At 42.5% G+C, this 72,089-nt stretch overlaps 1 protein-coding gene across 1 annotated transcript; it reads left to right on the top strand.

Moving 5' to 3' along the window:
• Positions 1-40,311: 40,311 nt before the first annotated feature.
• CD96 (CD96 molecule) lies at positions 40,312-67,339 on the top strand. The gene is given in 16 exon segments (XM_065658522.1): positions 40,312-40,384; positions 41,849-42,208; positions 42,211-42,273; positions 45,894-46,003; positions 47,480-47,702; positions 51,881-51,936; positions 54,253-54,343; positions 54,709-54,885; positions 56,123-56,176; positions 58,042-58,086; positions 58,984-59,058; positions 61,781-61,858; positions 64,050-64,130; positions 64,763-64,852; positions 66,025-66,148; positions 67,211-67,339. Coding segments are annotated over 16 exon segments (1,794 nt in total). The 5' UTR covers positions 40,312-40,326; the 3' UTR covers positions 67,320-67,339.
• The last annotated feature ends 4,750 nt before the right edge of the window (positions 67,340-72,089 follow it).

Here is a 72,089-nt window from a genome sequence, read left to right as displayed (position 1 = left end):
TGTCCAAGAACAACCTTTTCTTGGCTAGTGACACTGTGAGAAGCTGCTAGCTGAAAACCTCTTATCTGGGAGAGGAAAGATGCAAAGGAAGAGCAGGAAGAGGAAATTAAACAAAATATCTGAAAGTGGTTAAGGGTAAGGAGCCTGTTAGGTGATACTGAACTAAAATTAGCTCTGTTGCTATGAAAATAAGAAAAGTTATCTGAAGCAACCTTAATTTTTGTTGTGCTGAATATTCTTCCAGCCAAGCAGCGCAGTTTGTTGGGCACAATTTCTCACAGATTGATCTGTGGAGTCCCTTGAGAGGCTGAGAAACTGAGCAGTTCTTCAGTCTCTGGTGGAGTAGCCAGTGTTATCAAAACATGGTGAGCCGCAGTGATTCCTACAATTACTCGTGACTGATTTATCACTTGATTGTAAGAATTCAGTTTAAATAGATTTTTTTTTCCATCTCCCTTGCTCCCTAATTGATTTTTTTTTGAATGCTGAATCTTTGACTTCCTCTCATAAAATAGATTAGAGTCATTATAGCTGCATGCTTTTTAATCATTCTGCTGCATAATTACTGTTGCTGCTGTTGCCTTCTGGTTTACACTGTTTCTTTATTAGCAGCTCTTACTGCCAGAAGCTTTAAATGTTTATTAATCTGTCAAGGTGGGGGTTTGTTGGTTTTGTTTTGTTTTGGTTTTGTTTTTTAACTTGAAGACCTTTTCAGCAATATCTTCAAGCACCTGGCCTAGTCAGGTGCTTTAATATTAACTTATCTCTGTCTAGTTGTCCTCATGTTATTTTTAATTACACTTTTTCTGGATAACCCAAGTTACCCATTCATCATGTAGAAAATGTAAGCAGCTCACATGCAACTGTATCAGGCAGTAGGAAAATAGACCCTCCAGAAACCGTAATGAGGCTGATAGCCAGAGACAGGCAAGCCTTTGTCTGTTGGCACTAGCAACAGAGCTTTATCGCAGCCTGATCCAGCATTCATAGTAAATGCAGACTATAGTGGTTTACATGACACAGAGGGATTATACCACCATTTCTTCTTTTTAATGTTTTTTGGGGATTTCCATTCAAGGTCCCTGCAGAAATATAGTCACCCTTCTCCCCGAGCTCCTGCGGGCATTTCCTATGCAGCGTGCCAGCTCTGGAGCAGCTTGTCTTTCTCAAGTGCCAGATAAAGCCAGCCAGCTCGCGGGAGGTATTTTATCTTTGTAAAATGCTCTTGGATCTCAATTGTCGCTGACTTGAGTGTAAGTCACAGGGCTGTGGCTCCCCGAGGAGTCCTGAGAGACTGTGCCTCAGCAGCTGCAGTGCCCATCAGCCTTTGCTCCTCACTGATGGGTAGAACTGCTGACTGACAGCATTTTGCAGCAGTGACAGACAGCAGTCTCCTCTGAGGCCAGAGCTGTGATCTGCAGCAACTGCCCAGCTCACATGGAGCACAGAGCCAGGACACTCTGTTTCCAGCCAGGACAAGGCACTGGTGGTCCTGCCACAGCAGCTGCCCCTCACCCAAAGTGGCCACTGGAACCAGCAGCCTGGCTTCTGCATGTGCTCCCAGCCCCTACAAGGGGCACAGGGTCTCAGAGGTGGGGCAGCACTCTGCAAGTAAGCTTTTCCTGTGTTCACAGTGTGATCAGGGACTGGAGAGCATTGGGAAGGGCTGGAAGAAGTGAATAGTTCGGCACAGATTACTGAAACTGGACACTTAGTGTCATGTGGGTAGGTAAAGGACCGCAGCAGTGAGAAGATGCTCAATTCTCCCCATCCTTGGGAGAGAGGAAAAAAAAAAAAGAGGTTTCTCTAAGCTGTAAGTAAGAAAAATCTTCTCAAGGCTGAAAGATGGGGAAACCTGGGAACAGACTGCCTGGGGACCTGGTGGCATTTCAGCTCCTGGCAGTCACCAAAGAATATACGAGACACGAGTCTGTCAAAAACGACAGAGATAGAAGGGGTGCCTCCCTTCTGGAAGGCAGCAGGTCAGGCTGCCTCTTAATTCTCTTCCCCCTTCTGCTTTCTGTGCATGGAAGTGCAAGCCAGAGGGAACAGAAATGCTGCGATTTGCACCTGCTACTCTCCCCAAAAGCTGAAGATAAAAACACAGGGTAAAAGTTGGGTCATGGTGTGGATGTTCATAGGAAGGAAGGAAATCTGAAGAAAGGTAGCAATCTATTGTGACTTAAAAGAATGAAAAGTCAAGAATTACTTGTGGGAAATAAGACATTTATTTATATTTTAAATAACGTCTTACAAATATCTATCATCTATGCTTTATGATTGTGTATTGGGGAATTTATTACTATTTTCTTTTGTAGCATTCCCTCAGTTGTTTTGGGTAAGCTTTTTCATTAAGGGAAGTGACTGTCTGCGTTTCTTTAGCACCTTGTCTGTGCCTTATTTATCTTGCCAGAGGAAACTGGCAGATATTAATTCTTGGGGTTTTTCTTGTCTATATGATAATCCAGACAAGATTTTGACAATTCAGTACAATAGCCTCCTCTCAGGAAACCTTTGATTGGACTAAAATACACTCTGAAGTGCTAATCTCTTAACCTTCTAGAGTTCATTATTTGGACAGATAAAAATTGAGTTTAAAGTGACCTATAAGGTCTTCTTGCCAAGATATAATCTAGTTTAAATTTTGTCAAATTGAGTTATGTGGACTGCATACCATATATTGATTAAAAATATCTTCTTAATGGAGTCATATAATAAGACTCTTGACATGATTTTTTTCATCTTTGATGGAGCTGGTTTTTAACAGAAACTTCAGCATTTTGTTTTGTAAAGTTGTCACCAGCTTGATGGCTTCTCTGTCAAATAAAACTTTGACTTTTGGGCCATTTCCTCATTTGAGGAAAACACAACTGCAAAATTAAATAGTCCTGTGCCACTTACAAATATATTTGTTTAATTACTTCAATATGAAGAAGCTGAAGGCTGCTTTGAATTATCACCTGAAGGACTGGTGCTGTGGCCTTAATTCAAGATGCATCCTTTGTGCTTTCGAAATAGGAATTTTGGTAAGTGCTGCTTTTAAATGTCCTTTTTGCCATGATTTAAAATTCTTAATTCAGTTCTTTTTCAGACTGGAACAAAACCAAACAAAGGAGCAGTTAAATACATTGAGAAGACACCTTCAGCTATGACTCATACTTTCTGAAAGGTGGGCAAGGAGTCAGGCAAGTTAAAGTCAAGAACTGCTCTGTGTTGTTGGATAAGGAGGAGGATTCCAACTTTTTTTATACTGCCTTCTCTGGTCCCGTTTATGGCTTTACTCTGCAAAATCTTTGTTTTGTGGATTTGGGACCTCTACAGCCATAGGCTTCTCTAGGCCTGTGTGTCCCTGGGCTGTCTAGTGACCTCTGCTGGAACAGCAGGAAGAAGTCTGATGCCTCAGCTTTGATTAACAGCCAAAATAAGTGCCACAAGAGAAACAAAGACAAAGTGGAGTCTGGAGGTCTCTGCAGGGACAGTGGACCTCAGAGGGAAATTTGAATGTGCCCGAAAATGATGAGATTTTGAGCTCTGTCTGACCTCCTCCACTGGATTTGCTTTAAAAGACGGTAGTTTCAATAGTGATATTGGTTTTCTCATGCTCTGTGGCTCATCTACAAAAACTGTTAATCTGAGTTGATTGGGAAGGAAGGGAATAGGTTGCTCTGTGTTAAAAAAAAAAAATCATTTTGGGTTTACTTTTTTAAGTGTTAAAAATGTCATACAAAAAGCTTTTATGGTAGACAGGTCCTAGTCACATAATTGAGACAATAATTCGGTTTTGGCAAAAATAAAAAAATAAAATTTCACTTGTCCCTTTCTAAAAGATATTTTGCAGCAAACTTGAAGTTGACAGTACTTGTTTAACTCATTGTAATTACTAGAAATGCTTTATCCATTCGGAAGCCTTCATGATACCACCAGAGACTGTCAAGCTTTAATATAAGCTGTTTTCCTCTATTTCTGATTTTTTTCCTCACATGAGTTCTCCTTTTCTTTTCTCTAGATGTCTAGTTTTTGTTGCTATAGTGTTAATTTTTTTCACTTGAAAAGGTAACAGCAAAGCAACTGTGTTTCAAATCTTTTATCTGAATTTCTAGTGTCCAATTCTTACACAGAACTGAGCTATATCTTGCTAAAATTACGTTGCAGGTTTGCTACTGAACAAGCTTAATCAATCAATAGTTTCTGTTTGATAGAGTAAATAACTGATGTTGTGGTATGTGATAATCTGTGAGTTTTCCCACCACCTAACAGAAGGCTCACACTGAGGTGGGCGTGTGGAAATGGAGGAATTGACAGGCCCAGACAAATGAAGAATTAAGTTGGTGTACTGAGGTCTGTGGCAAGGCAATAGAACAAGGTGGGATACGTGACTGGAATATCAAAATATTACATGCTAGCTTAAAGTGTCTCAGGAGAGATGCCGGACAGACGCTGTGTGGAAAACGAGCAATACTCTCATTACAGCAGATTAGGTTGCTTGTCAGTGGCCTAAAACTTAGAAATATGGGAAAATGATCCCACAGCTGTTTGAAAAACAGCATAACTATATATTTCTAAACCAAAATTTTGTTCATTTTCAGGAAATACACTGTGAATCAACCTCTTGTCAAAGAGGAATAGTCCTGACATGCTGCAAGGAGCGAAGTGTAGGAGTTTTCAGCAGGACGTCCTTTGGTCCCAGGTTGCAGCCTGGCTGGTGGTGCCACTAAGTCGGACAAGTCAAAGATTTCAAATGACAGCATTATCCAGCCACATCTGCAGTATCACAAATGGCAAAATGGCAACAAGAAGCAGATTTACTCACCATATCCCTCACTTCTGTTTTATGCACAAGCCATACTGTTAAAAGGCTTGCTTCTACTGGTTCTTATTTAAGTAATTTCCACTTCAGAAAAAGCAAACATGCAGTCACCATCGTCCACTGCCCATCACCTCCAGTTTGGATAGAAGAGTTACATCAGCAAATGCTTGAGCGGATGAAAAAACATTGTTAAAGAAATGAACACCAACGAGGATCTGATTTCAATTTTGGGGTAAGTTAACATGTTTGCTTTAGGATTTTGGTTTTTTGCTTCTGATTTTTTTTTTTCTTCCCTTTAATGCCAAGTAACTGCAAATTGAATGATAGAAAGGAAACTGAATTGTGAGTTGTAAATAGGATTATTGACTAAATACTGGCAGTAGGATCTACATTGCTTATGTGTGAGCCAGAAACACATCTTGACTGTACGATTTTATTTCTATTTTCATAGAAGCAGCTCTTAAAAAAATCACTCTCACTTGTGTCTGAGCCGATAGTGTTTGATTTGGAAGTCACTGGGACGCAATAAACAGGAAACCCCAGGGTGCCATTTTACTAAGACAGTTTTCAGAGAGGAAGCACAGTTTCTGCTGCAAAGCACTGTAGATTTACATGGATTTTCTTGTCACATGTTTTGGCAAAATGTATCAGCTTTTGCTTCTTAGCATCAACAAATAATACTTGACTTGCAAACGAGCTCCTTGGCAAGTACCCAGCCACAGGAGGCTTGGAGACTTGACTGAATAAAAAAGACTTTAATTTCACCAATTTGTGAACTGGTGTTATCCCTGCCATGGTCATCTGCAGCCGCTCTCTGGTCCATGCTTCTCAAGCTCTTGATTCTTGGATATTTAAGCTATTCAGCCTGTTAGCTTTTACCAAATTCCAAGCAATGAAAATTAAATATTTATTTTTTCAATTTCCATGTAAAAGCCTTAAAGGGTTCTCAAGCTCATTTGTGCTCTCATGTTTGAAATTCATCTTTTCTACTGTGTGATATTGGTATCTTTTCCCTCACTATATAGGCTTTTCAAAATGTTCACCTTTGAAAGGAAAAAAAAAAAAGCAGCTTACTTTGTATTTTTCCTGTGCAGCCTTCTTGTTCATAATGAGCTTAAATATAAGGAACATAAACCCATCTGGAAATAAAATTATCTGCTAGGTTCACTAAAAAAAGTAATTACATTATAATCAAACTGTCACTTTATGAGATAGTGGGAGATGAAATACACCATAAGCTGACAAAAGAAGAGGGTGGCTTGCTCTTTTAAATATCATGCATGACACAAAGCAGTGAAGAAGCTCTGAATTACATACAGCGTAACCAGGAAAGCTCTTGGAGCCAGGGAGGGGGGCCACTGCACTAGGACCAGAGAGACAGAGAGGGTTTCCATCTGGTGCAATGGGGGAACCTTCAGCCACATGCAGCCCAATGCATGCACAGGCTGCTACTGCTAGCAGACTGACAGCCACAAGGGTGTTTGGACACAGGGTGGGGAACACTGATCTGTGATTAGGAAATACACTGAATTCATGCATCATGTTTTGCACAGACCTCTGGTCTCTGCAGCTGTCGCAGTTCTTGAGTTATCGTCCTTGCTTGCTTCACCCAAAGCATTTGTGCCCCACCAAGCTGTCAGCCTGTATTCAGCAGAGGATGACTTGCATCTCAGTGAACTGGGAAAGTCTGAAGGGTTGGTTTCGTTCATGTCTTGCCCTTTCTTGTGGCCCTGCAACCTGCGTTGCCTTAGTGTGAAAGGAAATGCCTTGTTTTGAGGAGAAACTCACAGTCCTGTGTAGCCGCTGAGTAGATGGCAACATTCAGATATGATATTCCTTGGTCCTTCAGGCCTTTGTCATGTGAGCTGTTGTTGAGTAAAGTCCATTTTCCATCCTGATGTAATTTCTTTGACATTTCAGTCTGTTCCCTGCTTTCCTTTCACTGCCAGCAACAGATCCTTTACCCGGGCAGTCCCAGCAGTGATTCTTGCTCTGACACTTGAGAGCAGGCTGGTGGCAAAGGGTAGGCATGAACATGGGGTGCAGGGAGGGGGAAAAGAGCTGGTGATGTGATTTTTGGATGCCAGCCTTGCCTTTTCAGCAGTGGCCAGGGGGATGGGGCAAGTGGCTGCAAGTTTATTCTCATGGATGGACCGAAGCTGATGGAAGACTGGCATCCCAGGGAATTGCTGCTGCTGCCAGTAATGCTGCAGCTAATGAAAGGGTAATTTGTTTTCATATAGGGCCTTTCTTCTGTCAACTGAAGAAATCTTCAGGAATATGAATGGGTTGAACTTTGTGGTTTTGTAGTCTGATTTTGCTTCTATTCTAGAACTTGAAATGGTGAAATACCAGGAGGTACATGCTGTGGAAGTGGCACAGCTGATACCTTTATTCACTGTCTTGTTTTTCATGCTGTGAGTACAGTGACAGAGCAGCACAGCGCAGCATGCTGTGCTGGCCGTGCATGGTGTTATTCACTATGCGCAGTGGATAAGACCCACTTTGTGAATTCATGCCACATACCTGTCTGGCAGAGTACTGTGAACTTCAGGAAAACAGAAGCTGGGGGAGCCCACTGGAGACTTCCCAACACTACAGCTTGCTTTTTCAAATTTAAATCTCTAATTTGTTTAAGTAAAATTAATTTTATTTTTCTAAGAAAACCGAAAAGATTTCAGTTCCAAGAGCATGAAATGAAGGTTCATCAAAAAGAAGTAATAATAAAGCTTTGTCCAAGTGCCTACGTAACTGTGTAGCCTCTGTTTTGACAGAAATATCTTTTGTCAGAAACAGCTTTTGACAGTAGCTCTCTCCCCAGATAAAAGCGATAGTTTTGGAGCTACTGTTTTTTAGTTCTGTCACCAAACCTCAGCATAAGTAACCTCACTCATGGACTGCCAACAGTGGAATACTGATGAGCAGTAAGCTGTGTCTTGAAGGTCTCCTGGGCTTAAATGCAGCATCCCCCTCATTTCATGTTATGCTGCTGTTGCTGGCAATAGATTTGGTTAAAATGCCATAGTTTTCTTCTCATTAAATTCATGCTCCTATAACCACCTTTATAACGCAAGATGTGTAGGATGTCTTGAACTAGAAAAAAAAAATCACACCCCAAACTTCTATTGTCATGACAGAAGGTGGGAGTAAAGTTTTCTTGGCTTTGATTTTGCAGACACTTTCATGAGGCCACTGCGGCCTGTTGGGCATACTGAGGCTATTTGAAAGAGAAGTCACTCCTGTGTCGGTGTCTTGGGTAGTCTCAGTTTTCCACACTGTTGTTCTGCTGCAAGCATGAGGGCAGGGATGCTGTTCATATCCATGCTCATCTCTCCGCAAAAAGTAAGACCCACTGTCCAAGCCCCGAAGTCACAGCAGCACCATGGATGCCTGGAGTTTGTTGTTTGTCAGTGGATGTGAATGCTTAAGAAAGGTGGCAGATCAGCCTGCTCCACTTGTGTTCACTCCCTTTGGGACCAAATGCCTTTCTGTCTCTTTCTGACCTCGAGTTGCAACAGATGCTGCAAAAAAAAAGGTTTCAAGTAAATCAGATGGAGTTCTCTTTTTTTAAAGAAAATCTGTTTAAACAGGTGGGGCTTGAGTTAAGTTGTAAGGGTCTGTTCGTAGTGTAGGTAAGCTTGATCGCTTTCACAGAGAAAGCTGAATTGAAGAAGGAGTATAATAACCTTATTTTAGAAAACAAACAAAACCCTTGAATCTAGTATTGCTTAACTCTAGCACAGAAAGATGTAAGGCTTCTACTTCTTTTGCATACACACAAGATATTTTTTACAAAGCTAGCAAGGACCTTTGGAGATAGTGTCAAAGAATTGGCAATACAGCATACTGTCTGGCTTTTGACTTAGCCTAAACTAATCATTGTTACAGTCCCATAAACAACTACTTCTTTCTGCTATTGAATCCTCTGTGTCCTGTGAAGATCAAAGTGATGCGGTAATTTAGCTCAAGTAGATGTGACACTGTAAGGCTAAATACTATGTTTTACCTGCGTGCAGCAGCTTCTGCCTAGTGACGTAAATACTATACATGATAAAAAGGAAAATACAAATTTTACCTTAAAAGTTGGGGGAGTTAAGGTTTTGTTTGTTTTTTCTTTCTTTGTTTTGGTTGGAGTGGAGGTGGAGTCATGGAGGTCTGTAAGGACAAAATGAGCCAGCTGGGCCTGGAGTAATGTTCTAAGGACATACCACAATTACTGATGACAGTAGATGATGCAGCTGATTCAGCCTGAAAATAAGGGTGGCAAAATGTCCCTAGACAGTTCATGACATTGCATGTATCTAGGGAGTCTACACACAAGTTATAAATTCTGGCCTGACTCAGTGAACTTGTCTTTGGATTTTGACAATTTTAAAAAATTTCTTCTCTTTGTTGTTTGTTTGTGGTTGTTTGTTTGGTTTTCTTTTTCTTCCCCCCATATTGTGTTGCTTCCTTCAGCTGCTGTGCTGAGTGGAAAACAGACATTTATTTATGAGCTGGTCTATTAAGATCTATTCAGGGCCTGATGATTTTTTGCTGGTCCTGAAAGGAAGAGAGATATTAGAGCTTTGTATTTCTTCTCTGCAGGGGCCAGGGCACAAAGTCTTTGGCACAGCTTGAGACTGAGGTATAAGGCCTAGACTTGCCCCAAATCTACTAACAGAACAGGACTATTTTCTAGTTGCTGGATGCATTTGCTCTGTACTTTTGTTGGAGGTGCAACAGATCCCTCAACTGCCACCAAATGTCTGTGCTTTTCCTCATAACCAGCCCTGCATACACTAGGTTTTTTGAAAGCTGAAACTTCATTCTCATTTCTGAAATGGCTATGCGTGTCTGTCTCTTTGGATCCTGTTGCTCTCCCTTCCTCTCTCCACCCCAATACCAAGGTGCGTCGTATGGGCAGTGGCACTCTGAAACTGTTTTACTGTGCATTCTCTTTACAAGAACCCATATGAAGAGTGGTGAGGCTGATAACTCATGTAGCTTTTTTCTGTTTGGTTGTTGTTTTTTTTTTTTTTTCTTCTTCAAGCATGCTGAGACTGAGGAGAATTAATATCACACTTCTTATAAATCCACACTTATGGCTGATGCAAACCCTCCTAAAAGCATGTCAAAACAACTTGCTTAAGTGTGGCAATTTGCTAAAAAGTAATGATGTTGGAAAATAGGAGAAACTCCTGTGAAGACTTGTAGGAAAAGAGCTTTGGCTATTTGTAATCTCAGGATTTTAAATAGAATATCAGCTCAGAGGTGTGTGATGAATTTTAATTGTGGAGAAACCAATAATGGAGGGTTTCGGAATAAATCTCGGACGTATTAAAAAAACCTATCTGTGCAGTGTCTCTGCCTGCAAGAAAGAAGCCTTCCATGTGATTCCCTGCTCTTCAAGCAAAGGCAACAAGGCTTGTTGACCTGGATGAAATAAATCACTGGTCTTAATACAATGCTGGAATGAAACCTGCACTGAAATCTAACCTTTGTGGGCCTAGGACAGTTGGCAGCTTCCACATGTGCAAATGAGAAGCTGCTGATATGCTTCCTTTTTTTTCTACTGTAATTATCCTCATCTTTGTAAAATGTATTATTCCATTTCATACTCTGTAGATAAAGCTGGGATTGCTAATAATCAGGATTTTTGCTGCCTCATTGTAAAATGCTTGTGGCATTAGAAGCACTCTTTACATTCCTGACCTATGACTTTTGATGCGTTATGCAAAACAAGTAAAATGGGAAGGACTCTCCCATTCTCACTTGATATGTTTGATGAAGAAAGAAAACCTCTCCATTATAATACTTAATAGTAAGTTCTGCTAAAAGATAGAGCCTTAAAACTCCAACTTTTTTTTTTATGGCTCCAAACCTTCTTGGTCCTATTGGCCAGCATTGGCAGTAAGGTCTCTGTAATGTAAATCCCATTACACAGCCTTTGAGTACTGGTCTTAGAAGTAAGTGGAGAGCTGACCACAACAACATTTAAAATATTACTTATTTTGTCAGGACTAAATCTATTTTATCAGTGGAGTCATTGCACTACATGCAGGCACATCAATTCTGTACCCAAATTTCCTAGTAGAAGGTGGCAGTCCCCTATAGTTTATCATGGTTCTTCAGCCCTATTCAGAAGACTGTGCTTATCCTGTCCTTACTGATGCACCTTTCTGGTGTAAACTTAAATTCTTTGTGTCCACAGCCATACTGGATCAAGGTGTGAGCACTTGCCTTCAATTATCTGTATCAATGCAGAATTAAGAAATAAGTTTCAGTTCTGAGACATATATGGAATTACTATGTGGGTTTGTTTGGGCTTTTTTGTTTGGTTGATTGTTTTTTGTGGTTTGTTTTGGTGTTTTGGTGGGGGTTTTTTTGTTTGGTTTGGTTTGGGTTTTTTTGGTTGTTTGCGGGGGGGGGGGGGGGCGTGTATTTGTTTGTTTTGGTTTTTGTTTGTGGGGTTTTTTTATTTCCTTCGGTGCTCTTAATTTATTTGCTGAACTCCATTATGCACTCTTTCCAAATGTACTGCTTACCTCAGTGCATGAAACCTGCTTGTTACAAGCACAATTTGCCCCTGCATACCCCAACAGGTCATTTCAAGCACAGCCATTCTGAAAGGGGAAATGTGATAAACAGAAAGTCAGAGAAAACTCAGGAGTCAAAAATAAAACAGAGCTTGCTCACAGCCACAGAGTCCCCAGGAGCTTTTTATGTACAGAGCATAAATCTAGCAAGTTGTAGTCACAAAGACACCCGTATGTCAAGGTTCAGAAGGAGTGTCTTGCTATACCATTAATAATATAAGCAGATTATACCCAGATATAAAACTGCAAAGAGTCAGAGCTCTGCCCTTAAAAAGCTTTTGCGCATTAGCACCATAACCTTGAAATTAATCTTTTCTCCTTTAACATTCTCATATCTATGCCAAGCAAAGTTGCTATGATACCCATTGAACTATCTTTCATGCCAGTGCTCTTTGGCAGCCTTACTGTGAAGATGTTGATGAAAGAAGATAGGTCATTTTTTATAGAGCTGGTGTAACAGAGTGTTGCCCTGAATTTGTCCAAAGAAAAGTGTGTGGCTTGATTTTATGGAAACTGCCAACAGACCTGGTCGAAAAAATACAGTGTTCTGAAAGATAGCCTCATCTTTCTCATGGTCTGCCTAATTAAAAAGCTAATTGAAAATCAGCTCAGAATAAGCTTTTTCCCTGCAGATGTGATCTTTGCTCAGGCTTCAAGAGATGCTTTTGAAGCATCAAAATATGTAGACAGTGATCGTGGACTGAGGCTGAGAGAGACAGCACCCATTTTAAGCCTCTACAGAACACAATTGATATAATGGAAGCCTGGGCTGATTCAGTCTTTATTTGTCCTACAGGCAACTAGGAAACTTAGAGCAGCTTATGGGCTTTCCATCACTAAGACAGATCTGAGAGTCATGGGCATGGAAATGAAATTTCAGGTTACAATAATGAGGAATATATCATAAGGACATGATAAGCACTCAGTGAAATGCATGAGCTTTTTAATGTGCCTCTGTAGGGAAGGTATGGTCTTAGGTGAGCTATAATGTCTTTAAGGCTCTGCAGTGAAGGTTCAGGTAGCAACCAGAGAAAAGCGAGGTACGACAGTACATCCAGTACTTCTATGTGACAGAAGACAAGCAGTAATAGTGTTATTGCTGTTGTACAGATTCCCAAATGAATAACTGTAGTGACAAACAGCCAAAACCCACCGAAGTCATGTCAGGCCGCTACCAGAAAGTCTCATGTTAGCAACCTGAAGTGTCCCAGTTTTTCCTATTAGCAATGTACCTCTTCATTCCCAGTTGCAGCTATGTGGGGATGAAAGCCTGTTTCAGAGCTGAAAAAGGAGGTGGGTGAATGGTGGGTCTGACCAAAACACCCTTCTCTGCTAATATCTCTTATTCCCCATGCAGTAGGTCCACATATTTTCTTTTCCTTACCTGTTAGTCTCGCAAATCACTTTATTTGTACCAGCTCCCATTATTATTAATTCCCTGTTCCACTAAAGCCAGCCCACAGTTTTGAGACCAGCCTGTGTCCACAGCTGTAGACACCGGACTCACTCCGTGACTCCTCTCACCTCTTCCCAGCCTGGCCTGAAGCAACCTCTGTGACGTGGTGATGCAGCAGTGCTGCAGCCTCTCCCTCCCTTTGGTGTAGGCTTTGAACCCTCCGTGGCTGACGCCACTTCAGGTAGGAGGCTGGACTGGAGACCCCCAGGGTCCCCTCCAGCCTGAATTATCCTGTGGCTCTGTGTCAAATCCCACAGGTGCAATGTTAAATTGAAGCCAGGCTGGCTTTGAAATTGGCACTTTTTCTTGGCAAGGCTTAAACGTGTCAACTTTCTGGGATTCCGCTGTCTGGAATAATCATCTCTGTCAGGCTCAGTATGTAAGATGGAGGGATCCTGTCCTGCAGAAAAATAGAGGGGAAAGAGGAACTCAGATTTTTAAATGGGGAGCGGAAGGATGGAGAGGTAAAGCTGGTTCCCCAGGTTTATGAACCTTGGAGGAGCTGAGAACAGAGTTGGGGTATTTGGAGTCTGGAAAGTATCTCTATTTCTTTTCATAGCTACACAGAAAAACTGATTTTTAAATTTTTTTTTTTCCCCACGAATACCAGCTACCCTGGCTTACTTGTGGCCAAACAAACTATTTTCTGAAGCATGGAAGATCAGATCATGATTTGCAGCTGAACTTGTTAATGACTGAGCTTGTTATTGGTTAGTTGCCTTATTTAGCATTTTTTAGAGGTACTGTCGTAATGTCTATGAAGAGGACAGATGCATAACCATCAACCTGACTTATGCAAATTAGAAGTGGGAAAAGGGACTTAGGTAATGGGGATGTCATAAATATCTCTGATTTATGAAGTGGTGTGCTATCAGAAAGGTCAGGAGCAGGACACAGTGATTGCTCACAACCTCATATTCATTATGAGTCCTTTCTCTAATCCCTTTGCATTGGTCCTTTTGTACCTTTGAAAAATACACCGATAAGCAGATAGTTGGAAATGTAGTCTAGAGAGGATCATATTATGAGTTTAATTAACTCTACCAGAGGTGGATAATTCCAGTGGTAATTCTGCCCTGTGTATTGGTGTTACAGTGTCAGATATGGTAAATATTCAGATGCATTTCTCCAAGGAGAAATGATGCCAATGAGCGATCATTGTATCATATAATCAAATAATTCTTTTTCAGCCTAGTGTACGTTACTATTGATGGCAAGAATCAACAGGAGGCACCCATACAGGGAAAGGATCGGTGTGTGCATGAGAGCTGCCACAAAAGCTGAGATCTTACCCCAGAGTGGAGTGTAGATAGAGTGACGGTGGGCAGGGCCTGTGTGAGCAGCCAGGCAATAACTCCAAGCTGTCTAAATGTTGTAGGTTTCTTTACCGGATTTTTGGGTTACCCCTCCTGGGCTGCTGATCCCAGATTGTGCTCTGCCTCTCTCAGGAAAGTCTGCCGTGATGGTTGTGTTCCCTCCACTCACGAGCTGCATGCTCAGGTTTGCCATCATGAACTTGGTGAAGGTGACGGCTGCAAGGGCCCATTTGTTAAAGGAGTAACTCTCATTTAAGGTGTCCATGTAAGAAAGGAGTTCAGATGGCAGAGGTAAAGGGCAGAGATTCTGGCTGCAATTCACAAAAAGGAAGCTGGGTCAGAGGGGCGCATCGATATGTACATGTCTCGGGAATGCATCCAATGTGTAAGTGCATTAGATTTGGATGCCCATAATGCCTATCACAGATATCCAGTGCTGGATGGTTATCAGACAAGTATCTTAGGGTAAGTATGCATTTCTAATATTTATTCCACAAACATAAGGTGCAGGACTGAGGAAAAATACAATGATTATACACTTTTAGAAATATAAAAGGTATATGGTGATTAATAGGCAACTGCATTGTATCTTTTGCTGCAGTGTGCTAATTAGTAGAATCTTTGTAAGCCTCTGGAAATACTTAGATGTAACATCATCTGTTAATTTCTTCTGAACTTTCCTTCATCGGCTTTTCCCGATTATTTAACAGCAGGGAGTACTCAGAAAGCATCAAGTAAATCCAAGAAGTTAAAACAACATGTGGATGGGCACACATACACACAGTTCTGTATTTGAGAAATCATTTTTCAGTCAAAATTATTGAACTAATTATCCATAATTGCTGAATAACTTTGCATTTATGTTTTACAGTTTACCTGTCTCAGTTAAACTTCATCATAATCAATAAGTTGCCTCTCAGGTCTCACGGAGGGGTATAACATTGGCAATTATTAACTTCGTCTCCATGGGAACAAAATCACTCCAGGAACCTTGAAGTTTATTTTAGGGTTAAGAAAGGTAACAGTATTCAGCTCTACAGGGATCATCTTGTTCCATGTCAATTATTAAACAATTAGGAATGTGTGGACTGACTTTGAAAGGAGTTATTCTGTGGGTTTCTGGATGACAAGCTGATTATGAAGATCTGGTGCCTAACGTTTAGCAGCTCATTCAACATCAGAGTGATTGGTTTTAGGCTATGGAGATGTTGTTTATAAGTTTAAAATATAATAATAGGAAAGGGTGATATTCCAGGAAAGTTTCTAGTTGTGATTTTTGTCATTATCTTGTTGATGGTGGCTTTCTGTTGAGTATGGTTTATCATACATAGTTGTTGATGATACAGAGAATATGAAATAGAGTACCCTTCTGTGAAGTTCTGGTTCAAGAAATCTGTTACTTCACATTTCTCAGTTCTGTTTTGTTATAAAACTGTGATGCAGCTTTCACAATCAGTCTGACTTGTCTGACTGATAGAATACTCTATTTAGTGTAAGACTTGTAGTGTATGCACAATCTTTATCTGAACCACTGGAAAAAACATCCAGATTAGTGTAATATATACAATCCTGTAGTACTCAGTTGTTGCAGATGCAGAGTGCTTAAAAAGACAAATCAGAATAAAAACAAACAAACAAAACAACAAAATTTAAGATCTCTTATCGTATTGGAATATTTGCGTAAGGGTAATGGTTGTGTGGGAACTCAAATTTCTTAAACAGGATGATTGTTTGCAGTCTGGATGGCAACAGGACTCACCATTGCAAGGGCCTTTGCATCAGCATTGTACCCATTCTTATTATCTTAAAATACATACAAAGCACCTAACTGTTCAAGAGATGGTGACCATATCTTCACCTGCAGGAACTATTTCTATTATTTCCAAGTGTCCCACTTGTGCAGAACTGGGTCAATTCTGCAGCAGGACCTGCCTGGGAAGTCTCTGGGATAGCCAGATCCCCACCTAGGATGCTCGTCAGCGCACTGAAGCACAAATTACTCTACCCGTAGCAGGGGTCTACCTGGGGGAATCTAGCATTTTCCAAAGTTCCCTCCTGAGGAAATGTCATGCGTTTTGCTGTGATGGAGACTAGGAGTTTGGTCAACACCATGCCTCACATCCATCTTTTGTCTCGTCAGCCCACTGATTCTTCTGTGCAGAGACTATTTGGGGACCTGCTAAAATCGTGGAACCAAGGAATTAAGGACATAGATGCACTGGGTGTACAAACTGGCACAGACTTGATAACACCATTATAATTATAAAACAAACTTGAGTTTCTTCCCCATGATTCACAAATAAATTAAATGCAATAGCTCTTGCCACACAATACACATAACAATAATTTACAAGGTGTATTTCCACACTTGCTGGTGCCCCGGGAAATGGTAGATGCTTGCCTCCAAGCTCAGACATCAGGAACTCCTTCATTTCTGTCATCACTAGCTAAAATCAGTCACTTACATCACTAAACTGAAGCTCACTATATCTACATACAGAATATTGTTGCCTGCTCAAAACACTGCTCTCATACCCTCTGTAAATTGAAAAGACAGCTCCTTCTTAAGCTGTGGGTTGAATTTCAATATGAATTAAATAAAAGCAGCAATATTTTCTGGGATATTAGCTTACAAACTTAACACTAGCCACTTCACCTTTCATTTCTTGTTACTCTTGACACTTATACTTCTGTAACATTAGCAGTTGTTGAAAATGGTTAGGTCAGTGAATAAAAATAAAATTACTAGGGCTTTTTCTGATAAGAAAATACCAGAGGAAATTATTGGAAATGTCTTGATAGTTAAAGTACCCAACTTAATATGCTTCATAAAATGTTAATAATCATTCAGTATTTTTGATCTGCAACTTCATGTGGCAGAGGAGTGAAAAACCAAGCTAATGTTAAGTAGCCTTTGGCAAACATAAATGAATGTGTAGAAGCCACACAATTCAAAGTGACATTTTCTACAAACAAAGGCAACTTTACACTGTTCAATAATTGAAAAATCCCTGTGGCATGAACATACATAATGATGGGCAGGGAAAATACTTCATCTTCCATGCAGTGCTTGCCGCGGTTTCATGACTGGAGCTTGCTGAATTATTCATTGGAAACAGTTCTTATTGTGGATGTGTCTCCTTTTTGCTTTCAGAAGTCAAGAGATGCTGTGATTCAGTTAGAAGAGGCTGTGATATGATACTCACTGGGTCAACTCCATAGCATTGGGATGAGAGAATCAAAATGTCCCTTTGTAGAATCACAACTGCAGCTTTTAAAAATCCAATTTTCTCCCTATTTGTATTTAGTCAGTAGTTTATCATGTAATTAGGTGCCATAAAGTTTTCTTTTCACCCTATGTGCTGCTCAGCTTGCTACACGAACTGGTTGCTCCCTGGTCTCACACCACATCTGGACACGCATCTCTGTTCATGGATCTTCACGCACGTTTAGTAATGCAAGTGCACAAAAAGGACTGAATGCAAGCTGTGAAACTTCATCATCATGGTGTTTTCCCAGCTAACCTCCTAACCAGTTCAAGGCTTTCTTTGATAACCTGAAAGACAAGTATTTCTGGCAAGTGTATGTGAAACTTGGTTTTAAGTAACCAGTCACTGTCATGCCTGTTCGAATTGGTCATCAAGAGTTTTGTTTTAGCAAGCCACAAACAGTTTTGCTCAGGTGACCAGCTTTGGAGCACAGGTTCCTTGTGGCAAGGAAAAGGTTGTAGAAACTTCTTTTAAAAGTATTGGCAGCATTTGCTGGGCATCAAGCAAGCTATCCTAGTCAACTACTCCACACTTAGTCTACAAAGCAATGAATCATCCAAAACTCTAGTTCCTTGTGACTGCCATAATCTTTGATGAAGTACAACTAGACTATGACCATCTCCTATATCGACAGCACATTCAGTCAGTCAGCATTGCTGCAGGGAATGGGAGGAAGTATCATACTTTTGGTTATTATGCCAGTAAAGGGCTTAAGTATGTTCATATTTTCCATTTTAATTTGCAAATAAATGGGCTACAAAAGCCAGATTCTTGCTTTGGGTAAAGTCTTGTAAATCATAAGTAAACCACTGACTTGAGAAAGAGAAAGCTACCCACTGGGTTTTAATAGTTCTTGTGTGTAACTGTTTTTTTTTCCTACAAAAACATCTCTAAAAGGATGTAAAAAATTCTGCCATTCAACTTCACTGATGTCTCTCCACAGCATATCTTTTTTAAATTAAAAATGGTTATTTACTTTGGCACATTATTGAAAGCCAGATTTTTTATTCTTTTTTTAGTACATGCTAGAGTGTCTTGAGAACTGCATGCTAAATTACATCAATGTACCTGAATTTCAGGCAGAGTTGATTCAAGTTGTGGACTTTTTTAATTATTTGGAGGTGGGGAGGGAGAATTCTACCAATACTTTTTTTAGAATTTGGTAAGTCTTTTAAGGATTGTTTTGTATCATAAGCAATAAAGTTTGGTAGTTAAGAAGAGGAAGGAAAGGTAAGCATGAATAAATCTACATGCTATAAATTCGAATGACAACTATAAAAAATGATCTATATTCTCTAGGGGTGGAGAAGAGCAAGTGCTAGAAAAAAATCCCAAATCCAAGATATCTCTATTTAAGCTCTAAACATTCAAATAAGTTCCCTCCAGGTTGTGTATTCTCTACCAATTGTCTTATAATTTTCTGTGTTCAGTTTTACAGTGCACTAAGTATGTTATGTTGTATTGTTTTGCTTGAGCCAAAAATCACAGATAGCTTCTTGTGTACACATTTGTCAATGAAGCTGGCATATACAAGGTGTAAGGACTCAAAAGAGAAAATCAAATAAAGGATAGGAAAGGGAAAAAGGCTTCAGTACTTGGGAAGTATAAGAAGAAAAACTTTTTTTTATGTCATTAAATGTTAGCAAAAGGTTCATTAAAAGTTTCAAAAGAATGTTTGAATAGTCTAAGTAAATTAAAGATGACCAAAGTAATTTAGAAATTCACCTTTTAGATTAATCTGACAAAGAAAAATATTTGTACAATAGAATGTTACTTTTCAATATGTGAAAAAGAAAATTACCATATACCCCTTCAAGCTCCAGCTCCTTCTAAGTTTTAAAACCATCATAAATTTAGAGTTTTCTTTATGTGAAGCAAACTCAGTCCCTTTTTTCCTCCCATTTGTGGGTGAGATGAGTGAACACTGGATGGAATAATTGTTTTCCAGACTTCATTAGCTAGCAAAAACCATGGGCTGGCCCAGCCTCAGTTCCGACACCTCATGGACTACATCTGACTGGAGCATGATGCCAGTCATGGTGGAGCAAACCTACAGCTCCACACTTGTGCTGGTGACACTGTACCACTGTGAAATGAACCACCAAAGCACAGCTATGCCCCTAAAAAAAAAAGAAAGCTCCCTGATGTATTTTTGGTTTCCCCATCTTGCCCTGTCTGCAGCTCCCTCTGTCATAAGCACTGTGACCAAGGGATGTGGGGTGGCTCCTCACCAGGGTTGATTTCAGAGCAGCTTGTTCTCTAAGTTTTCTTGTCTTGGTGCTTTCTGCTCTTGGCATCCACTTCTCAGATGCCTGGGGTCTTTCCTTGTCCTCAGGGCATCGCTGCTGGCACAAAGAGGAGGCCCCAGGCCCAGCTTCCTAAAGCCAAACACCACAAAAACACCCAACAGGAAACCCCATGAGTGGGACCTGGCACCTTAAAAAAATGGTGTGATTCCCTGCTGCATCAATCAATCCACCGTGTACCTCCTAAATCTTTCATTCAATGGCAAGAAATCAAAGGTAAATAAGCAAGTAGCATAGTCTGTGTACACTTGTGAGCATAGCAGCTGAAGCTGCCTCACAGGGGACCATAAATCCGATAGCCAGCTACATTTGAAAGAGCAAAAATAGTAAGGTCCATTTGAAATAGCACAGTGTGCCAATACCAATGACTCTATATATGTCAGGAATGGCTTTTGAACACCATAAATCAATCCTTCAGATTGCTAGAAGGAGAAGATGTTTGGTCAAAAGGTGTCAAGAGATACGAGGCTGTAACAACTCATAAAGGTACCTGCCTTGCATTCACAGGTGGAACATTTCTAGAGATAAATATCAGGATAACTGAGTCATTATTTAGACTTTCTTGTTGAAGAATTATTAAAGAACTGATTTTTTTTTTTTTTTGTCCCCAAGAAGCAGTGAAAGAGAAATCCTGCTGCTAGCACTGCAAACCATCTTCTGTAAAGGCACATGTTAGTGTTCAATGCTTTGGTCAATGCTTTTGAAAAATGAGTTTGGTTGCTATGGAGGGGGAAGTCTCCTCTCCCCTCACCACTGCCTCTCCTCCCGCCGAGAAATGTGGTTAAGCAGTGAACAACATGACTTTCTTCACCCTATCCTTGCAGCATGTTTCAGAATTGTTTCTAAGCACTAAAGGTGTTAATTCCCATTTTTATCATTTATCAAGAAACTGTGATTGCAGATCCCAAGGTGAGGACACAATGCAGGAGATTGCCAAGTCTAAATGCTGGCCTGAGACACCCCAGAAGAGTTCCAGTTTAAGTCTTTGAACTAAATGCATTCAATTGGTTGGCTTTTCCACCATACAGTAAAACCTGCTGAAACCTTCATGTGGTAAGTCCATGTTCTGGTGCAGTAAAATGCCATGGTTTTTTTAAACCAGCACTTGAAACATACTTAGTCCAATCCAGACATAAATTAAAGTGATCACCTTTCAGTGACTTAGACTTGGCCAGTGTGAAATAAGTTTTTTGGAGACAGGTGCATTCTTATAGGAAGGGACATGTTATTGAATTCTCATTGTACAGGAAATACTATTGATCCTTACAACCCTCCCAGAGACAATGTCATGAATTGGAGCAGGCCATTAAGACTGTATTTAGTCTGACCCATCTTCAGAATTGGTACATTCAGGGTTAGGATAAAGGCATGTTATTGTTTTTCTGCTGCTTTCTTATAGGGTAAATGAAGAATTCTTTACTTCAAAGCTGTCAGTCTAATGACCCTCACCAGAATTAATACAGCTTTTATGGAAAATACGATTTTGTTTAATTGCACCATCAGGAAAAGGGGAAAATGAAGGGGAAAAAATTATTGTAAAATCACAGATATAAATATAGCATGTAGCATTTCTAAAGAAGAGGGAAAATTTTTTTTAAAAAAAAAAAGTGCACGCAATTTTTCCTGATGGTAGGATTAATACACCTGATTAAATTTGTGCAAGAGACAGTTACGGATATTTTGAGTGAGGCTTCAGTATTTTCTTTAAACAAACGTTATTCAAAGAAAATCCTTACAGGGGAGATGTCTGAGAAAATGACATTTTGATTGTTTTTTCCTCTGATTAGGGGAAAATTGAACTTCATGAAAGTGGTTGGAGCTGCAGCATTCCTGCTGTGGGAGAATGCAGGGTATCTGAGACACATTCGGGTCAGCTGTTGAATTTACTCATTGCTCGGATTTTTTTACATATAGATGAGTGCTACTTCAAGTCTTAAAATTCCGACCTTTTGCCACAGACTGCGTTTTTTAACCGGTTGTGCTTTCTAAGGAGATGAGAGTCTACTTTGAGGCTTTGAAGCAGAAAGCGATGATAATAAACAGATTTTACATAGCTTTACAAGTTTATACATATAAAGCCTGTGTGGAATAAGAAAATGAAGGCAACACCTTACTTTTTCCAGCAGTATTGCAAATAAAATGATTGTTTATCAATAAATAGGTAATGCACTTTACAACCACAATATAAACAGTGGGAGCTGAATGAATTTCAATTATGCAGACCAACGATATTGCACCATCCATTATATAAATCAAACCTAGGCATAGGCCTGTAAGCTTTTGCTGCTTCACTGATTTTTATTGCCATACAAAATGATAACTGGAAACCATATAGAACAAGGCAAATTAAGAATCTATTGGGGGAAAAATGCAATTGGAAATGAACATCCTCCTGGAAGCTACATTCACAAGCCAAATGCCTTGTGAGATTTTATCTTCCATGCACAATGTGATGATTTTCCTGTGCATATATGGTTAAATTAATTTTCCTTTATCAGCATAAAAATGTAGCTGGCCAAAATAGATTAGAACTGCATAATATGTTGGATCACATTTTATTTAGGTAGAGAAGAGGAAAATATTTAATTTCAGCCTGGAATGGTATTGAGTAGAATAAATGATTGAGTTCAAACAAAGAGATCGTGCTTCCTGGATTTTTTTTTCCTGTGTTGCACGAATGAAATGACTTGTAAATTCACGACAAGATGATGATTTTCTCAGCTGAAGAACAGTGAAAAGAAAATAAAACAATGTCTTTGTGGTCAAACAGAAAATTTTGATCCTGCTGGAGTCTAGTCTTACTCTTTGAAGGATTATTCAGTTTCTTGGGGTTCGGTCAGTCAGTTTTTGTGCAGTTTGAAGCTAGGCTGTGATAAGGCAGTCTGCATCCTGCAGGATTGTCCTGTAAATGAACTCATCTTCTAAATGACTGCAAAATGCCCATATCTGTTAATAAAACCCAGCTTGGTTCACAGAGGATGAGTTGATTTCAAACCAGTTCAGTCAAGTTGTATTATTATTCTACCATTTACTATTTTATTATTATATTTGCCCTTTTTAGTGGTAGTTTCTGTTTGCTTGGTAACTGATCTGAGCAAGCAGCATTGGGGCCACGGGCGCAGGGGTGCCGGGCTTGTCCCTCTGGTAAACACATGCAGCAGCCCCCAGGGCCCCAAGGACGCTGCCCCTCGTACACAGCCCCATTGAAATTCATGAAATGGAAGACCATTTTGTTGTGAGTAAGAAAAAACAGTAGGAGAAGGGTGGTATTTTCATTTGTTTGTTCATTTTTAAATTCCATTATTTTACTTCTCCTTGTCATGTGTTTCTTGAGGTAGGTCAGTTTTTACTTTTTTTTTCTTCAGCCACAATGCTATGGAGAATTATTCAGCCTTCAGCTATTTTTTATGAAACTTTTCAAGAAGACATATAGTGTGTGCCTTAGTTTCATGTTTCAATGACAAAATCCCCTTCAAACAAGACAGGCAAATATCTGCAGTAGAATATTTATTTTAATGGCTACTTCTAGTTTGTTTCAGCCATTTAGGTACATTTAATCCAAAATTAAGCATTATCAAATTGAACTGGTGACCATTTAACATTAAGATGATATTTAATTGCACTTTTTTTGTTGTTTTATTGCCTTTTTTTTATGATAGGTATTTCACTGCACCACATCATTATACCAGATTTGATTCCCAACTGTTTCTACTCGGTCTTTAAGTAGACAACATTTGGTGTGTAATGGTAAGCGTGTTGGCCAATGTGCCCTTCTAACAGCCAGGACTCACCCCTCTCTGTACGCCGTGTGGTCGAAACCTCCCAGTGGAACACTGCATTGCATGGGTCCCTCAGAGGCTGACGACACCACTGTCGTGTGCCTGAACTTCCCCCTGACCCAAGTGGAAATCTCCATAGTTCAGGAGCTTGGGTGCCAAGCTCTGTTCTCGGCACCTCATTTAGATGGAAAATAGCTTCTTCAAACTGCATTTAATAGGACAGTTTTATCCTGAAAATGCCTTGAACAGCTTATATGTTACTGTTCATTACGCAGCATTTCATGGAGTACTATGGGTGAATGGAGCCGCCTGAAGAAACACATAACCTGCTATACACACAACAGAAAATTGACGCATTTTCCCTAAATGTTGCAGTGCTATCTGCATGTAAGATCATCAAAACAATAGTAAAACGTCTTCACTGTCATGAAAGGGCTGACCTTGTTGGTATCCAGGGGGATGGATGTTAAATGGCTTAATGAATGGAAATAATTCCTTCAGAATGTGGGATTTTGTTGAAACCATAGAGGGAGCAGATACCACTTCTCTAGAAACTGTTCGAGTCCGTTTTTTAAACAACAGAAGAATTTGGCTTAATAAAATATGTAAGTTAAGAATAGCGAAACTGAAGTTTGCTGTAATTCTGTTGTTAGACATTTTGTGTATCGTAACTAAAACTGGTTTTAGTTTCTTATGCTCCATACCAGAAGTCTCACATGCCCAACAGTGTGCCTGGCTCTTGGTTTTTTTTTTGCAGTTGTATCAGCTGGTTCTGTGAAAGACATTCTCTTTCCTTGCAGATCTCACTTATATCTATAGACCACTACGTTTCTAAGAAATGTGCACCTTCTTAATTGAGGCACATCCTGTTTGGGAAATGAGGTGAAATGAGAGACAGTGAAATAAACAGTAAATAATGATAATTCACTAGGCATCTATCCCCTGATTTTACCAATAATAACAATGTCTTTGGGTAAATTTAGTAAACTAAATCTAGTTGAACTAATTGTCAAAATACGTTATTCAGTTTGAGTTCTTTGTGATACAAGTCAGATATTTTAAACAGTCAACACTTATGTTAGTAGAATTTTAAATGTCAGTTTCAATGCATAATCCCTATATTTGAGGGAGGAGAAATAAGGAAGAAGACTCTTCAAGGCACCAAAGTTCTGGCATATGAAAGTAGAGTCCATTTGAAAAATTAATTCACAGAAAAAAATTTAAGAAATCCCCATTCTTCCCTCTCCAACCCCCAGCCTACCCCCAAGTGGAGAGTGGAAGTGGCATCTATTGTGGTAAAACATTCCTTGGGCTGTCTATGTTGGAGGAAATAGAAAACCATTAAACAGATAATAGAATAAAAGTGCAATGAGATGTTCAGAGAATCCATCAATAAAAGGATGGCAAGCAATTGTTAAAGACAGCCCTTTCTAAATGTAGCTTTATTGCCAGAGGATGGAAAATTGAGAGAGAATTTGCAAACAATTGAATTTATGGTAATGGCATATAAGTGTATTGTACCACCAAAGAAAAGCACAGAGCAAATATAAAAGAAAAAATACACCAATGTCCCATGGAAACCCTTGTGTTTTGCCTATTATCTCTCAGTACTGGGAACTGTAATATTCTGATATTAAAATCAAATACATTGCAAAATACATTAGCCGGCACTGACTGGATGATATTCTGCTCTGTGTCTGCTTTCAGGTGAATTTTTGAACTAAAAGCAATTCAAGACTTCAGCAACAAGGATCTTGCCCCTGTGTACTCAAGGCAGCTTTATTTCTTAGCTTCGGTGATACCTGGACAACCTAATGCTCTTACCTTGGCAGTTTATGGGTAAATTACCTCGGGATAATTTGAGTCAATTTGAATTTTAAAGCTGTTTGAAAGTGCACTGTCACTATGTCTGTTGAACCAGCAGAGGTGGCTGCTAAATGACAGGCAGGAAGAAAATAATTAATTGGTAGGCTCGGAGGTGGAGCCTCCCAAACAACCAGATAAACTGAAAAGAGGAAAAACAACTTCTGCCACTTCTTCTGGACGAAGCCCCAAAGGAGGACTAATAGGGCTAAAAGCCCATGAGTTAAAAAAATGAAGGCACCAGGAAACTGTAGGCTTAGAGACAGCCTGAGCTCAGCAGGCAGGGCAGCACTGAGGGAGGGGTGGGGAAGGCTTTCCTGTAAGGCATGCTGCTTTGATTTTTGTGTGCAAAGAAATTGCTGGCATGCTTTCAAAGAGGTTATTTACACATGGTTTGTTGGTTTTTATTTTGTTTTGCTTTTTACTCCATGTCCCCACCTCGCGGTGCCAGCAGCCTGTTTCAGCAGCCGTGCCTCTCCCAGGGACTGTGGGGCTCAGCCTGTCCCTGCTCCTGCCACATCCCCACTGCTGCCCCCATATAACCCACCCCACTGCCCTGGTGCTAGCTGGGCCAGGGACTTGCCCCGGCTTGAAAGGCTGTCTTTTCTGGTTGTTTTGGTTTTTTTAATGTGTAGTTCCTGCTACCTCCAAGCAGAGTCAGCGAGAGGGTGCTGGCGGGATTTAGTAGGATGGGAGAGGATTCTCAGTTCAACCCTTTTCTTTCCCCCTTAGACATGTCTTACTGACCATAGATGCAGCAATGCAGTTGTGAGGAGCAGCACTCTGCTGCTGCCCTTGGTTTTCAGGTGGATGCTCTTTCCCCAGTGACCTGATACCAGGCACAATGTGTTTGGGTATCTCTGTGGATAAGCCAGCAGGCATTGATGGGGTTACCTGACTGCATTGCTACCCCCTACTGAGTTGAGAGTCTGGAGATAATTCTCTGCAAAGCACTGAGTGGATGGAATGTTTGATAGATTTATTTTCTGTAGGTTTTTGGTTTGAGAACAATGCTTGGAAACAGAGTAAATGGTAATAAAATAACCCAGGTCAGTACGTGTCATTCAGGAGCCTGAGATAGGCATAGACAGACCCGAGCCTAAGTTCAGCTAAGCTGATTATTTTGTAAGTCCTCTGCAAAGACCGAACCTGGAAACGAGCTTCCCATGCTAAAAAGTCCTAGTTTGGAGGAGCAGAAGAGCAAAATCATCCATGCAAAGAACTAATAATAATAATTCAAAGTCCAATTTCTATTAACGACTTCCCAGGCCTCAATAGCAAGCACCAAGGATGGAAGATGGAAGTTCTGAAAGTGGTAAGAGGTTGCCATAAGGTAAACAGCAGTGAGATACCCGCTGACTTTCAAAGCAGTATGGGACAAGAAGAGCCCAGAGAAACTAACTGGAGAACTGAAAGTAAATTGAGGCAGCCCATCTTGGTGTTCCTGCTCTGGCAGGAGGATGGGACTAGATGATATTTTGAGGTGCCTTCCAATCCCTAACATTCTGTGATTCTGTGATCTCAACCTGGCCCTGTAGAGAGCAGAGCTTGGAGAGTGCCGCTAGTACAAACAAAATGTGAGAGCATGACAGCATGACCATGAGCCAGCACTGTGCCCTTGTGGCCAGGAAGGCCAATGGCATCCTGGGGTGTATTAGAAGGGGGGTGGTTAGTAGGTCAAGAGAGGTTCTCCTTCCCCTCTACTCTGCCCTGGTGAGACCGCATCTGGATTATTGTGTCCAGTTCTGGGCCCCTCAGTTCCAGAAGGACAGGGAACTGCTGGAGAGAGTCCAGCGCAGGGCAACAAAGATGATTAAGGGGGTGGAGCATCTCCCTTGTGAGGAAGGGCTGAGGGAGCTGGGTCTCTTTAGCTTGGAGAAGAGGAGACTGAGGGGTGACCTCATCAATGTTTATAAATATATAAAGGGTGGGTGTCACGAGGATGGAGCCAGGCTCTTCTCGGTGACAACCAACAGTAAGACAAGGGGTAATGGGTTCAAGCTGGAACACAAGAGGTTCCACTTAAATTTGAGAAGAAACTCCTTCTCAGTGAGAGTGACGGAACACTGGAACAGGCTGCCCAGGGGGGTTGTGGAGTCTTCTTCTCTGGAGACATTCAAAACCCGCCTGGACGCCTTCCTGTGTAACCTCACCTAGGTGTTCCTGCTCTGGCAGGGGGATTGGACTAGATGATCTTTCGAGGTCCCTTCCAATCCCTAACATTCTGTGATTCTGTGATTCTGTGATTCTGTGATGTCCCTTATGAGGGGGTGGGACAAGCTAATGCCAGGCAAAATAAAGCAAACCTCTGTTTTGAAGACAAAGCCTTGAATATTAACGGATTGGGCTGTGGCACAGCCTTGTGTCTCTTTCCTTGAAAACATTTGCTAAAAATCTAATTAGCATATATTACAGTGTTGTTGTTATTAATGATTCTACCTTTCCTGAAGTAAAATATCTCTGATTTATGGGAGGTTTTTTTGTTTTACACTGTTTCACCTGAGGCATAACAATTGCTATATCTCTGGAAAGCCCATAAATGATGGAGGCACAGCAATGTGAGTTCTGTTGAAAGATTTAAGCTTACCATTCTAAGACATGTAGTTGTCTTGGCAGCAAACAAGGATTTAAGTACCTTTGAGACATTTGCCTTTAATTGTGGAGGAATGGCATGACTGGCTGCAAAAAAGTTTAACCTTCCAAAATGCTTGTCTTACTCATTAACAACTTATTAGGTACTGATGACAAAGAGGAGGGCTGGAGAGGTGTCTGTAGCATGGCTGCCTTGGCTAGGGGGCAAGCGGAGCCATGTGTGTTCAGCTGAGCCTGGCCTCAGAAGGTCTATGGTGCCTCTAAAGAGTTTAGGGGTTTTTTTAACTGAATGCCTGCAGTGTGGTAACACGATGTTACGGGTAGCAGCTGTTTGTACCTTAGCTGAGAGGGGGGGAAAAGTTCAAGTGTAGTCAACAGCCGGATGAAGCTGGGGAGCAGCTGTGGGATGTTGAGGGTTGGGATGAAGGCTGATCATGTCCCTTCATAGGGTGCAATGATCAGGGTCATGTTGTTGCCTCATCTTTATCTTTGGCATCCAGGAGTTTGAAGCATCTGGTGCTGATGTCCCAGAAGCAGGACTGTAAGTATAACAGAGTGCATAGGGAGCAGGGGGGGTGTATTGTGGTTTCAGCATGACCAGCTCAAGAGCTGTATTCTGTTTTCCTGTACCACTAAAGCTCCTGTGATAAAAGGTCTATACATGGATTGTTTTGTTTGCTTATTTATTTGGGGTTTTTTAAATTCAATTTCCCTGTTTACTTTTTATAATATGAAAAGACTGGGTGGCCCTGTCTACATTTTTTGGAAAGCCATGATAGAAATTAACATGGATAAATTCTTCATGACTGTGCTGCTTCTCTAATTATGAATGCTTCAAACTTAGTTTGTTAGAAGGCTGTGCTGGACTTTCCAAGCACTGATATGCAGCCATGTCTGATGCTTTCTCCCCAGGAGCTGCATCTCCCACCAGTCACTACCAGCATGGTGGCAGCTTGATGATCTCTGCTGAGGCTGGCCACTTTCAATCACCAGCTAGTGACAACGAGTGCTCAGTGGGCTGTCCTTGCCTCTTCTGCCTCCTCCTATTCCCCAGCCAGGAATCCTAATTTACTCAGCTGTCTTTAAGCACAGATCTGATTCAGTATTGTATTTGTCATCCCCAACTTCCTTTATTCAAGTAGAATGGCTGAAAAGTAGCAAATGCAACACTGCACCTGGTGGGGTCCAGCACTGCAGAAATTATTTTCTGAAGGCTGGAGTTGGGCTTTCCTTTTGTACAAATTAAATAAGTTCTTTACAGAGGTAACTGTGCATTTCCTTGTCAATCACTGCCTTCTGCCAAGTGCTCAGCTTTCATTCCAGATCTGTTCACCTTCAGCCCTGTCTTAAATTTATGCTGTATAAATAGAGATGCTGTAATTGGACTTCTCCAAATCTGCGCAGCCTTGTCTTAAAGTACCCCATGTGTCTTACCCAGGCTTCAATTACTTCTCTGATGGACTACAGACAGCCTGCTTGTTTGTTTATTAGACAGCTTCTTATCTCTGTTGTAGTCTTAAGAAACTCCATCATTTCAGTTGCACAGCTCCAGTAATTAAGCTTCCTATTTTTCTGGTCTGGCTGGTGCTACTTTAGCCTATATAGAAACAGCAGAAGAAAGAGATGTAAGAAAGCAAACATTTCCACTTGTAGCAGTGAACAGTATAAGGTAAGAACCCTGGTCATACATGTCAGATGTTGAATCCTGTGAAGCTGGAGTGTTGAGCAGACCAAAAACATGCTAAAGTAGTGCCAGAGACCAAAAAGATGAGTAAGATAAGATAGATCACCTTTTCACAAAAACTACTTATTGCCTTTTTCCATTGTCAACCTATACCAACCACGTATTCGCTGGGAAGATTAGCTTGACTTGGAGTTGCAGTTATTCATCAGAATCTTCATCAAATGGCAACATGCTCCTAACAGGCTGTTAAAGTACAAATATTCTGATTTTTCCACCTGCAATAATACCTGAAGTTAGAAAAAAGACTGAGGATTTATAAACGCTATTTATCCCTGAAGAACTGAGCCTGACTTGAATGCATTTGAAGGCGTTGCAAATTATAAATGTTTTAATCATGTATTCCCACTGGTGAGCACACATACCAGCAACAAATATTTATCCAGATGGATGAACACAAGAATGAGTCTCGGCCTTAAGCTGTCACCGCTCCTAGCCAGTCACATATTTCACGGGTGGGTCTGGCCGACTTGCCGTCTTCTTGCTGAGAGCATTGGGGTGTCTCCAGCTGCTTGCTAGACCCTCCCTCTCTTCACTGGGTTGCTCCCCCTCACTCTTCAGGCTCTGCCAAGTACATCGGCCACCAGAGCTGGTACATCTGCTAGCCTTTCACAGGGGAACAATTTTTCCTCTTTTTTCTGGAGATCAGCGATTGCTGCCAGAATCCTGTATGATGTGATGCACTACAGGAGTCTGACAAAAGGTTAAATCAGACACTTGCCTGGCACCATTTTAATTAGTCACTAGGACAGTGCAGGGTACTGCCTGCCAGTGCTACCGCTCATTTAGCTGCCTTTAAATGTTGTTCAGGCTGGAAGGAGTTTTAATAAATTGTTGCCAAGCAAGGAGCATGGATATAGTGCTGTGTCATATAACAGGATGTTTTTAAACTAATTCCAGTCTTTCTGGGTCACAGTTCAGCTTCTTTCCTTTGAACTCCTGTAGGGGAATTCAATCAGCCCTCAGTGTTAAGGGTTGGGTTTTTCTTCCCCTTTGGCAGAGCTTTGAATACCTTCATTTTTCAAATAGAGAGGCTGATCCCCTAACTCACAAGAGGAAGCTGCCTCACAGGCTTGACATGGTTCAGCAGGGGAAACTGGCCTTTATGTGCAGGGTCTGAGACCCAAAAAGCAGGACTTGCATATTTACCTTCCATCCTCTTGACAAGTAACTGGTTTCTGCAGCGAGATGAACTCTGGCTGCTATCATTTTAAGGCCAAATCCTGAAGAAGTCTGGAAGAAGGCAAAGTTCAGTTGTTAAAAATGCAGTGGGGTATTATGAAAGGGCTTTCTGAGGATGCTGATCACATTGGCAGCAAAACTACATCAGGGCTAAGTTGTCAGAACAATTTTGGCACCAGGTTTTGGTGCCTGTAGGGACTGTGGGTGCCTGTTGAGCTTTCTCTCTTGAGAGCCACGTGAGACTTTGTGAAAGGCAACACTAGAGATGCCCTACCCAGCCTTTTCCCCGCTCCAAATTGAGAGTGCTAGCCTTGGCGTGCAAACTAGTAGCTTTAACAAAATAAGCTAACACCAGCTGCATAATTCAGAGCCCTCTCCATTACTGATGGCTCTACAACGTATGTCAGGAAGGACTGGCCCGGCGTGGGGTCTCAAATCCCTGAAAACCAAGGGGGCTGGGAAGAGCCCGAGTACCGCAGGCTGGAGGGGATGGCTGTGTGCACGTGGCAGCAGGACCCACGCCAAACTGTTCCCACGGCATCAGCAGCTTGTCCTCCATGCCCCAGCGGGCAAGGCAGCAGCCCCGCTCCTTAGCCTTTCTCGGGGTTTACTGCTTTGCACATGAAATTAATAAGATTTGTCATAAAAAATATGCACATTGACCATCTGTGTTAATAATTGACCTAACGAGGATCTAACTGCCTCTAGCCCATCCCAGAGAAGTTAATTGAGGGGATTGTGTTTATAATCTGCCTTGAGATTCCTAATCTTCTGTCTGATATTGCCAAGCCACAGGTTGATAGATTGATTTTTTTTTTTTTTGGTCTCTTGGAGCAAAATAACAGCCTTCTGAGGCAGACTTTGGCAGTTTCCCAAAGAGAAAGTACACCGCATGGGGAACCAAAAAAAAAAAAAAATAGGCTCCTTTGTGGTGCTTGAATGCAGGCAGCAAAATCCGGCTTCCTAGAAAATGCAAGTTAGTAAATGTTTACCTCTTAGGTATGCTTCAGATCCTATGAAAAAGCTGGTTTTGTTAGCAGGGAACTTGTCTTTTTGTAGAGATGATGGATGGCAAAGCTTTTTTTCTGAGAATTGGTGTGAGGGGTTTAAATAAAAACACAGGAAGTCATCCCTGCCTTTTGAGGGGTGGCAGGAGAGATAACCCTCTTCTAGGTCTGAGGACCTCCTTGCCAGAGGAACTGCCCATCTACTTGAGCTGCTGGGTGAGGAGCAAAACAGGGAGTGGCAAAACACAATTCTGATGAGACAAGGAAAAGTCACCCATAGAGAAAGATTGCTGGAAACTGCAACTGAAAAATGGAAAATCGCAGGAAAACATGCTGGAGAGCCTGTCAGGAGATCTAATTCTTCATTTTGTATCAAAGCAAGATTAACTGTACCTAAGCTATTTTTTGGTTCTTTTTATATATAATGATTCTAAGTATAAGATGGCTAATATACTTGCTCTGTTCAATATTTTGTCCATTTAAAAAACCCAGATTACTTCCCTGAAAAAACCCTAGTTATTTCCTGTGAGCAACTAATATATGATGTAGGCACCAACCACATAAAGCTGGGTGTGAACTTTTTCTGTTCGGAAAAAGTGGGTAATCTTACCTAGGATTCAAAGAAATACATTTATTGCACCCAGCATTTTCAGACATGGGCACCATCCCTATTGGTATAATAAAACATTTCTTCTGGGTGAATGGACCACATCCATAGACTGCTTCTTTCCCTTTTTGTTTCGTATATGGGTTATTAAGTGTTCGTACTGTGAAAACCACTGAACTACATATGAATTTTCTTTGAACTTATGCTTCTTTCATTATCCACCTTGCCCTCTTCAGCTTCCTGGGAAGCAGAGCCAGTGCAAAGCAGGAAGCTTGCCAGAGAAGTCCAATATCTGAAGGTGATATGAGATTACAGCCCCAATCTAATAAGGATAGATTAGTTTTATTTCCCTTTTAGCCGTGGGCATTGCTAGTAGAACAAGATATTAAATCATACTTCTAAAATTGTACCTGTGCTCAGAGCAGCTGGTCAGCTGTACCGATCCCCAACCCAAATACTTTTTCTTGCATCCTGCAACACCACAGCCAAGACTTTCCAGAGGCACTTCAAGCCAAATGTGTCTCTGGCGTATTCAGGTAAATCACTGAAACAAGCTTGAAAAGATTTTGATCCAGCCCTCCTGTAAACAGATCTATGGAGCTTCTAAACTTTTTTTTCGTGCAACCCTGCGGTGGGCTTTTTTTCTTTCCTGACAAGCTCTGTGCTGTACGGTAGCATCTGCTAGAGAATTATTAATACATCATGTGAGTCAGTGTAATTTTTAAGGGAGAAAGGATGACTGGTGAGGGCTGTGGCTGCCTTAGTTTGCATGATGTTTGCTGCTTCGGCTGCTGTGCAGCTGAGCAGGGGATAGGGGACGGAAGTGTCCTCTGGAGAGCCTGATTCATAAGACAACTTGGTTCAGTTCTGTAATGGGAGATTTTTCCTCATTTGCAATTAAAATGTCAAATAATGTTAGAAGTATTTGATTTGTGCTCAGTCACAGTGCAATTCTCTAGCTTACTGACTTTAAGGAAAGTCTTGCAAGATGCTTCTTTTTTTTAATCCAACTACAGTAACAGACTCAAATTAATTTACTAAATCATTGATTTTTCCAAAGGGCAGAAGGTGGATTCAGCCTTTTTGGAAACAAGACTTGGGGAACACAAGTGACATCCGTTGTCTACACAATGATCTTCTTTTTGGGACTCACAGTCTGGAAGTGCTCATATGCCACCCATCAACTTGGGCAGTGCTCTGGTAAGGCCCTTAAACCAAATAAGTCGCTGCACATTCATTTTGAAAATGGAGGTAATCATGCAAAATAGAAGTTAAATGCTCTGGTAGAGGTCTCAAATGATTTCATTGCCATTAGCGGCATTGCTAAGCTTAATCAGCTGTGGAGAAGTTAAAGCATAACCTCATTTCAGGCAGGAGGGAGAGCGGTGTTCAGTGGAGCAGTGCCGGTGGGTTGGTAGGTCAGGAACAGGCTCCTGGGAGTGGGTGAGTTGCACATCCGTGACTGGGATGGAAATACTGTCTAGGACAAGGGATCAAACTGGGAGGAGATGACTACCAGCCTAATCTTTGTTCACAACCAAAACTCTAGACCAGGTGACACCTGAGGAATAATTTTCATGACATGATCATCCCTCTCCATACTTTGGACAAGAAATGTGTGATCCGTGACTCTCTCAAATCCCAATTAGTTGGGATATAGTGTTTCAGTGAAACAAGGAGAAGCAGTGCAGGCTCTTCCTAGTATTGTTTCAGGAGGTGACAGACTCAACTAGAAACTGAACATCATTGGGTTTTTTTGTTGTTGATTGCCTTTTTTATTTTTTCCCTCCGTGGGAATTGACCCTTACAAACCGATCAAATGATAGAAATCTTCCTTAATTTTAGTGGTGGTTGAAACTTCAGGAACTCATACTGAATGCTGAGAGAAGTGTTTTCTGCTGAAAACTATCTTAATTCCCTATCCTATTCTTTAGTTATTTGGCCAGGATTTCCCTGGAAGGAGCTGGGTCTGCAGTGCACATTGCTGCGCTATCAAGTCCTTGCCAGCTCCTCGGGGCAGGGTCACATTATGCCTTTGAGCACAGAGTGAACCTAAAGGATTCACATGTGAAATAGCTAAATGTTACTCTGCTTGTGATCTGCAAAATATAATTATGCAGAAATATCCAAGAAGTTTCATGTTATCCATTTTTACCTTCTAGCTACTTCTGTGCTGTATTCATCCCATCTAACTGCAGGCTGTTAACTCTATTGAGACACAGAGATTTAGGAATGCACTTGCCCTCATATAAGGTGCACTCAGCACTGTGTTGCCTTCTAGAAGTGACCCCCCCCTCTCACTTTCCAGGACCTGGGTGAGGTGTCCTGCTCTGCAAGGCTCCAGACTAAAGCACCTCAGGACTCCAAACATGAGTTCCACTGAGGTACAGTATCTTCTCTGCAGGGTCAGGCTCAACATGAAAAACAACATCTGCTTTGCTTTTCTTATTTGTACTTCATCACATTTTCTAAAGAGATGTGGAATTAGGGTGTATTGGACAATTTAATAGATGATGGATGTGATGAGAGAGATATCTTGCTTTCCTGTGGTTGCTTCTGACATGCTGATAGCTTGAAAGGTATTTATAGGGGCACAAAGATACTGTCTGCAAACAAACTCATTAATGTCTGATGCTTTCAAAGCTTTCTGTCAAAAAAAAATCGAAGTTATGGTTCTCAATGTCACTGTAACTTGGCCTTTTATTGCTGAAAATTATTTGATTTTTTTTTTTTTTTTAATAACAAGAAGGCAGCTGCTGCCCTCAAATTGACACTGCTACTGTATCTGAAGTTAACTTTCACACCTTTAATCTTTTCTATTTGATGTGTTTCTTCAGTGGTGAATTCTAACCAGTCTGCTGTGCTGAGCTCTGGCCAAGTGGCTGTGTGTGTGCAAGAAAGTATTTGCATACAATAGTATGGAGGAATTTAAATTAATCGAGGAACAAAATTCATTAGAGATAGTCTGCACAGTAAAGTGAGCTTACCGCCCATCTAGGTTTACAGCACTTTGGATGTGAACCTTGGCTTTTTACTTCTGATCGAGTGGTCTGTTTCTTGCCTTGATAACTCCCTCTTTCAGGCAGACCTCAAGATAAAGCCCCACAAGCTGTGTTTATGAAAAGCCCTTTCGCAAGCAGCATTCTGTTCACTCTCGCTGGCGTGATTCATGGAAGCTGCTCCAAGCACTGTCTCTGAAACTCTTGCCAAAGTGACCAGGGGATGACATGGCCCTTCTGGAAGGCTTCAGTGGAAACCTCGACCTTGTAGTCTAACGTGAGCAGATGTTTCCCAAACACTGGCAGTGGATTACCCTTTCCTAGCAATTGCTTTTTTAAAAGCTATATGTGCCATTACATTTTGTTACACAGTTATTAACCTACTTAGAAACACTTTCATACCAAATGTGGAACATGAGATGTGCAAGTAAAAAGCCTTTAGCTGATGCTGTGCAAAATGGGCGGAAAGCACAGTTTGTGCTATATTTGGAAAAGAGGAAGCAACCAGAGAAAGCAGGGCTGGTCTCACATGTGCCTTCTATTTCATTTTTAAAATAATGACTCCAGAGAGTCTTCAATTTTTTTGGAAATGTGTGGCTGGCTTTCACACAGTAGTTTTTCCTTGGTGTGTAGTTATTGGGTCAATGTGCTTTATTTTTGTTTTGTTTATTGGTTGCAATTTTTATACTCTGCTTTTTCAGTAACTTGCACTTTGCACAATGTGATGTTGAACAGCTTACCCTGATGGACCATCATTGATCAGAAATGGCATTAAATGGGAGCAGAGGACCACAGAGACCTGTGGCTGGAATGGCATTGAAGCTGGGGGAGGCGATTCTCTTCCATTTATCCCCAAATCTATGCTCTCTTTCTCTGAAACATGAATTGTAAGTTAGGCCTTCTAAGTAGAAAAACTACTGCCAGCTTTTGCAGTCCATTTCTTATATCAAAGAAACAGGGAGTCAGAGATGTGCACACAGAGGAACCCAGCACTAGATCACTCTCTGTGATCCTCCTGCTTCCCCAAAAGGCACCCTATTGCCTTATCTGAAAGGCTTTGTAAACACAGAGTGGTCTCGAAGAGATTTTTTTTCCACAGACAGCAAGAAAGGAGGATTTAAGGGCTGTAGTCATTGCCTATCCATTCATTTTGATTGTAGTCTCAGGTGAGGCCACTCAAAATCAAGTGTGCTGTTTACAAAGTGAAGAAAGCAATATTTACCAAGGGGACGAGCAAAAGGCATAATTAAAGAGCTACTGGCCAGTTGGATTCAGCCTCAAATTATATGTAGGGTGTAATGGCAAATGAAATGTTTGTAGAAAGAGCCATCCTGAATTCCGCTGGCATCAGCACTGGGAGCAGTGGGGGAGCTGGGGAAGGTGATGGAGCAGCCCTGGTGTCAGGGTGCTGGCCGGGGCTGAGCATACTCTGAGCTGTCAGTGAGGGAGAAGTGATTAAAAGTCTGCTCAGATCTTTAAACATGTTTCAGCTGGAAAAATTGTTGTTGAGAGGGAAGCATGTATGCCTTGCCATGCTGTTTAGATACCCCAGCTGAAACTGGAACTGCATTATGTCAAACACAGTGTGCAAACATGTGCCTATAGCTGTGGGAGAGGAGGAGGAGAAGGAAGCAGAGTGAGAAACCCTCTTCCCCTCTCTTCCCCATGCAGAAGAGACAGTGCTGCAAGCAGGTGAGAAGCACAAGAGCTAAGGATGGGGAGATGGAGGAAGCAGGAGGTCACTGGAAAAAAACAGTGGGGATCCCATCATCACCTCAGTGCCCTGTCCCCTGCCACACTGCCCCCTTAGCCTCCGCCACCCACTCGTCCCCTGCTGCACGAGATGCTGTGGCCAAAGCTGCCTGCCAGCTACAGAGTCATTAGTACAGTTTTCAAAGAAGTTCAAAACCGAAACACAATCACAAAGCGGCAGTTTCTGTGCCAAGCACCAAACGAACCTGAAAGGTTAGTTTACTCTTTAATGAAATCCTTGCTTCAAAGTCTCCATCTCTTTTTCACTGGGGAGCAGCGTTTTCTTTAAGCAATGTTTAGAGGACACCAGTCTGCAAGGGTAATCATCCTTGCCTCTGGCAGAGAAAGCTTGCGGACTAGCATTTCTGAAAAGACTCTCTTTGTGAATAGTTGAAGTACAAGATTTGTTTTTCTGTGGGTCTGACTGCAGCTCTGCTTCTTCAGGTGCAGCTTACTGTAATTGAGGTAGAAGAACAGTATTGCAGTTGAGGGTTTTGTGAGCATGACACATAATAGGGATGATTGCCATGCAAAGGGTCATTAGTGGTGCTCAAAGTGCCTCCTTCAGTGGTGAAAAGAAAGTAATTAGAGGACCACCCCACCCCGCCCCATGTCGAATGCATAGGCAGGCCTTAGCTGTTCACACACATCAATGTCAGCAGCAGTGTAAATGACTATTTTAGACTTGGGACTTAAGAATTAGGGCAAAACACAGCTCCGAAGTGAACAAAAATCCATCGAACTGGGAGGTTTCTTTCTTGTCTGTCTTTCATCATTAAGCTCGGCAAAAATGCTGAGTGGCTGCATTCAGCCAACACAACGCAACATGGCAGCAGTATATTTTTAGGATGTTATTTTAGAGGGAGAAACAAAGTCTAAGGGCAAGACATAGAGATCTAGTAACTCAAACAAGCTACTCAAGGATTTCTGTGGCTGTTCAATATACCACATGGCACTTGGGCTGTTTTGTTGAATTATGATACATGCTTCAGACCAACAAAAAGACTCATTTGAGATTTTTTTATTTTTTCCCCATGTTACACAAAATAGCCTCTCATGGTACAAAGCTTGCATGAACTGATCAGCAGGAGAAGCTAAGGCAAGGGCACTCCTGAATGAAAGCCCAAATTCTAGATTGAACTCAGATTTTCTTGGACTATAGTCTCTGTACATAATCTCCAGGTTCTTTATGGTCTCTGCTCTGAACTGGAAACCAGAACATCTACCTTTTTAATTTTTTTTTACTCACTTCTGTGGCTGTCAATTACAACGGCTTGAATATTCTGTTCTTTCTCAACTTCAAGAGTTTTTGATCCTCCAGGAGAGATGTTTCTCTGTCAGGCTTCAAAATGACAAGAAGAGATTTAATACCCAGAGGGTATTCCCTTAGCAGTAACCTGAGCATCCAGTGCATTCACCACGACTGCTTTTAGTGTGTTTCCTCAGGTAGCAGAGCAATGCAAACAAAAAGGGAACTGTGCAACAGCACTTATCCTCTAAGACGTGTTTGGAGGCCTGACCATAACTTGGCCAGCAGTATCAGCTCTTCCAGCTGAAGACCTTAGCCTGCTGAAAAGTGCTACCAAAGGCTTGCAAGTGCACAAATTAGGGAAGTGGTATAGTTGTTCTTTGCATCTGGTAGTACACAAAGTAGGGAAATGATCAGTGAGTGCTGTGCCTTGCACGTTATGGGGAGCTCCATGGTTAGCAAAAGCCAACGGTCAAGAAAAAAATTGAAAAGAGTTAGGAAGAAAATTGTAGTTGATGCCTGGCGCTTCCCATAGACCTTGCCTGAGCAGCAGATAGTGGTGCCATAAAAGAAAGGGGCCGAGAGAGGCACCCAGATCCCCTAGAAATGCTTTGGGATTGAAATGTGAGGACCCGGATCACCCAAGGATGGACCAGCCACCCAAGGGAAGGCACTGCTGGTAGAGAGAAGTGCTCATTCAAGGGACTGTGCCATCCAAGACACTCGTTTTCTTTGCCCACCTGGATTTGCTCTCCCTGAAGCCAAAGGGTGGGTTGTCCTCAGGCCCCAAGGGAAGGGGCTACTGGGGCAACCAGAGTCCTGCCCAGCTAGGCTTCCAAACACCCATCCCATCCCATCCCAGGAAGAGCCAGCAGATTGCGTACATCCATGTTGCATACATGAGGTGTCCTGCCCTGCTCTCTTAGTTTTGGGGAAGAAAGTATGGTAAGTAAGAACTCAAACCTGTTTCTTTGGGAAAATCTGCCAGCAGCAGGTCCAATTTGCATAAGACCTGTCTGCAATGAGACGCTTTGCTGACAGGTGTATGCTCAGTTTATGGAAATGCAGTATGTTTCAAGAACGATTCAGAAGGATTTACAGGTGACCCACAATAAAGACAGGTCATGGCATTAGCAGGAGCCATGCTCCAACACCAAACCTACCAGCTGAACATAGCGAGGTGCGGGGGTTAACCACATCAAGCGATGTTCTCACGTGTGGTGCTGTAATTCTTCATCCTGCAGAAAACAATTAATGGTCTCTTTTTCTCTTCTCAGGAACAAAAAAGGTGAATCTGGAAAACTCTCAATTCACTCTGCTTTAACTTAGGGAGATGGGTTTTGTTATTTTGCTCTTTTCTTAAAAGACAGTGAGTGTAGGGAGTCTGGAAAATAGTATATTTGAGCTATTTTGGAATAACATGTGAAGGAAATGAAGCAGGGGGAAAAAATCAGGCTTTTTGTATGCTTCAGCTACAGATACCTGAGAAGTTTTCAAGTTTAACCCAGTAACCTGCTTACTATGGGTTTATCTGAAAAGACAAAGTTAAAAAACAAAAAGAGTAGTCTTGAACACGGGCTTACAGTACAGGTAGTGTTTTCCATGTAAAGCGTTCACAAGATGTACTAATTTTGTTGCTGTGACAGGAAACTGAGGCTTTCACATTTAGTGAAGCACTTCTTTCGAAGTCACGCTGAAGCGATGAGCACAACTGAGTCACACATCTGCCGGCCTGCACGGGGCAGAGCATTTTTACTTTTCTGAGACGCTGCCGGGAGCAGGCCAAGAGAGCTACGTATTTACCAAAACTTCGTCAATCGAAGATGGAAAAAAGGTGGCTCTTCTCCCTCTTTTGTTTGTTCTCGGGGCCCAGCATTGCAGGTAAGCGTGTCAGCGGGACGCCCTGACTCAGCTTGGGGCAGAGGGTGGCGAGGGGCAGGGTGGCTGGTGCAGGCCGGGGTCAGTGTGCCTCACTAGGCCCAGCTACAGCTACTGGTAATGTTGTTCTTTTTCCTGACAGCTTTCTAATAACCCTGGTTGTAAGGTGCAGCTAGTAAAGAGTAAACGGCTTGTGCTGACTAGCACATTAGTTTATTCGAGATGCCTCACTTCTTTTCACCAGAATAATCACTGAGATGAGGTCACTCGTATTTAGGGCAACATGCGCGTGTCTCCAACCAGCAAAAAGGAAAACTGCTTTCAAAGTGCAAATAAAAAATCTCTCTCACACACACACACACATACCTGTGTATGCAGAGAGAGAAAGAGTTGAAACACTTAAAGGCAAGGATATACTGTACAGCTGCAACCCTTTAAATAGATTCTTTCCTTCCTCTTTCCCACCCAGCCCTACATGCTGTGTTAAAGGCTTGAGAAACGAGATTGTCATCGGGAGTAAAATTCTCAGAAAAGTTGAGTAAGGAGAACTGCATCCCCATCATAAAGAATTTAAAGCAAAAACAGTCTGACGAAAACCAAAACAAAGCCTGCTGCTCATAACCCTCTCCACCCCTCCCCCAACAGGCCGACCATATTGAATACAGGAGTACTTATCACCAGCTAGGAACAAGAATTTTGTAGGGTATGCATTTTTCCAGTTAAGAAAGGAAAAAGTTCATGTATTTGACAGGCATGGTAAGATGCATCTCAAACTCTGGCATAGGCTCTTCTTATTTTCTACATCACTGAGGCAAACTGAATTTTAAAAGGAAGGAAAATATTTCCTATGCGTATTCATAGAAAACAAAAGTTCTCAAATGCAAAGAAAAAACTAGAAGCCTCAAGACATGCACATGCAGGAAAGCAATACTATTTAGGGAAAAATAGGACTATTGGGTTTTTTTCCTCTGAGGAAGAAATCCTCACTGAAGTCACTCAAGAGCGAAAGTGGACACCACCGTGCTCTTTGTGGAGATCAGACATCTAAATGTCTGGGAGTTACTCTGTTAAATTTCAAATGGAGAACAAGTATGGGCTGATGGACAGCATTTGATTTGGAAAAATAAAGTTGGGGAATAACTGGGCTCAGCTTCTGCTTTATCTATATCACTTGGAAGATTTCTGTTTTCACAGGGGCCCTCAGAGCTCCCATTTCTCTCCCGTGAGCACAACGGGAGTTTCCCACCCTCTTCCAGACAAGCGTGTGTTTGCTTTCCCAGTTCTCTCTCCACAGTCTGTATTGGTGGAGATCTGCTGTAAAGCTCCTCGATGGAAAGCCTGTTGTTACAATTGTAGTGTCTTTGTAGTTGTCTGTGGCTAAGGTACCAAATCACGTCAAAGGCAGCTTTGGATAAAGCTTTGTTTAAACATTACTTGCTCTGAAAATGGTCCTGTTTGTTTTTTAAGGCCAGCCTGAAGATGTCATTACACAAACAGAAGTGGTCCATGCTTTGCCAGGTACTGATGTGACCTTGGTGTGCAGCGTCCCAAAACAACACATCACCTATGTAATACAGACACAGTGGTCCAAGACTGATGACACTCAGCTTACCAGAATAGCTGTTTATCACCCCATTTATGGCACCCATTACTTCACCTTTCCTGAGGCTTCTTACAACTTTTCGGTGTCCTTCAGTACAAGAAAGTGCTGCAACTGGGATGTTACAGAGGCTTTGTGTTCTCCCAACCCAAATGCCGAAATTGAATGCAATCGGTGGGCTCTGCATCTGAAAAATGTTACCACCTCCCTTAGTGGGTGGTACGAGTGCAGTTTGCTACTTTCCCGGATGGCACAAAGTCTGCAAAAGTTCAACTTATTGTCAAGGCAGAAGGTAAGCGATTATGAATGAGATGTTGCTTTTTTGTAACAGGGGAAGGAGGTGGGGGGACAATATCAGGGCAGATGAACATTCCTTGGTTGGTGATGGTGACTTGTTTGGGGTTTGCAATGGTGCTATCAAATGCTCCTGTTTACACAGTTTCCTATTTAACAGGTACTCTTTAACTGTTGTTATCCAGCTTGTGATTAGAAAACTTTTTTTTTTCCTGAGGAATATGAAGTTAGATAGGAAGACAATAAAAGTGGTAAGATAGGCAGTTTCTGCATTTTCGTTTTGGAGAAACATGCTGTGGATAAGACTGGAAGAGCAGCTCAGGATATGGTGGGACCAAGGCTGCTGGATCTTCAAACTATGCTGTGCTGCTGCTGTGGGTGCACTGCACTGGGCACCAGAAAGAGAAAACACCCTTGTCTGGTTGAGGCTGAGGGCTGGCATCTGCAGGGCATGCTGGGTGTTAGCTCAATGGAGGGATGTGTGTCCCCACTGTCAAAACCAAACTGGAGCAAAGCAGGAGACTGCTTAGGACAATCGCAGAAAAGAGAGACTTGGCTGTTTCTATCACCCAAAAGGAAGCTGGAAAGCAACATGACTGCTCTTGGTAAGTAAGCCTCAGAGGAGAGTGTGAGCTCCAGGGAGGATAGTTAAATTATCCTGGCAAAGAAACAAAGGTTTAAATAGGGTGTGAATGGTTTTGACTACAAATTAAACAAAAGTGGCAACCATTAGTGCAGCAACTTTGGGAACAGCTGTTTAATGCCAGCAGTGAGGGCAAAAGTCCAAACTACCGTGAAGATGGAGCATGGCAGGGTTGTTTGGCAAGCTTGTTGTTGTGCACATGGGAGACTGGATTTGATGACCCCAGAAACCTCTTCCTGATCCAGGTTGCTGTTAACAAGCCAAGAAGGATTAAAGTAAATGCAACAAACCTGGCACAGTTGCAGTTCAGAGCTGCAAGGCCAACACGTCTGCTCTGCTTGTGCCTGGGGCTGTGGTTGCAGCACACGTTCAAGGGTTAGGACCAGGGTCACCATAGGTGATGTTAGGGGTAGCAAAGGGCTCCCACCACCTCTTTGGCCTGCATCTTGAGGCCAGACTGGAGGCAGGAGAGACCTTGGTTGCCACGCTGGATCACATTGGTCCTGCAGCAGGAGGAGGTTCTGTGCAAGCCTCATCCACAGTGATGTTTAACCCCAGCTCCTGCTTCATCCCCTGATGGCCTCTGCATAGTGATGGCTCCAAGCATTTCAGTGCTGTTACCCCAGAGGTGTAACACCTCGGGGGTAACCCAGCAGCGCCTTCCTGCCCTGATGAACTTACGAAGGCAAAATTAGAGCCAGTATCTCTGCACAACCCGTAGAGGATGAGTGTGTTTAAACAGTACACACTGGATAACTGTATCAAGGACAAAGCTGCGACTTCACCTGCTGTACAGGGATGTGCTGCAGTAGGCTCCCTTTTGGGAATTTTCCTGCACTTCACAGGGCAGAGGGGTTGGATCGAGCAAAGAACAGCGAGGTACAAACAGTGCTGGTAACCAGGTAAAACCCTCCTATTCTTCTGTTCTTCATGCGATTTTTTTTTTTTTTTTTCCTGTGTCTTCCTCAATACAGTAATAGTGCTAATTGGGCATTGCTCCTTTTCTCTTGCTGGTGCCCTTGGTTTATACTGGCATGTTTAATGCCATTACTGCTGTCTACATGTTAAATGTGGGCAGCTCCTGTTCATATCAGCATCATTGTGGCTTTTTTCAGCAACTACATGATGTAGCAAGCTGTGTGACTGATAACTGCTTGATAGAGAGAACTAAAACATTCAGTTTGCAACACACCTCTTGCAGATTTGTGTTTTAAGGTAACCAGATCTTTTGCAATGAACCACTTCCACTCAAAAGAAGGCAAAAAACCTTAATCCAGCCTACAAGTGGGATGGAGAAGGGTGTTAGTCACTAATGAAGTACAGCTCCCAACTACATCAAAGTGAAGTGAATTGAAATGTGTTTAACTTGTAGACACTGCAAAAAGCCTGCACAGCAGCAGGCCTACTGTAGGACTCACAAACACAGAAGATCTTAGCCAACAGGCTGTTAATGGAGATTGGAATCAAAGACAGTGGCAGAAGTAAGAACTGGGGACACGTGACTAAGAACAGGCAGAGGCTGTTTGCAGACTGAGCTCCTGGAGCGACTACTCATCTTAGCACTTCTCAAATGCTGCATGGCACTTTTGCATGGTATCTTGTCCCAGCAAAGTCTCCTGTGCAGTTTTCTTCCCAGGGAAGATACAGATTTGTTTCCTTTGCCCTTTCTTTTCCTTTCCACATTATCCAGCCCCTCTAGGGCTTGTGCAGTCTGTGTCCTGCTGTGATTGCTGGCTCCTCGGCTGCTTCACTCTGCTGGAGAGTGGAGACAAGTTGGTTCTGCTGCTGAGTCTCCTGGGCAGCACTCTGGGTGCTGCTTGTCTTTGTGCCCCTGTGGCACAGGCTGCGTGCTGGCTCTGTCACTCCAGGCATGGGTGCCAGACATAAAAGAAATTACAGTCAACATGTTGTAATTTGGGCAACAACCAGAAAGCCCCCACTGCCAAATAACACGACTGTCTGGGACTGATAGATATTTCCTGTCCCCTCAGGAAAAAAAAAAAAAAGTAGAATATATATCTATTCTATCTCAATCTGCAAGCCAGAGCTACCAGAGGAGAAAAGTTCAAGAGTTTCCCTGTGGTGTGTGCTGGTGCCTGCCTGCAGGGAAGAGGGAAGGCAGGTCTGTGCAGCGCAGCAGCAGGCAGGCAGGATGCAGCAGGGAGGCTGCATGGGGCTACCACCCGATGCTGGGCTGAGGGTCAGAGACATCAGCGCTCACCAAGGCACTCGCAGCATCTCCTATCCACCACCACTGCTCTTCCTGTTCAAATGTACATATGCACACAGACCCAGTGTTTGGACCACAGCTGTGCTCTGTTCAGTGCATCACCCTGCCCTTCCACAGGTGGACTGGAGCCCTGGACTGGGGCTGGGTAGGGCAGGAGATGCTGAAGTCCCTTTTTAAGTCGATGACAAATGAAAGAGTGACAAATTCTCTGCTTCTGCTCGTGGGCAGGTTGGAGAATAACAAAAGGAGCACTTACACTGAAAACCGGGGTTAATCTTAACCTGCCTGACATGCTGAACACCTTGCTTAGTGAAAAGAAGGTCTGCAGATATCTTCAGAGAAAAGGAAATACAGGTGCATGAAATTGATGTGAAGGTTTATTGCTGCAGAAAAAAAAAAACTGTAAGAGAAAAATCGAAGCTTCAAATTATTCTCATCTCCAAAATGAGACATCTTGATCCTGCAGTTAAGCAAAGTTTTCTATGGATTGCCAAAAAATCCAGATAAAGCCGTGAACTGGAGTCATGAAACTGCATCTAGAATTGGATGCAGGGCTTTCACTTAACAAATGTGTCTATGGGTAATGACTGAAAATTGCAGTTCCCTTCTAATCCAAAAAATGCCTGTTCCTTGAACAGAAAGCTAGTCAGCATTGGCTTTTAAAGCACAATGAACACCACGTTTCTGATTTTCCTTCTTGGGTTTTTCTTTTTGGTTGCTGTTTTTGTTGTTGCAATGACAAAAGAGGAGCAGCACTATGTGAAGGAAGTGCGGTTAAACCAGACTTTAGAAATCCCATGCCTTGAGGACACGACCTCAGAAAATTTGTCCAATTACCATTTGAAATGGCTAGTGGTAAGTATTTTTCATCTCACGGACAAATTTCAGAAGGAACTGTGGGGTATTTTCGCAGATTGAAATAGAAATGTTAGACTTCACTTCGTTCTGCAGAATCTGCTAAACAAAAGGTATCAGTCGTGTTGGACTATGATAGTAAAAAGTACAAACATGGTTTTGCAACATAGGCACCACAAACAATAGCTGTTAAAGAAACAAAGAGGGAAAATTCCATCTTAATTGCTTATAATTTTTCAGTAGTATATGTAGAGCAGGTCTGTGGAAAGTGGCAAAGAACTTAGCAAATGTAGCAGAATTAATATATTCCTTGTGTTGCATTTCTCAGGGCTTTTTGCTGTTGTGAAGCTTTAGTATCTGAAAAATACATGGTTACTGCATAGGGTAGTGAGATATCAGGCTGCTTTGAAATAGAAAAAAAAAGCAGGGGGAGGGCTGACTACAATGTTGTTGTTTTTGTTAACCTCTGTGTCACAGATACACACCAAAGACATGCAAACCCAGTTATCTAGCTAACCACATAAAAACTATTTTTAAGCAAATTGCTGTGAGATATAAAGCTAATTATATTTCTGTATTGTATCTCACTTTCTGGATAAATATCCGTATGCATGTTTTAACATAACCTTCTAGCATTAATTTCAGCATGTAAAGATAAGTTTCAGGCAGCAGTGTCCTTAACCTTTGCCTGTTAATTTCTATCTATTGTCACTGAGGAGCTGTAACTGTTGAGGGTTTCCTTAAAGACGATTTTCAAATATTTTAGGTTTTTTAGTCTTTTGTCCCTGCTCATTATCTATTTAGATATCTCCTTTTGCAGTGCATTCTTAATATTAACATTCTTAAAAGTTTTGTAGGGAACATCCTTGTCCTTACTACTTTTTAGTGTTGTTAGTTCACTCTACAAAGTAGCAGAGGAAGGGGAAGCAAAAAACCCAAAGGTCAGCACAATGACATATGTGGGTCGCCATGCGTAATTTAGAGAATAGCTTGCAAATATGTACCGAGGCACAGATGTCCAAGATGTGCCGGCAGCACCTATATCTAAGAGTGCATGAGGGCATTAAGAGACTTTTAGCTATTATTATCAGGTTCTAGCTATTTAAAATCTAAAAGATCGTGGGTTTTTTTGGAATTACATGTTAAATGCAACTGAATGAGGTGTTCAGCACAACTTAAAGACTGCTACAATGAGAAAGCAGCTCTGTTGCCCTCTCTGTGGGCTACAGAGACCAGGACTCATGAGACACAGCTATTTACTCTACAGTTGATTGGTAAGATGATGACCGCTGTTGGTTTTGAAGTTCTGAGAGAGAATATATTTGGAAAAAAATAGATGTTGCAAGCGTCCACTTACTATTACACGATGCTGGAGGTGCAAGGGAAGATTTTGATAGTGGGAATAGTGCTGGTCTACAAAAATATTTATGGGGAGTGTCTGGTCTTCACACATTGTGTGTGTCACTCTTTTCACAGGAGGAAAATGGCAGGAAAGAGGAACTTGTGACCAAGGAGCCCTCCTGCCCTGCAGTATACAGGAATGGCAGCGTGCCGTACAGGCAAAGAGTCTGCCTAGGTTTGAATAATGCTTTAAAGATTTTCCCCACCAAAATCATGGATGATGGCAGAGTGTTTTCCTGCCATGTGATGTACCACCCGGAGAGAGTCCGGAAGAGCAGCACCACCGTGAGAGTATTTGGTAAGGGGCTTATGCCAACTGCCCGCTTACTTGCACTTGGAAAGGTAACACTCCTGTCTGGTTCTGAAGGCAAGAGCTCTTGAAATACACTGGGTTTTTGATATATATACATATGTACATTGGGGTTTTTTTCAGCTGCAATGAGTTAAAATGTTAGTAAATAACCACATACGTTTTAGGAAGAATTTGAGGCCATTCTTTCAATTTCTGGCATCAAAAATAGTAAATCCATTACACACATATCAACGCCACTGGCATGCACATTGCCACTATCTCACCCTGATGTGTAAGCTTATGCTGGCACTTTGCAGGTTACAGTTAAGCACCTTGGTGATCAAGATCTCTATGCCCCAGTTACAAAATGACTGTGCTGCTTGTGTTTAGGAAACCATGGCCAAAATTTAGCAAGCTAAAGCAGTTTGGAACTAGCGCTGTAAAGTCGCATCCTCAAAGGCATGTGATGTTTGCTGCCAAAGGCTCTGGTCCTGAAAATGAGGTCCTGCCTAATGGTCTCAAACTATTCAGGAGTGGCAGGGCCCATCTACTTCAAACATGTGGACTGGCATTTCATGTTGGAAGCCTTCTGCATCTTTAGATATTTGCTCCATTCCCTCTCTAGTGGCTTACGAACCACTGTACAGCCACCGAGGTACAACTAAGTCAGAGCAGTGCTGCCCATGGAAAACTGGGCCGTATTTTCTGCTTGTATAGCAATGGGTCCGGAAAGTATATTTCCAGTGTTCCTAAAATGAACGGGTGCTAAACAGTGGGTGTCAAGGATCCTTTGACTGTAGCTGTTTGCCCAAGGAAGCCTGTGACTCAGGGATGGCACAGCTATGCAAGGCTGATGCTGTGAATGCAAAGAAAGATCCAACAGAGAGCAGAGAGAAAGAATAAAAAAAAAAAAAAAAAAAAAAAAGTAAAAAGCAAAACCTGTATCTGGGGGCTGTTGGTCCCTGACACAAGAGAAATAAAAATAGAAGTCAATAATCTGAAATTTCCTCTTGCGTCTGCATGATTCAGACATGGACTTTTAAAAATCAGCATTTATTAAATAGCTACAGTGTTGCCTGGGTAATGATTCAAGTACACTAACATACTTGAACTCTCTCTTCCCTCCATCTCTGCTGATGCTCTTGCCTTGGTTTGTGTACCTGTTAGCTTAAGAGGTTTCTTTATTTGTCTTATTCTCTGAATTACTCCATCACGTGCAGTCCCCTGTGCATGCACACACATCAGCAGATTAGCACAATGGGAGAGAGGTCAACAAGAGAAAGCAACCGTGAGCCTTGGTGGTGAACAGCCTGTGATGCTCCCAGTAAGTGCTGGCCGGTTTTGGACTGGGGTGCTGTGCCGTCAGCCTCTTTCACAGATGTCCTGAAGGCAGGGCTAGGTGGAGGGGCTCCCAGAGAGATGGTTTGTGGTGGGTGCTGAGGAAGGTCTCTCAGATCTCAGGCCAATTGAGTCCAGATCTTGGAGGATTTTTGTGCTCTTAGCCATTTTGCATCTGATATTTTTCAGGTAAAATAACTACTTTGCATGCAGTCTCACCCTTTTCTATTACCATTTGCTGAAGTCAGGCTGCTTATAATTGCATCATACCAGCTCTTCTCCATTTACCTCACTTGAGCTGCAGTGGGAGAGCAGCATCTGAGAGCAGAGGGTCCAGAGCCGCCCCTGCCCCAGCCCACAGGCCCCTGCCCTGCCAGAGCAGGAGCGGGCAGAGAACAGGCAAAGACAGTGGCCACAATAACCCAGAAATCTCCAGCTGACATTTGGGGATAGACAAACAGCCGCTCCCGATGACAGCACTTTTGTTCCTTGTGCCAGAGCTGATCAGGGAACGAAGAAATGAATGGTTATGTCCTAGCAGGTAGACCCAGCCTCAAATGGCCAGGGTGGGATCTAAAGCGTAACAGTAAGTGCATACAATGTCAACAGCACATTATGCTAGTTATATCTGCTGTCCTGGACATTAGAAAGGATGTAGCTAGAGAACCAAGGCCAGCTGAGACCTGGGGAGATTTTCTCATCTCATCTCAGCAAGCCAGCATCCCCCCATCACCCAAACACTCATGCAATTGCACCCCATGGGCTGAGGGACATGGAAGAAGGACAGAGACAATGGGCAGCTGGTGTACCATAGTGCTGTAATAGGCAGGAGGAGGAGAGGGAGGTACTGTCACCTAGGGAAAGCTCCTTGTCCAGGTTCCCTCCGAAAAATGCTTCAAGGCTAAACACACCGTAGACAGCACAAGTCTGAAGGGCGGCAGTGACACTTCCCCACAGATGCTTGAGGTGGCCTGAGTACGACTGAGAGCTGGGCGGGAGATGATGGGGAAGGCATGAACAAGTTTCTCAAGCTGGCAGTCTTGATAGGTTGAGTAAAAACAGATATTCAATCTAGAGAGCTTATTTTAAGAGGGTACTTTTGGACTGAAATGCTTTAAAAATATTTCTTTTCTAGAACAGAGTTCTTTTAGATACAAGTTTCTGAGAAAATGTATGGCCTTTTCATGTCTAACTTTGCCAAATATTGATTTCTCCTTTTTGTGAGAGTAAAAGCTCAGCAGCAGAAACTGCTATACTAAATATTGAATTTCTGCTAGACCAAAAACATTGGTAAATATCCTAGCAAGACAAATGAATGTCAAACTGTTAGCAGGGGCTGAGATGTTAAATGGAAAATATCTATTAGATCATTCAGAGATGTGCTTGAGAGCTGCCTGCCAGAATAGTTACCCAGCAAACACACCTTCCGAGGAGCAGAGGAGAGCATCCAATACAGATGTGGAAAAGCATATATGTTCTCACAAAGAAAAAAAAAAGGAGCAGGCACTAGACTAGATACAGATGCTAGACTAGATGTTATTCAGTCTCCCAGCCAACTTTTAGCTGAGATTAGAACATCCAGTTTATCAGACTTTTTCTTATGTCTGAAAAAGTATGGTTGTTTTCTGCCAGCCCCACTACCATCTGTACAGTTTTGGCAAGGCAGAAACAAGGACAAAATCTTAAGACATTCATTTTCTGACAGAAAGAATTCCACCCTCCCTACCCCCCAAAAAAAGGAAAAAAAAATAAATTAAATTCCACCTAAAAAAGTACCCGAAATCCAGAAAAACATTACGTCGTGATATTTAAATATAGGTCACTCCCAGGCATAATCTGCCAGGAAAACTATGCAGAAAATTTGAAATTTTAAAAAAAAAAAAAAAAGGCAGGAGAGTCCTTGGTGGATTCGTTATATAAAACAACAGGGAATCATAAGCAGTTCAGCTCAGAGGGGAATGTGTAGAGGTTAAGTGAGGTTTAGGTTAGAAAGAAAGAATTACATATCTCCTAAGTAATCCAGAGGCTGCACTTGTTTCCAGTCCAGTTTTAAGGCTCAGAAATGTCCAGAGGCACAATTTATCCAAGGCTTTTGAGACTTTCTATATGTTAGCACCGTTTAAACAGTCCTTACTTAATAAGTCAGTTAATATTACTGCAAACCAGTGATCCCAATGGCTAATTTAGAAATGCCGACTTGGAGAGGCTTATGATACCTGACAGCTTTTACGTATACAGTCAGACGCACCTAGAACCAAAATGCTGCTAAAACAAAAGAAAACGCTTTTTCCATTTCTTGTGGATGTGGTCATCAGAGATGCGCTGCTGTGACCTGCAGGTGAGCTCTGGGCTTCCTGACAAGGCAGGAAGCGTCTGTGGTGTGAGTCTGTCACACGTCTGCCCAGGCGACAGCATGTGGAAAGCTGGTACCCAAGGTCAGTCAACGTCTTTGGGGATGGCTAAAGCCTTTGCAGATGACTTTGACTGGCGAATACCTGGAGGAACCTGTAACTGGGGAGTGTTTTACTTCAGCAGGCCAGGGAAGGGTGGCTTTGCTGCCAGAGCTGTTTGAGCTCATTTCTCCAGCAAAGCCACCTGAGAGTTAGTATAGATAGGCAGTGAAATACGTCGCGGATCTTGTGGTAGTAGCTGCTGATACATACTCGTAAACTACTTCCTTGACCTCAAATTGGAGCTGTGCAAGCTTTTATCTTGTTAGGTGCGTAGGTAGATGTAGGATTTAGTTTCCACTCTTTTTATGAAACAAGGCTGTTAAGTCTTGTTAGAAGTTGTTACTGTGACCTTTCGGTATCCATTACACTAACACATTTCTGTTTGCTTTCCAGCCTACCCTGAGATCTCTCTTAGCCTGCAGGAGGGCTCAGCTGGCACCTCGCAGAAGGTAAGCAATTTTGGAGCAAAGAGTAATACCTGTGACTGCCACCATGCCATCCCAGCAGGGCCAGGCAGGCTAAGCTGAATCAGCTATAGGTGAGACCTCCAAAATGACTGAGCTCACAGGGTGACAAGCAAGTCGATGAGTTCATGTCAGACATCCATGCCCTTTCTTCTGAGAGATTCCCACCCCCACAGCAATAAGCTGCTTCAGTGAGCACAAACTGGAACTAGCTAAGGGCTTCTCCATGGTGTGGACGGAATCTGATTTTGCTTTAGCCCTAGAGAAGTCTCCAGGACAGGGTTGAGCGGCTGTGAGGAGTCGGTGGTGTTGCACGGGGCTGCGATGCTCCCTTTCCCTCTCCATTTGCTGGCTACTGCCTAGTAGCCTCAAGTTGCCCTCTCCACACTGCTTAAAATCCCTCTCTGAAGAAGGCCATCCACTACCTGGGATGCTGCTCCAAGGGGCCAGGCAGTGGAAGCCCCCACCTGCCACACAGCCTTCCTGGGGACAGGGAGGAGCAGGTCCTGTGGGAGCGGTGCTTGGGGCACCAACATGGCCTTATGTGTCGATGGAAAAGTGATGGTCATGTCAGGCATAATGTGTTGTGCTGCATGCAGAACTCAGCTGGAGCAATCGGATGCAATGGTATGGCTGGATCTGAGTCTGAGGGCCTCTATTTAGGCCTGAGCAGTTACACATGTGGTTTGGGGCCTTTGTTTTTTATCACATGCTTGGTAATGGTGAAACCTAAAGGTCTGCTGTACTGCACTGGCCATTCTCAGCATAAAATATATTTGTGGCCCATAAAACTGACTAGTAAACCACTCTGACTACTAGCTATGGCACTTTGCTTCCTATTGCATCCATCCAAGTTGAAGCTTCTGATCCATGAGAAACCCAAATTAAGAAAGTTTTCCTTGGAAGCAGTGCTTGTAGGCAGGCAGAACCTTGTACTAACCATATCCACCTGCTTCAGACAAGCTATGAGTCAGTTGGTTCTGCAAAATTGGTATAATTTTCTTGGTGGCCAACTTCCAGGTGTAGCGTTGGACATTGCAGGCTTTTGTCTGCACTGCCCTGCTGAGCAGGGGTGCTGCTGTCATGGGACCAGGCAACTGAAACTCTACCAAGAGCCTCCATCCCATCTTCACCTCCAAACCAACACCGACTCCTTTCCTTCTCTTTTCTTCCCTTTCTTGCAGGGCTTAAATCTACTTTGGATGTTAGATTTGTATTCTTCATAGGATGCATTTATAAAAATATTATGAACTAAAAGTGCCTGAAAAATAGGAGATTAATGAAGAGAAGAGAGGGGAAAGCAATTACACTTTGAGTTCAAAGGTTGTTTACCATGACAAGGAAAGCGTTTCAAATGGGTAGTTTCAGTCTTCACACTGAATGATTGATTTCCGCTAGCTGAAATGCATCGAGCTTGCTTTCAACGAAATGTGTGAACCACTTTCTTGAAAAGTGGGTGCAAGAGGGTTTGTACTGCATGAGTAGCACATGCTTTATTCTTTTTATTTTTTTTTTTAAATGGAAAAGGCAGTTTCTCTTAGTGCTATAAGCTGCTAAGTAAACAAGATTTGGAACATCCAGGCAGCATGAGGATGAGATGTCCCACCCTGCTAGTGCCCAGCCCTTTAAACCAGCCATGATTTAGAGGTCTTTCCCATCTGTTGCTTGATGGAAAATCAAATTGAGCACAAACACAGTTTTTCTGAGCAATTGGCATACAGCCACGACTACTGCCTCTAAAGCATGCAATTCTTTGTGACTTCTGGAAACCTCTTACACATCATGCCCTCTACAAAGGTGTCTAATTTTGTATATTCAACATATCATTGTGCTAGGCAGTCGTTTTCATGGGTTTTGTCTCTATCTGCCAAATGAAGAAAGGATTTATCCAGCAATCAGGAGGTATCTCATTCTGCCCTCACACACACTGTGCCCATTGCTGATTCCAGTGTTTCTCCACGTGGGCGTTTGTCACCAAGATGCTGGGCTGGGGGCGGCAGGGTGGAGGGTCCCTCTACATCTCTCCAGCCACAGCACAGGGCTGGAGGGTGTTGGAGGCCTGTCACACCCTGACCTGGCCCAGAGCGATGAGGATGTCCTTGGGCTCTCATTCAGCGGTGTCAGCAACCCGGAAAATGGGATAGAAAGAAATGCAATGAAGAGGAAGCGAGTGCTTCCTTCCCAAGCAGGATGGTGAGGGATTTTAGAAGGGATTCCCAAGCTCTGTCTGTGAGGGATTTTAGAAGCCGGCAGCTGGGTGAGAAATGCCGGAGGCTAACGACTGACTTTTGCTGCCCACAGCCTAACGTGAGCTGCGTGGTGAGGAAGGCATTTCCCAAGCCGAGCCTCGTGTGGTACGTGGACAGAGCGAGCCTCATGGAGCGGCCTGGAGGTAAAGCAACCTGTCAATAGGGCAATGTTGCAGCTGTGGAAGTGGTTCCCAAGAAAAGTGATAGGTGCTTGTCTGCTCCTGCTACAGGGAACCTGTAGATGGCTGTCAGGGTGAAGGGGAGGATCAGGCCTCAAAGGGAACAGCTGGCAAACAACTGTGGTCATCGCCCCCTGCAATTGCCAGGGATGGGAACAGTGGCTTGGCAGAACTGCGCTGCTCTTGCCGGATCTTTGATAGTGTCTCAGCAAAGAAACCCGCTAGTGTATGAGCTTGCTTTTCAGTACCACTATTTTGCACAGCTCTGATTTATAGTTTAGAGCATAATAAGAGGGTCTTGCAGCTTTTCTTTTTTTTCTTTCCCCAAGAAATTTCTGTTGAACAAGAAGACTCGCAAGACAGTGAAGGTTTCTATCAGCTGAGATCAACACTGATATTGCAAGAGACCCACCAGGAACATAAGACATTCTCATGTGCATGTCTATTTTCCTTCCTCGGGAATGAAAAATTGAATATTTCATCAGAAGAAATATTTGTTTCATTCGGTATGTTTTTCATAGACAGGACATATCTGAAACATAAGACGCCAAGAACACGAAACACATATGTTCTCCATTTTTTAAAATACTGAAGAAAAGACAAGTATATGGAAAGTTTATTGTACAAGTTTGTCACACAGCTTGAACTTTCTGGTTTCTTAGCTCAAGTCTCTGCTCAAGTCTCTAAATGAGCTAAGAAACTCCTGCACGAACATAAGATGCTTGCTATTTGTTAGGCAGCATCTTGCTGCACTTCTCATACCCAAAAGTACACTAGCACGCAGTACCAGTAAGGCTTCATAACCGTGTGTTTCTCACTAAGCACGCCTGGTAGAAAGTCTGCATGTGCAATGCAGCTTTCTGGAAAGTCAAACCCTTGGAGTCAGGGCTATGTTGCACATTGTCAATGAAACCTGTAAAAGGCCCCTAAACCAGCTGGATAATTTTGGGCAATAGAGAACCTCCTCCATAACCTGTACTGTAAGAATTACCTAAGAGATTAGGGAACTGTGAGGAAATACGGTCTCAAGCAGTTGGTGAAAGCCAGAGACATGGAAGTGCAGAGGTTTATGGCATTCCTGAGGATGGAGGCTGGCCAGCAAGAAGGGCTAATTTCCTTTAGCACCCTCTTGTGCATGCCTTGCCTTCAGGTGCAGATGCACAATTACACTTGGTTGGTTGGTTGGGGTTTTTTACTATGTGTGCTCCTTGCTGCACGGATAGTACAAATGAACTGCTGGACCCTTAGCAACCTCCACAGGTACGTCACGTACCATGGTGACCTGCTTGCAGCTCAGCTGTTTTCACCTGTCTCTCTGGATACGCTTGTTGGTATGTTTTTCCACAAAGAAACACTGCATTAAAAACCAGAGCTTACTCCCCTGGAAATATAGCTCCAGAGGAAAGACAGATAAATAATCATTTTTCTCCAAAATGACTCATTTCACACAATTTGCAGTTTTGTAGAAATGTATTCAAATCAGAGAGATGTCAATTAAAGAAGTCTACATTCTTGCCTGCAGGCTATACTAGCACTAAGATAGACCCACTCTGTAGAAAAATGTTAATGTATTTAGATGTGACAGAAAAGAAAGAATTAAATTAATTCTCAACTATATTCTGTGAAGGTGCCATACTAATGCACAGCATGACACAATGCCCGAAATAAATTTTCAGCCTTTATAACAAAAGTCTAACTACTTTTAAGAACTCCTTTCATCTTTTTTTTGTTTTTTCTTCACAGACAATAAGTCTAATGAAGCCTCATCCCAAGCTTTTACCACCATGGCTTCAGAAGGTAGGATAAATTAGAGCACAAAATAACTTGGTTTATGTTAGAGGTGTGGCTACACATTCCTAAAGCTGTTGGAGAAATGGTTTTGCAAACCCATTTCTGGATGGGTATTAAGGTACCCCTTTCTGCAGCTATGACTTCAGAGAAATTACAATAAACAGATATTTTAGTGATGTAATCTATCATAATTAAGCCCAAGCATAATTAAACTCCAGCCTTGAGGGGCACTTAATGTTATTTCTGATTCTTCAGCTGGCATTTGAATATAGTTCTTTCAGCATCAAACTGATAATTAAAAATAACAGCCCTACTAATGGTTCTACCTTCTGCTTAAGCATACAGCCAAGATCCTCAATGCTTTTGCCTAATTAAAGAACTGAAAGGGATGTTTCTTAATTTGTGTAAATTCGGTAAATCTGCTCTCTGCCCCTGCAAGTTTGTCTTATTATCAGTTTATTGCAGACAGACAAATTGTTCCCTCTGCACCTCAGCTCAAGCCTTTTGGAGACGCACCTCCTGGGGTTGTTCGCTCTGCTCCGCACGGGCGGCAGCTGCATTCCAGCACTGTGTTACGTGAGTGCATCTGGGAAATGCTGTAGACAAACAGCATAGAAAGAAGTCTGGTTTTCTATATGAGCTTACTTCTGTGAGTGCAGGTTATGGCAAGACCTGGGGGTTTGGGCAATACCCTGCTGGGCACCAGAAAGCCGTCCCAGGTACTGGGTGTCACAGAGAGAGGGGAATTTTTCTTTTACTGGCTTCTGAAAAGTGATGTCTCAAAGCAGCCCCTGCAGCTTGTGTCAGGTCACCACTCTGCTTCGCCTTGAACACTCCGTAGTGACATACTGGCATAATGGGATCCGGGCACACCTCGAGGTGCCCCACTACTCCTGGTTTTAGACCCACTGCATCTTTGGTAAGGGATCCTCTTGAGGAGCTATCTCCTACGAAATTCTTGTTAGCACAAGATACACTACGATTAAATGCAAATGGAAGAGCAATGCTCAAAACAGTCAAAGGAGGTACAAAGGTAGCAAAAGAAAGCAGCTGTGAAGTTGATGATTATCTGCTTATGCTGAGACACAATCTGCAGAGGATCACTCCCCATCCAACACCCTCCCAATGTGCCTGACCACTCAGAGGTACTTGGCCTGCTTTCCCAGATGTTTTTCTAATGAGGCATGTGCACTTTCATGGTTCATCTCCCTCATGGTACTCTTTGGGGAGACTAAATCCTTCCTCCTAATCTACTCAGGGGATACTTTGCCTGAACCCTTGGGAAAAAAAAAAAAAAAAGAGACAACTCTCTTACCCAGAATGTACAGAATGTATAATACCGCTTGGGCAGGACAGTGCTTTGCTGGCTGGATAACAGTCCTTTAATTACAAAGAATAACTCCCTTTCTCTCCCCTTCTTCGAGGACTCAGCTAGCACTTTTCAGTGCAAAGTGTCCCTGAAATTTCCTGTCAGGATTGCAGTCTCTGAAATGCCTCATGGATGGAGCTATGCAGGTGCCACCACCAAGTCATATGTGTTATTTCAACCTGCATGCTAATAAGGTGCCTGTGTACAGGATAAAACCATGTAACTCACTTCTGCTTTTGGAGCTGAGATGCAGACTGGAGGTGCCTGAGGCTTCAAACCTTTTTCCCCCAAACCTTTGTCTCCCTAGGGATTTCACAGGACATTTACCTCAGGTGCGTCTTGTTTCTATCTGGGTTACTTGGTTGTGTTGTGCATTGAAAGATTATTTGGAAATTAAGTGTGATGCACTCTCACTCTTGAACCCTTGAAAGACCCACTTTTCTAAAGCAAAATAAACACCTTTCTCAACCTGAGTAAAAGTGTTTGCTTTGATTTGTTGTAGGCCTTGGAAATTCAGCACTTCCATCAGCTGTCATGACTACCTCAGGTAAGGGGGGAAAAAAGAGCCTTCTTTATTACTCTGTCGATAGATGTATGATCTCTGCTTGACCTGTACTTAAATGTCATGTACACAGAGCCAGAGGCGTGCTGGGGAGAGGTCAGCGTGCTCTGGTATCAATGGAACCTCTGTGCTGCTGGACGGGAATTTGCGAGCTATGAAGTTACCCACGAAGAGATCTGACACAAATCCTGCAAAAACTGTCATATTCAGCATGTAAAATGGCATGCTGCATATCACATATTATTCTTATGACTTTTTATAAAATGGAATTAAAACCCCTACACAACTATGAATAAATTTGTCCTATTATGACAAATTATGAGAGGCGCATGTGGCGGAAAAGTTAAAACCATCACTTTTCCTTGACCCAATAGTAGCACATCATTCCCATTCATTAGTGATATAAGATAAATACCACTGTTTACCAGAGCATGCATAAAACTATCTTAAACAAGTGAGAGGAAAATCTGCAAGAGTAGGTGATCTCCTGGGCTTATACAGCTGCTGCGTGTTGTCAGAACCATTTCTGGCAAGGCCCTGGATAGGCAGGGGACCACCATCCTCCCACCATCAAGTGCATAATCCACCCCATAGCAGTTAAATTGAACCCTGTGTATAAAAATGTAAATAAATAACACACACAACTAACCCATATGAAAGGCTCTGCGTTGATAAAGTCAGCTGTCTCTGATTGCCCCTTGAATTTGTGGGATGTTTGAACATTTAACCTCAACTATGATAACAGAGTTCCTGCCATGGAGTCTACATTTAACCAACAGTTACTGCAAGCTCTTTGATCTGGGTTGTTGTATGATCTATTAATATTATTTTTAAAACACCTTATTGACTAAATGTGATACTGTGTAAACTGTTTGTCTTTAGAGCATCACTTGACATCTTTTACCTCTCTGGATTTCACAAGTCAAGCAAGCTTGGCCTCTATTTCCACAACACAAGGTAATAAATTCAGCCAAAACATTTTCTGTATTACTTCAGGAGTGTAAGAGAAAGTTACATAAACACAATAACCACCTTGCATTTTTGTAGCAAACAATTTAATGTCTATTGAAGCCCTTTACTGAGTGCTTTGTAAACTAGGAAGTCCACAGTTCAAAAATCAATGTATGAGAAAATGATGTCTTAATTTCATTTTTCTTTAATGCTCTATTCAGGATATATGCATTAATTTCAACAAGTGAATAGACATATTGTATATATTTTTACAATACATATTCCTTCTATATCTTTAATTAAATATCATACAAAACGAGAATGACATTAGGGCTAGAAAAAGTGCAACCCAAACACTGAGCACAGGAGTACAAATACAAAGCACCGATAAACAAAATATTTACAGCAGCTGACTCAGCTCAGTGATTTGTTCTCCGGGCTGGTGACACCAAGGCCAGGGGAGGTCAGGGTGACTCACTTGAAAGGATTTAACCTCACCCACTAGGGAGAAGTACATGCACCCTGAGGTTGGCAGCAGCCTCAATGGAGAGAAGGGGAAGCTCCCGCCTGCTGAGTGGCTGGGTCCTGATCCCAAAACGAAGGGTTGGTGCCCAGCAAAGTGCATTTTCTTGCAGCACAGCCTGCCTGTGAGCAACTTTCTCTTTAAAGTTTCTTTCCACATTGAAGTCCAGCTGTTGATCCCTGTAGGACTGGCTGGTTTTAAGCAGCAGTTAGACAGGCATTGCGGCTGCCCTCACCAACAGCAAGGTGTGTGCTCACTGCTACAAAGTCTGAATAAATACAGGCATGGCACACACTCCCATTTTGGAGACAAAAAGAGCCCATGCAAAACGGCAGTACAGGTAGCATGGGGAAGAGGCAATGTGACAAGTTGTTGTCAAATGCCGTCTTCCCTTCCGTAGCAGCAACGAAGCTTTGGCTCGGAACTGATCCACCATTGAAGCAGCTAAATAACAATTTGGCCATTGGTAGTTGGCCTTGTTCTCCCCGCCACACTCCCGCCCCCAGAAAAAATCAATTGCAACAGACTAACTTTCATGAGTCTATGGGACATTGAACATCCTCCTTAAGCTGTGTAACTCAGTCCTGTAACCTGCACTTAAAGTAGCTGACATTAGGCTACAGCAGCATTTACCCAGAGACGAGCAAGTAATGCGATGGGCAGTGTGAGGGGTAATGCTGGTGGAAGATGCTGAACACAAGGCTTGGTCCTGCCCCAGCAGAGTGCTGTTTGGGAGCTGAATCACTCAGCGTAAATCCCTGGGGCATGCCAATTGAGATATTCCAAGGGAGGAACACAGGTTGCAGCAGCACTGGGATTAAAGTGTGCTGCTTCTCACGCTGCCTTCCCCATCCCCAAAGCACAGACGCTTGCCCAGCCTGGCTGACAGAGGGGCAGCAAAGTGCTTGTCCAAGTGAACTGAAAGCCCTTCTGTCTCAGCAAACAATTTCACAACAAAGGCTAAAAATACACAATGTGAACAGAGAGGATTCTCCTCGCTGGATCGTACATCTTCACTGATTGAGGAGGTACGAGGTCAAAGTCACGGCGTGAGCTGGAGCTGAGCCATTTCTCTTCTGTAAATAGCCCAGGAAACATCTGCCTTTTAATCAATGCCCCTGATGTGTGGCAGCCATGGTGTGCCAACCATGGGTTAGTGCTTCTCCTCCTGGCTTACTGCTGGTTCCCACATCAGCGCCACCATCAGCTTCTTGAGCAGACCCCTTTGGGCTGCAGCTGATTCAAGACACCCAGTCCAAGTCTACCCTTGTGAAAAAAGGGGGTTGATTCAGTTCCTGTTGTTTTGCAAGTTTTTAATGAAATCCAAGAGGCAGCTGGGAACTGATAAGAGGGAAGAGTGCACAGAAATAGACCAGAGAAGGAGGAGGAGAGACAAAAACAAGGCTGTTAATACTGCAGGCTGGTCTTTGCTTAGCTTCCACAATAGCTTTATCTCTGAGCCCAACGATGCTCAGGCTTTGAGTGCTGGGTTACAGCTGCATTTCACCTTCTCAGATTTGTTCAGATGGCTTAATGATGCTTTTTCCAGAAATGTGACAGGTGTTAGGAAATACGGGCTCTTTTTAGTAAATGTGAAATAGTCCTCTTGGGAAAATAGAGGTCTACTTGCTAACTACCATCTGTCTGTGTTTGAATATCAGATAAATATCTAGTTCAGCTCTAGAATACTTAGCACTTCAAAAAAAGATTAAAGGAAAATGTTAAATAAGTTGGTATTTGGCACCAGGCATTGCAGGTGTGACTCCTGTACACTAACTGCTTCAAAACTTCTCTTTTCTTGTTCAGAAACCAGTTTTGTCTCATTGGAGCTGGCAAAACCCTGTCTAAATTCTGATTTATGTAGGTTTGTTTATCAGACTCTATTGCCTTCAGGTGGAAGCAAGCTAGTGCACACAGAACTACAGAGTTTCAGCTGAAACTCAGCTGAAATCCAAAAATGCATGTTTAAATGACCCATACGTTTTCTCAAAGTTTATTCATCTATCTCACCAAACTCCTCTTGAGTTCAGCTTGTGACAGACTAGACTCATAATTTTGTGGTGCATGTCTGAGGGAAGGTAGCGTCTCAGGTAGTTGGTTACAAATCTTTGACCTCTTTAGTCAGAAAACAGGGAAGAAAGAGGGTAAAATGAACAAGCGAAAGGGTCCTCTACAGCAATTTTTACAAGCTTGTGTGTTTTTCAGCAGAAGCGCTGATTTCTACCACAGAGACAAAAAGCTATACCAGCGACACAGCATTCACTGAGAGTTTGGCAACAGCACGTGAGTAGATGATGCATCTCTTTTGCTTCCTAGGACTGTTAACAGGGGAGCTATGTAGCTAAATGTAGGCTGAGGGAACTGGGGCTGTGTAGCCTAGAGAAAAGGAGGCTGAGGGGAAACCTTATCACTGTCTAAAACTACCTGAAAGGAGGTTGTAGCGTGGAGGTTGTTGGTCTTTTCTCACAGGTAACAAGTGATAGGATGAGAGGAAATGGCCTCAAGTTGTGACAGGGGAGGTTTAGATTGGATATTAGGAAAAAGAAAGGGTTGTGAAGCATTGGAATGGGCTGCCCAGGGAAGTGGTGGAGTCACCATCCCTGGAGGTGTTTAAAAGATGTGTAGATGAAGTTCTTAGGGACTTGATTTAGTGCCAGAGTTAGGTTATGGTGGTTGGACTCAATGACCTTGAGAGTCTTTTCCAACCAATATGATTCAGTGATTCTAAATACAGGTGCTGCAAATGTGTCACAAATTTAGTGAGTGTTGGATTGCAAATCTACAGTGATCTGGAGTATCTTGCAAAAAGTACAGCAGCAAGTATTCAGCTTTACATGGTCCTCAGTCTGTGATACCTCTGCCAAGAATATTAGCTCTGTGGTGCTAATTTTCAGCTGCTCGTTGATAGTCACCACATCATGCAAAAATTATTACTAAACATGGAAAAATTGTGCCCAAGCAGAGGCCAAAAGTCGGGTGGCGTAATCTGTACCAGCTTGTCAATACTTCACAGAAGCAATTCCCCTGCTGAGTTGCACTGAGTTAAAAGAAAAAGGCTTGAGTCTTTCAAGCTATCAAGAGTTTGCAGCAGCAAAAGAAGAACAAAAAGCGTTTGAGTATCCTAGTTTTATTAGATGTATTTAATTTCATAATATTAAAATCGAGAGAGTTACTTGGCAAATGTAGTGAGTACTAAGGGTAGTTTATAGATGAAATAAATTACTGGAGAAGCTAAATAAAATCACAAAGTAGCAATGAAGTCATGAGATAATATGGGGCAATAAAAGCTGGCTAACAGAACATCAAAAGGCAGCATCATTAAAGATCAATAAATCAATTAAAAAAAAACCCTAGAGGTGGACATTTTTTCACAAATCTTTCCCCTTAGAAAATCTCTGCTCTGCAGAAGAAAGCTAGAAGTTACTTTCTTTTTTAACATCTTGGTTTGTCTTTGTTCTTTCGGAACAGGCAGCACCCGTCAATGCACTTTTGCATTTGTATGACAGCCGTCTTTTAGCTGAAGTGTAAATGTAGCCGCCGCTTTCCATTTTCTGAATATATTTTTTGGCAGCATAGAACCCACAACCACGCAATTAGGCCGAAACCTTGCGACAACTTCTAATGCTTCACAATCCTGCTCCGGCACAGCTTGCTGGTTGTGATTTTTGCTGAAAGCGTGATGAATTACACTGCGATTTGTGGGAGGTACCGTGCGTTGCACCGCTCGTCGCCATGCTCTCCTGACCATCAGCTGAGGACTTCGAGGGTCCTCAGGCCCATGGATGTCATTGAGGGCAATCTCAGAGCAGATAAGGCCTCTGACGCCTACCAGCCCCTGCCCCTGTGCCCTCCCAGCACCACTGCCCTCATACAACAGGGGTTACCATTACCAGTTCAATCCTCGGATGCTCTAACACAAGCCATTATATAGATAAGTAATGCTCGTCAGCATGCAGTATAGAGCACAGTGTTACGAGATCTCCAAGCGTATGTCCTTTTTTTTTTATATAACTTTTTAAAATGTCGTAACTACCCATGCTTAGCTGCATAAAATTAAACACCCAATAAACAAGGAGAAAATAACTGAATTGAATTAATGTCCAAAACTCTCAGTAAATTTTTAGAGTGCCCTAAAATTGGACTGCTTTTGGTAAAACTTTTTAATACATACAGATACTTATTTTTATATACACACATGCCTGTGTGGTCAATTTCAATCAGAACCAGCATCTCATGAGAAAGAGTTTTTCCTGGCTCTGTCCAGTTACCTGTTTACATCGTTTAAACAATGGGTTTTTTTTCTCAGATTTATAAATCAGTAATTATACTAGAGACTTTCAGGTATCTCAGCTGTTTTATTTGTTGTTTGCATCAGAGAAAAGTGAAGGGAATAAAATAGACACAGTTGAGCCAAATGAAGCAGTCACGTACAGGCTTGTGAGATAATTGAAGGATATTATTTATTTTTGTACAGATTTGGACAATTCCACCACTGAATCCCCTCAAAGCCTCAGGAATGCCACGCACTCCCCTGAGAATACAACCCTGGTGCATCGTAAGTGTCGTGGCAGCTCTGGAAACACTGTGCCATTGTCTAGTTGCATATTTTAGCTATTATTTCGTAAGATGCAAACACAGAGATGGCTAGAAAAAACAGGAATGTATCCTTAGGCAGCACTGATCTTAAACGTAGGTAGCTTAGCTGTATTAGGAAAGGCAAAATATCTGCCTACAAACAGATGAAAGACGATTTTTGTGGTTCAGACACAGTACTTGACAGAGGAGACTGAGGTTTCACTCAGTCAAAGCAGAGGAAGACTCTTTGTGTTGCCACTAAGCCACTTAATATCTTTAGCTTTTTCATTACCATCAAAGAGCGAAAAAGCTTATCATTCCCCCAGACTGCTGTGCAGCTCAATGCTGGCCTGCTAGAACAGCTTAATAGGTATTCTCTAATAGTCTGTCTTTCTTCTAATATTCTTTAATTTGATAAAGGCACATTTTTTGTCATGTTGTAGGTCAAAAATGTAGGTGTCTTGGCAAGTGAATTTTGACACCCTGATTCTGGAATTTGATTCCCAGTCTTCAGCAGGGTGAATAGCTGGCTTCAAAACACAACTTTCACTAGGGGAAAAAAAAAAAAAGAAAAGAAATTACTAAAAATGTTTTGTGCCCATATCTTTTTAGGTAACTTGTCCTTCAGCATCACAGACCAGCCAATTTCAGTTACCAGAAAGAAAGATTTCTTTACTACCAGCAGTCTGCTCAATAGTACTGGTGAGACATTATCCAACAAATCCTCTTTTTTCAGCATGCTGTTGCAGTAAGCAAGAAAAGCAGAGAAGCACGAAACCTGGAGCATCATGTACATTTGTGCAGGGGAGTTCAAAAAAGGGAAAAGATATGAAAAGGAGAGTCATGGCTGCTGTGTCCCCACACCGTGGGTTGTCACAGGCTTTTGGCATTCCTGCCTACTTTCTCCATCCACAAGCAATGCCCCAGTGCATCTTTTCTTCCAGCAGCAAAATTTGGCCGGTCACACTCCCACACCCCAGCTGCCACTCACAGCCTATGCAGCATGGTGGACTTGGCACCTGGCTGTGGCACTGGCTGCTGCTGTGGCTCAAACCCAGGCTGGGTGACGTACCAGTATGACCTACCAGTATGACATACCAGTATGACCATGGGTCCTGATGCCAGCACACGGGAGGTGACACTGGAGTGGCATCACCCAGTGACTTTTGTGCTCCAGCCCTCTCTGGAACCCAGCCCAATGCTGCACCCTCCATGGCAGCTGGAGGAGGACCGTGCTTCTCCTCTCTTTCCTCCCCATAGCCAGGAGCGTGAGGGCACCTCTTTCAGCCATCAGCACCCCAAAGGTGGTTGTGCAGAAGGGGGCGGCAGGGGGATCCTAGCACTCTGGTGGGGAGAGACAGCCAGAGTGAGGTGGGGATTCTGCACTGCCAATGAGACTCCACCTCAAAAGGCAGCTGCACCATTGGCCAGATGTTTTGGCAGGGTTTGGTGTCAGCAGTGTGAAAAATAAGCTGGTGTGAAGGAGGGATGGGGTGGGCAGCTGTGCCCAGCTGCAGCAGGACATGCTTCCTCTTCTCAGAGAAGCTCGTGGGGGAACAGAGAAAACTGATGGGCTTTGGATTAAATGCTTGCTGGGCTGTGCCTGAATACTCTCATCATGTGAAATGATGGGTGGCTGAAATCAGCCCACAAACCCAGTCAGAACAAAAGTGGGTTAAATCCATGAAATAGACCTGCAATGCTCAGAGTTTGGGATCCTCAGCTTGGGAACCCGGCAGTCGGGTGTCGATTTGGGGCTGCGTTGTCACCAGCACTGTGCCCAGCAGGGAGCAGCAAGCCACAGACAGCAAGCCTGGATTTCCCTCCTCCCTTGAGGACATCTGGCTGAGCTCTGTCTCGTGTGTCCCTTCCAGGCGGCATGAAGAACATGAAATCCAGTCACTTCCCATGGCCAACAGTGGTGGCCGTCCTGCTCCTCTTCTGCAGCTTTCTAATAGCTTTAGGCATCAGGAAATGGTGTCAGTACCAGAAAGAGATGTAAGTACTAAGGGGAACCACAGGGGTGGGAGTGGTGGCACAGAGGACAGCAGAAACTGTAACCCAGCTGTTTGGATTTACACGTTTTCATTGAGACTATCCATAGTGCACAAAGCCTTTAAGCAGACGGATTGCTAATGCCATTTTTTTTCATACAGCAGTATGAAATGTGGAGTGTTCTCAGTCTTTTTACCTGTTCTATGGGTTCTCTATAAAATCAACTTTAAAAAAAGAGCTGCAGTGCAGCTTCAGGGTGTGAGGGAAGAACACAAGTCAATTTTTTTTCCCCAGAGCCCCTCACTTCTATTAGCCTCCCTGCCAGCTGCTTTTGCTCTCTCATTTTGCATGGTTACTTGAGGACATGCTTTAATGAAATCGTACTTCTAGGGCAACACTATTTGAGTTGTGAATAATATATGTGAAAGTAGGCTACCTGAAACTTAATCCCAGTCAAAGCAGCACTGAGTTTGTAATTATTGCCAAAGTTTTAATTCCCTACTAAAGCACTTGACGATCTACTGATAAAAGCAGTATCTAAGAGCCAGTTATTTTTAATCTTACTCACATTACCAAAATGTTTGAAAAATCATGGTGACAATGAATCATTTGCAGTTCTAGAAAGCCCTTTTGAAACATGACTACAAATATTCTATATTGAAGGTAAAAACGGGATTGGTTTTTTTCACTGATTTGGGATGGGGCCTTTCTGTTGGCCTATAAATTGATCAAAAAAAAAAAAGTTATGCGTCTCTAAATATACCTTCAGAGAGCAGAGTGAGCAAATGACCTCTGCAAGAGTTTCGCATGGTTCACCAGGACCATGATCTGTTCTTTTAAAGCACAAATAAAGTAAAATTGTGAGGTGGGAGCTGAGAAAGCCAAATGAATACCAGGAGGTGCACTAGAGCTGTAGAACAGAAACAGGAAAGTCACAGTATGTAAGAGCAAATGTCAGATGCTCTTAAAATGATTTAGTGCCCATCTATCTCCTCCTGTGAATGTTTTATAACAGTCTTTTATACAGCTTTTGTGTGATAGCATGTTTTTTCTCTTCTGTTTCAGTATGAACAGACCTCCGTCTTTCAAGCCACCGCCACCTCCGATAAAGTACACGTCCATGGTGGAGTCTGATGGGACTCCCCCATCCTGCCACGAACTGGAGAACCTATAACATCACCTACACCCCTTGTGTAGTGCACAGAAGACTGACACAGCTAAAAGGCTCTGTCTTTAAAACAGTAATTACAGGAGTTTGGTGTTAATGACCCATATTAAAATTCAGAGTGCCTAAATGACATTAATGTTGGAAGCTGAGAGCTCCTGAGGACACTTAGCTCACTTCATTCTGTCTATCTCTATGTATGCATTACGTTAACAGCACTGTGAGTGTCACAGTGAGATTACATGTGCTTAATTTGAATTGGGTGATCAACTGGGAATTTGCTGTCTTGTTAATGGGAGCAGATTAACGCATCATTCTGCCAGCCTGCCTGAAGAGTGTTGAAGCTTTTTGTTTTTCTAAGTGTATAGAGATGACAGCTCTGCCGCATGGACACCACGATTACATGTGAATCGTTAGCATAACACAAGCTTTTTGATACCTACACAAGCCATTCTTATAATTGTTATTTTTTTTCTCTGCAAGTATTGACTAGTATGTTCCAATACATAATTTCTTATCACTGTGAAACCGAACAAAAAGAATATGCACCTTACACAGAAAGAAAATAGTCTGCATCTGTCATCACCAGGTTGCAGCCAGGACTGCGGGGAGGCGTTGGTGAGATGAAAGGGCACAGTGCAGGCCTGGTGGAAGCGTTCACAAAGAAGGCTCTGTTGCCATTGGTGAAGTCAGAAGAAAGAGTCAACTTTGGACTCATGTACAAGCCACCTATGGACCAAAGACTTAAGGACTGAAGTGAATAAGGACCCCAAGGGTACCGGAAAATGCCAGTCCATTTGGAATTGCTGTGCCTTTGAAACAATAATTACTCTTGTGTCTGTTTTGCTGAAATTATATTTAAGGTACATATGAAGAAAAAAAGGAATGTAATAGTTTTCTTCTCCTTTGTTCCTAATGAGTGTCTGGCATTTGCTACCTTCACATTTTTCAGGACGTCAAGAGTAGTTTCCAGGTGGCTTAAACCTGCAGAAAGGATGGTCCAGACTCACTCCTATCCTGCCCAGGCTGCCTATTTCCTTGCACTGACACCAATGATTAAACGGCTGTGCTGGGGGGATGGGATCAGCTTAACCCACTGCACAGTTCTCAGCCAGGTCAGCAGCTGGGTTGGCTGCTGCAATGCATGGCATAATGCAAGGCATGAGAGATACAGCAGGAACACTGCTTTTTGGCAGCCAAGAAACTGTCCATCCAAGCTTAGTTGAAAACATATTTTTGCCACAATGGTATTTCTGTAATTAATGCAAATCAACTAAAATTCAATTATGTCAATGGTATTCTGATCTAGGAATGGGATTTGTCTTATTTACTGCTAAGTGCTGGTTGATGAGTATCAGAGTTCAGAGCACTGTGTTTCCCAGGACTTTAGATGAATGAATGACTTACTGGAAAGAACAATCTCACAGACATTTTTAAAGTATTTTGTTGTGTTATTTACCTTATAGCACAAGCAGTTCTAAACCCATCACTAAGAGAATATCTGTGCTGAACAGAATACGCTCTCCTTCTTACGAAACTGTGCAGGCTTTGCAAGCACAGAAGGCTCAATATTAATTTGAGCGCTTCCTGTCTGTGTGGGTTTGTAGAAGCGAAGTAGTTTGACTTCATGATATCATCAGTCACTGCAAAAGAAGGCAGCTTTTTGTTCTTAAAGAAAAAAAAAAAAAAAAGAGAGAGGGAGAGAAAACAGCTGGATAGCCGTATTCCAAGGGATGTGGAGAGCCAGGACTTTCTTCCTTGTCATTAACTGAGGATGACTGTCTGTAGCACACCTGTCAAAGATGTATTATTCCATCATCTCGGATATTTTAAGCCCCTTGCTTGCTCCTGGTGAGAGATGTCCCCTCTGACACCGAGGTTTCGCAGGGCGCCTGGAGAAGCGCCCAGGCTTGCCGTGATTCCCACCGCTCCCTGCTGAGGGATCCAGGCTGCCAGGAGAGAGCTACCGGCAGCGGCGTCCCGGTGCCTGACCCATCCATCCCCGAAGGACGCTGCTGCTTCCACAAACCCGGAGCAGCAACGTAAAGAAACCTCCATGCCGCTGGCTGAGGAGCCGGGGGGGTGGGACAGGCGGGTCTTCCTCGCACCCCCCCTCCCCACGCTGGGGAAGCACCGGCGGGCACCTCCCGCCGCCCATCAGCAGGTGGCGCCGCAGCACCGCTGGGCATGGCCGTGTGGTACCCGGGCAGACGGAGAGAAAATTCCCGCCTGCCAGCCGCTATCTTTCCATTTTTTTTTTTTTTCAGCTAAATCGAGAGTAGAATAGTTTATATTTCTGTTTGACTTCGTCTGGTCCTCACCAGGACAGGCATGTAGCATACAGTGACTCAAGAATTGTGATTAGGTTCGAAATCGACCCCTCCCTGCTTTAATTTAAAGTGAAAACCAAACCAAACCCCACACAAAACCAGCAACAAAACAAAACAAAACCAACAACAAAAAGCCACAAAACAAAACCAAACAAACAACAACAACACACCCCAAACCAAAACAAAACCAAACAAAACCCACTAACCCTTCAAGCCATTATTTTTGGTATGAGGTTCCCCAGTACGTGGGCTTAAATCATTGAGCTTGGACTTGGATTCTAGTAACCCTGGAAGAATTCGGCCCAGATGGAAGTCTAAGTTATCAGATGCCTGAAGATGGGTATGTGAGTGTCACATAAAAGCTCTTCTGTAAGAGTAAGGTGTTCAACGCTTGCTGCCTAGGTACAGAAAATATTTTTTTAAGAGGGGCTTGAAGCATCGCTAAATGCAACTCCATGGCACAATGAAACCTGCAAAGCAGACTTGAGTCAGAATCTGAGGTCACGTATAACACAAATGTAATGCTGTGAAATTACCTGGGTTTGCTGTACATGGTCTTTAACACGTGCGTTATGCAGTTGTAAAAGCAACACACTGGAAAGCTAAGCAGCAAGGTCTTTTTGCGTACAAGCGGCTTTCATCTGCTTATGGATAGAAGCAAGAAATTTGTATTTGTTTTCAGTTACGAACATGCCTGGTGAAGTCAGTGGCAGAGCCTGGGGAATTCAGTGGAGGGAGTGACCTTTTCCAGCCCTCTGCAGTTTCTGTTCCTGCGGTTGTGTCCTGGTGCTGGGCCCTGCAACCAGGGGCAGGGGAAGGGCTGCCAGCCCTGAGCCCCTGGGGTGCATAGGGCAGGCGGGCCCCCTCAGCCCCTGCCTGGTTTCCGCCTCTCTGACACACAGGGGACAGCTGTGAGGATGCCCTGGTCCTGGCAAGCCTCTACCTGTATCCTGAATTACTGAAAAGAAGCTGCTAAATTCATGTATACTGTGATTAAGTTATAAAAGACGTACCCATCATTAACAAATTGGCATGAGAGAAATACTTTCTGACCGCCTGCAAAATGAGGGGATATTTTCCAAGTTTTAGATCCTTCTGCACGACAAGAGGGAGACAAAAGATTAAGTGATACACTGTTTAGAAGCAGATGCTTAGTTTACATTTAACTAATAATTAATAGATGTATTGTAAGTAAGAAACTAAACAATTATAACTAACATCAACAATTATTTCTTAGTATAGATGTATTGTATGTTAAAATTTTCAAAAATTGTAATGCATATGTAATAATTATGTGAATACAAGCAACGCAAGAACATCCAGTCTTTGGAGCACTTATGGAGGATGATCCCCAGTGTTCCCCAGCACTGATAAAATAAAGAATGCCGCTTAACAGTATAGTTGACTCTGCTGTTATTTCTTCGTTTCATTACCTTTTGCCTCGCTTTTATTTTTTTTAAACTGTATTGCAGTAGCTTTTTTCACAAGGTACCTTTCAGCCCTATAAATTAATTAAGCATGGCTTCTTTATTTAAGTAGCACCCCTATAGTTTGCACAGTGTGCTCTGGTCATCGCAGAAGTCAGCTATGGGAGAGCACAGGCTGCCTGGCAATCCCAAGGCCCCATTCATTAGTTAAGAGTTGCTAATAATAGGCTTTGCTGCCTGGGATTTCATGGGGAAACAGCCCATCTTCATATGGACTCAGAGTTTTGTCTTTTAGGGAGATGTTTGCCTCGTTGCAGCTGTGTTGAAAGCCTTGGGAAGTGCTCCGGCTTCATTTTTACGTACATGATTGTTTCAAAAAGCTGCGCACAGAAATTATACCTGCTAAAAAGAACAGGGTATTAGTTACCTTACATAGTCTTTGCTAGATTTAAAGCCATCACTTACCAGAGCAGGCAAACATTAGAAAGATCTGTGTACACTTAAACTCCAGAAGAAGCAGTATATAAAGCAGAAATTTTGTTTCATTTATTGTTTATGTTAGTAGATAATTCTTCCTGACTCTGCAATTAACTTTGAGCAGTAAGCCAATGGAAAGCTTCTAAAAAGCTCTGCAGAGGGATAATGATTACTTAATCCTGTCTAAGGAGATTTTAATGGAAATAATATGAAATCATATTATATTTAAAATGCTTCCTAAAGGACAAGACAAAGCCCAGGGAAGTCCCCAGCAAAGATTATTTGATTTCAGGGAACATCGGATTATGTCTTTAAAACTCCTCTTCCATCTGTTTCCTAGCATGTGATGTTTCATCTCTTTCCTTTCAGAGTCTCCTGTACCAGGTTGCCCCAATAAGATTTTTAATTAGTGGGGAAAAAAAAAGGTGTCTGTTTGCCTCATGGTTCCTTTCCAAACAGGAGGACTTCCAAATTAACTCTGGCATCCTACACAGCTTGAAACACCCTCATGTGGTGTAAATTAAGTATTGAATAGCTCGGTATTG

This window comes from Caloenas nicobarica, chromosome 1 (assembly GCF_036013445.1).
Source record: "Caloenas nicobarica isolate bCalNic1 chromosome 1, bCalNic1.hap1, whole genome shotgun sequence".
NCBI lineage: Eukaryota > Metazoa > Chordata > Aves > Columbiformes > Columbidae > Caloenas > Caloenas nicobarica.
This window is presented reverse-complemented; position numbering and strand designations above follow the sequence as displayed.